Source organism: Pyrus communis, chromosome 2 (genome assembly GCF_041283825.1).
Source record: "Pyrus communis isolate YQ-2024b chromosome 2, ASM4128382v1, whole genome shotgun sequence".
In the NCBI taxonomy this organism is placed as follows: domain Eukaryota; kingdom Viridiplantae; phylum Streptophyta; class Magnoliopsida; order Rosales; family Rosaceae; genus Pyrus; species Pyrus communis.
The window spans coordinates 23,019,457-23,085,097 of record NC_142566.1 but is presented as its reverse complement, the minus strand read 5'-3'; the positions used below and the strand labels follow the sequence as shown (position 1 = coordinate 23,085,097).

The window sequence follows — 65,641 nt, the reverse complement described above, 5'->3', positions numbered from 1 at the left end:
AAAATTGTTCTAGCTGATGCACTTGGTGAAAAGACGGTGGTAAGAGTTGATGTCTGGCACGCTTGCCAAGATTGTCTTCTTGTGGATTGGAAATCAACTGAAGTAAAGTTGAGAATGGAAGTTTGAGAAGAAGTTGTAATTGCTAATTTTCAAGTTAAGTCTTTTTAGTAAGGTCGTACTCAAGACTCAAATGGTTAACGAAGAAAATTAAGAATTAACCAAGGCAAAGAAAGAAGGGAAAAAGAAAGATTGCTGAGTTCGAGAATAGGATGGTTAGGATTGAACTTGAAGTGATAGTTGATCAATGTACCAAGTTAGTACATTTACTCCAGTGTTGAGTAACAACCACAGTGCAACAGTACTTATATGTTTTATGGAGAAGAGATTTGGGTTACGGAACTGCTGAGTTTCTTAAGTATGTTGGTTGCACAGTTTCCAAAGTAACGCCATAAGGACCATGAAATGTGTCGATTTTTGTTGATTTGTGGAAGAAATACTTCTGGATAGAAAAGATTCGATCACGAAAGAGTTTTGGTAGGCCCTGAAATTATGGATGAGTCTTCTCAAAGTATTCAGGTGATTAAATTTAACCTGAGAGTAGCCAGGAATGACAAAAGAGATTAATAGTTGAACATGTCATTAATCGAGTGTTTAACGTAGATGATCTTATAATTTTGAAGTTTTCACTTTAGAAAAGTATGATTCAGCTGGGAAAGGAAAGCAAATTAAGTCCTAAGTACATCGGACTTTATGCGATCATCGAAGAGTAGGTGAAGTTGCTTGAATTACTTCCAGAGTTATTGTAAGAGCATGATGTGTTTCATGATTCAACATTTTTAGAAATTTCATCACGAAAAGAAATAGTGAGATTTGGAAAGGAGACAAAATAAGTCTTAAACACATCAGACCGTTTTTGACCACTAAAGGAATCGATACAAGTGGTGATGTCTTCAAAATTGGCTAAGGTGCATAATGTATTATATTTCGATGCGTTGTCACTAGGTGGCAGATTCGTCACATGGAGTTCTGGTGCAACTATTGAGAATTTATCCGGATTAGATTGGTTGAGGAACCAAGGACGACTTTGGATTGGAAAAAGAATGTATTGAGAATTAAGACAGTGTAATTGGTAAAGAATTTGTGGAGAAATCAGTCAGTCGAGGAAGTTACATGGGAGACAGAAGATTGGATAAGGGATTTGTATCCTAGATTGTTCTTCGATCACTAGGGGTTATATTTGGTTGTTTTGAATTTCGGGACGAAATTCTATTAAGGAGGGTAGGTTGTGACATCCCGTCCCAGAAATATCGAAACGTACATTTGAAATTTCAAATTTTACCCCTAGTTCGTTACATTTACGTGTAGTGTTGTGTTGTGTAGTGTTGTAGGACCACACACACTCACACACTCTCTTTCTCTCCCGTGTTTTCCTCTCCCTTTGTTTCTTTTCTGTCATTTCTCTCTCTCTCTCCCAAGCTCCGTTCCTTCTTCTTCTTTCTTCAAAAACGTACGGACGACACACAAATCACCCAAACCTTGATGGATCGAAGGAACCAAGGGCATTTTTGGACTCGTGAAGCTCGTACGAGTACAACCATACCTTTTTCAGGTGAGAAATCCTTCGTTTTCGCGTCGATTCGAGGTAATCCGTTTTGAACACTGTTCATGCGAATTTAATCTAGCTTGTTTTTGGGATTTTGAAGCTCATAGATGTCTTAGTGAGGTCCCAAGGAGCCTCGGAGTACTTCGTTGGAGAAGTTTGGACGTCGGGATCATCGTGGTCAAAGTTGGCCGGAGTTTTCGAGGGCTTTTCCGGCGAAACCACGGCGAGTTAGGGGTCGAGGCAGGTATGGATGTGTTCGTCTCGTCAATACCTTCATTTTGATATATAGTACGTCGAAAATGGTTAAGAAATGAAGAAGTTATGACACTTTGAAATTTACCCAGAAATTCCGGCAAAACACTATTTCCGGCGAAACCAGTCCGGCGACGCGAGGAAGAAGATGCGCGCGTGGGCAGCGCGTGAACAGTGCGCGTGGGGGCGCGTGAGAGCTCCAAATTGAGTTCTGAAAATTGTCACGCGTTCGTGACGTCGTGTAGATCACCGTGGTATATTCATACACCCAAATTGAGCAACGTATGAGAAAGTTATGGACGAATGTTTGGTGTATGCGCGTTAAATAACGTCAATTTGGTTACTTTTTGTATAGGTGAAAATTATACAGAGGAAGAATGTAACCAAGCTAGGGGAGGTTCAGGGACCTACGAGACGTCGATGTGATATGTGAGTGGGCAGTTATTTTTCAGTATATATATATATACGTATGCTTGACGTATTTCCCAGAAAACGTATTTTAAAAGAAATACGAATTATATATCCTGTCATATATGCATCATATTTTAATATGTGCATTACCATAATTATGCATATTGTTGCATGGTGCTGAGGAGGCCCAGGTAAGTGCCAGGTAAGTGGTATTCATGTTTGTATGCAATAGTGGTTGAGATGTTTAGAGAGCTCATAATCTGCACCCCGGTGTTAGTGCTCCCGCCCAGGGCCAGGGCATAGTCCTTCACGTGATGTTCACCCGCACCGCACGCTCGCCTTGGATCCAAGTAGGTGCAAGCCTTGTCGTACAGACCACATTAGGTGGTTCCGACTTGTAGGTGACCCGCGATTATTCGCACAGTCTTCACGTGATCGTAGCACTAGAGCGTATATATTACACCCAGTCCTGTCGTACAGACCACGTTAGGTGGTTCCGACTCGTGTGCAGATTCAGATATTGAGTTGAGATTGGAGCTCTATCTACAGCCGTACAGGTCACGTTAGGTGACTCCCGGCTGCTAGATTATATGTTATTGATGTGAATTACGCTTGAGCATTTATTGAGCGTGGAGCTCTATCTACAGCCGTACAGGTCACGTTAGGTGACTCCCGGCTGCTAGATTATATGTTATTGATGTGAATTACGCTTGAGCATTTATATTTGATTATGAGATTCTGTTGTGGCATATTCTCGAGCATAAATGGCATATTATAGAGCATGAATGGCATATTCTTGAGCATGAATGATATACCCTTGAGCATGTTGGCATATCCATACATACGTATATATGTTATTTTCTGGGAAATTATACTTGTTTTACGGCGAGGGGTTACAAAGTTTTGAGAAGTGTTTGGATTTGGAAAAGAATTGTTTTGCTGACCCACTCAACTTTGTTTTGCGCCCCTCCAGGTTCAAGAATTGCAAAGGTGTGGTGACTACGAGGAAATTCAACGGTGTTCTGACAGAATGGACCAAATAAGGACTCACCTTCGGGTGTTTCATTTTAGAAGTTGTATATTTTTAAAGCTTCCGAACTGTGCAAATGGTTACGTCACTCTCACGTGACGGCCAGCATGCCCTCCTTCGGGACGGGGTGTGTCACAAATCGTCTCTAAACTGAGCATGAGAGTTATCACGCCCAACTTTTATTTATAAAAAAATAACACAAAAGAGGATAATTAATGTCCTTATCAGTCATTTTACGAATGGACAAATTTGTAATTACAAAATTCATTAAAATGTAGGTAGAAAAATAAGATACTAGAGTGGGAACAACATCACTCTTAAAATTATTATTTTGGTGTTGACGAGTACGAATGAGGGTGGGTAGTGTTCTTGAGACTTTGTAGTTTGAGGAACCACCGGACTTGCTTATGGATGTTTTGGTTGAATATTGCCTTTAATTATTGTCCTTATTGTTCATTTGCGGATAGATTTTTCCGTTGTGCTAAACGTTCTTTTTTCTTTAGATTGAGTTGAAAGTCTCGGCAGGGCTTTTATTGAAGCTTTTTATGCACATTATTCTCAGTTTGTACGTGTTCTCCTATATTTTTTAAAAGACAAATTATTAGTGACAAAGTTACATTGTTTACAAATATCATTAAAAAAATTAGTTAATCTAGCGATATTCTTACAACAACGGTTGTGGCATGAGCAGCTGCTTTGCAATGCCAGCTGGAAACGGTTGGACGATCCAATTCTAACTCGCGTTCCATGAAACAGAAACACGTCCCAACGTGGACACCTGGACACTGCATTTACTGCGTCTCCCAACCCAATGGACCCAACCCAATCCGTCCGGGCAGCCCCACAGGGCATTGCCCAATGGCTCCCATACGACCACCCGTATACCACCGCCCTCACAAAATCCAAATGGAAATAACAGTTTTTTATTTTATTATTATTATTTTATTTATGCATCAAAAAGGCCACATTTTTAAGCAGTTTGATAACTGTACTTCTCATACAACGGAATCAACTTTTTTTTCTTAAGAAACTCTGGATTTAAGTTCGAACTCATACAAATGCAATTTTTATATTTATTGGTTTTAATTTAATTTTTTATTTGACTCTAATACTAAATATACGTTACTACTTCAGGTTATATTAAAACTGTTTAAGCAAAAAGTTGTTTATCGCCAAAGTGTCGTGCCATACTTCGTATAACCAAAAAGAGAAAATAAGAACGTATTATTACAAAAAGCCTTTTTAAGTACAAAATTAATAATTTATTGATGGGTCAAATTCATACACGAGGGCGGAGCAGCCGTCGGAGATTTCAATTGACGTGTATGCCCCTCGTGTTCGGCTTCTTTTGGACAGGGTGTACTGACTAGAGAGAGAATTGCATTATGTGGGTCCAATGGAAAGTAAGTGTATTAAATTACCAGTTTAATTGTTTTATTAAGGCCTAAACAATGAGTTTTTTTTTTTTTTTATAATGCTAATCAACACTTGAATAGGATTTTTTTTTTATTTATAAAAAAACCAAAATTTTAATATTGATAACATATCATCAATAGAAAATAAACACGTCAATTAACATTTGAATAATAATTCAATCATCAACATCTACATCATTTGATTTACAAAATTTGATTTATAAATTTTGTCCCTCGCATTACCAGAAATTTTTTAGCGTGTTACGATTCGATATACCAAGCATCGTAATACAAATTCAAATTTTGATGTACAGGACTATATTTCCAACATACTAAACAACAAAATTTAGTAGTTTCGCACAAAACTAATAACCGAAGTTTAAGAAAAAAAAATATACATATTAAAGAATAAGGTGCATTTAATATGAACTCGATAAAAATTGGCAACACCACTTATGAAATGTTGCATTGTCGATCACTATGTCTGTTTAACTATCAACTTAATTTTTTTCAAGGACGTGACACTCATTAGGCTCATTTTGCACTAACGTAAATAATAAATTGGTGGAACATACTATCATGAATACCTTAAAAACAAAAGGTTCTCAAAGGTACCGTTTGATACGTGGGACGGGACGGAACAGAGTGGGACAAGGTGTTCCGTCCCACGTTTGGTGTGCCTAAAACGGATGGAACGAGCTGTTCCACGGGACGAGTTTTGGGTGAATTTTCGTTCCACCTCACCCCCTGGAACGACTCGTTCCACATCCGTGGAACACAAAATTATAACCTCTCCGTCTTCTTCTTCTTCCTCCTTGTTTCCATCCGAGGGCATCTTTGCTCTCGCTCCGTTCCATTCCGTCCTGTCCCGTCCTTTCCCGTCCCATTCCGTTCCGTCCCGTCCCGTCTGCATACCAAACGATACCAAATAGCACCAAACCATTGTGTAAGCAAAAAGGTTAAACCATTACTAGTTTCAGAATAACAATAGCATATTGTACTTAACAAATAAGGAGGAATGACTGCTTAGACGCAATTAGCGGAAAATGAAAGTGGTGCTGACTGGTGAAAGCATATCACTATGCATCTTCGAGATTCTAGACTCAACTGATAACCGATCAGCCCATGAGTCGTAATCAAGCTTCACGCTATATACATGCATCAAAATATCATTTTTCCTTTTCAGAAATAATTAGAATCCCAATTTCCAATTTTCTTACATATAAAAAGTAAAAAACCGCCAAAGAAGAGAGAGAGAATGGAAATGGCTGGATTTGTGAGACGACGACGGCAGGGTGTCTTGATTTCTTGCCTCCAAATTTCATAACCACCCCCACCTCTCTGCTCTCCACACCCAAAAATCCAATTTTGATTTTTTTTTCTGAAGCGGAGGAAAATGGAAACGACGGCGGTTGAATCAGTGGACCAAGTGGTGCAAGAGATCATGAGAATTCACAGATCTTTGCCGCCGAGGCCGGCCGTCGACGAGGTGGAAGCGGCGGTGGCGCTGGTTCGGAACGTGGAAATGGCGGAACAGGCCAGGCTCGACGCCATTGCCAGGCAGACCAAGAGCTTGCAAGTTCCGGAAGAGCTGTTCATGGTGCTGCAGGAGATGCAGAGGAACTTGGTCTACTTCAACAGCAAGGAGGAGATGCGGGAGGCCCGTAAGTTGCTCGATCTCGAGAACGTCCATAATCTGTTCGATGATTTGATTCAGAGAGCTTCCACTTGCGTCTCCTCTCCCGATTCCACTTCTTCCTCTTCTGCGGCGGCGAATTTGAGTTCGAGTTCGAATTCCGTTTCTGGGGTCCTTCCTCACCGGCCCTCTCCTTCTTCTTCTTCTGGTTCTGCTGCTGCTGCGGCGTATGTGTTCAACACTGACAGAGGTGTTGCTAAAAGTTCTTCAGCCAGAGTCAGCAGAGACGACAGTTTCGTGGTCAGCAAGGCCAAGAAAGCTTTCTACTTGGATGGAATCGGGGCCGGACCTGCTGTTTCTCCAACTCCCCGGATAGTGGATTCGTCTCTCAGGCCGGTTTCCGCTCTCAATTCAACAGGAGGAGGAGGAGGTGGAGTTGGAGGTGGATTTTCGATACACTATACAAATTTATTTTGTTTTTTATTGATATATTTGTTTGAATTGTTTGTTTATTTCTTGGTTTAAATTGTTTTTCGGGGCGCTTTGCTTATTAGGCAATGTGGGTTTTGTTTGTTTGATTTATTGTTTGTGTGTTGGGATTTATAGGTCAAGAGGGTGAGAAATTGAGTCTGATAAAGTTAGCGAGCTTAATTGAAGTGTTTGCAAAGAAAGGCACCGATGATGTTAATCTTCGAAACAAGTTGATGGACCAAATTGAATGGCTGCCTGACTCGATAGGAAAGCTTTCGAGATTGGTCTCCCTTGATTTGTCTGAAAACCGGATTCTGGTCCTCCCAACCACCATTGGAGGTCTTTCCTCCTTGACCAAATTGGATTTGCACTCAAACAGGATTGCTCAGCTGCCCGACACTATTGGAGATCTTCTTAGCCTTGTCTCTCTAGACCTTAGAGCAAACAACTTGACTACTCTGCCGGCTACCTTTGGCCGATTGGTCCATCTTGAAGAGCTCGATTTGAGCTCAAACAGGCTCACTGTGCTTCCTGACACAATTGGGTCCCTTGCTAGCCTCAAGACATTGAATGTTGAGACCAATGATATTGAAGAAATTCCTCATACTATTGGTCATTGTACCTCGCTCAAAGAGCTGCGTGCAGATTATAACCGTCTTAAAGCACTTCCTGAAGCTGTAGGAAAGATTGAGAGCCTGGAGGTTTTGTCTGTGCGTTACAATAACATCAAACAGTTGCCCACAACCGTGTCGTCTCTGTTGAGCCTGAGGGAGCTGGATGTGAGTTTCAATGAGCTTGAGTCAGTGCCTGAGAACTTGTGCTTTGCCACCTCACTTGTCAAGATGAACATTGGGAACAATTTCGCTGATCTGCGATCCCTGCCAAGGTCTATTGGGAACCTCGAGATGCTTGAAGAGTTGGATATCAGCAACAACCAGATACGAGTTCTCCCAGACTCTTTCAGGATGCTCACTCGACTACGTGTTCTACGTGTTGAAGAAAACCCTCTTGAAGTCCCACCAAGACACATAGCTGAAAAGGGTGCACAAGTAAGTTTCCTCTGTTGTGTTGACTTCTATATCCAGTAGGTTTGTAACTTCTATCTCAAGGGTAATTGTGCTTTCATGGTGCATGTTAGGCTGTTGTTCAATACATGGCTGAGCTTGTCGCGAAAAGAGATGTTAAAGCACAACCTGTTAAGCAGAAAAAGACTTGGGCTCAAATCTGCTGCTTCTCAAGGTCAAACAAAAGGAAGCGCAATGGTGAAGATTATGTAAAAGCCTGATTAATCACTGAATCCCTGCAAGAGAGGTGATAATTTCTATCGAGTAAGTTATCAAAACAATATCTTGGCAAATTTACTTATAAGCGAGAAAAGTAGAATCATGCATTTACCTTTACCTATCGTGGTGGCATGAGGACAATTTTACTGAATTGTGAGTTGTGAGCATGTATGATTAACAATATGGTAACAACTACTACTAGGGATGATTTGATTATGTTTTCTGTCACATTTTTCTGCCGCTCACACCTTTCTTATTTCTTTTTAACAGGAATACCATCTGTTAGCATGCTAGATGAGAGAAGAGACTACGAATCAACGTCAACTAATATGGTGGGTTTCTAAATTGTTCCATTGACTATCCCATACCAAATTGTATATCTGCTTTTTATTTGTTATTGTTACAATTTTTTCTTTTCATCCATCTGTATTTCTGTTATCTTTGAGTCAAGATGAGGTGTACAATTCAGCCGGCATATAGGAGAAACGAAAAACTTGTACTGTGTATATCACCTCCAATCCATTGTTCATGATATCTCTGTACGTGTATCCTTTCTACCACTTGTAATAGATTTTGTTTCCATTCAAAGGGAATCTAGAATCATATGCTAACTCCATTGTTGCTAATATAGTAAAAATTATTCGGAATCTGACTTTCGATGTGATCTGGGTACTATAAGTCTTGACCTTATCAATAGGATGGAGCGTCCTGACCTTATCAATAGGATGGAGCATCTTGACCTAATCTTCTGACTTAGAGCTTATGAATATTCCCCTGCTCCCAAAATCCAGATCGATGCCTAATTCTTACTTAATACTTAATAGGTTGTTGACTCTGCTTCCAATTGCTTTCCCACAGATTCTATCTGAATAGAAGACCCCTGATTGTGTGTTCCAAATAGTGAATAGATGCTTAATTATGCTTTAGTTACTGTTTAGGTAAAAATAGTGCAGATTAAAGTGATGATGCAGGGGTTTAGTATTTACTGAATGGTGGTAAAGTTTTATATGTGGATAGCTTTGGTTAATTTCAGAAGTTACTGTGGTGAATCACATGCTGTTGAAAGTCGTTTAGTTAGAACAATATGATGAGATGTTATAGTAGCTATTTTTAAACCAATTATCTTGAAGGTCTTTTGCTACACCAAATCTTTTGTCGTATGGATCGTTATAGTTTTGGCCGTCGTTCATTGGAGCTTTGATCGTCCATGGCCTTATGACTTTATGGAGACCTCTGTTCTTGGTGGAAATTGTTCAGAGTTACACACTACCATATGGTTTAATTATGATAAGTGTGGACGACGTGACACGCGCTATAACCTGAGTGATGGGTAACACCAGGACCGTGTGATTCCAACTAGGGTCTTATCATCACCAGCTGATTCAGCACCATCACATGCCTCTCCTAGCTTCTTTGCAACTCATCTTTCATGGGTTGAATTGAAAAATAAAAACCCTAGCTTCCAGGAAGGTACATTCAAGACCTCCCCCATTCCTGGGACCCTGACTTCCGTGAGACCGACCCTACCAGGAAGGAAAAAGACCGGTGACAGTGGTGGCGGTAGTGGCGGTGGTAGCCCCGAATATTTCCGGTGGTTGTCAATTTTGCAGGAGGACCCCAGGATGAGGTGGTGAGGCATGCATGTTGGGGTGTTGAGAAATAGGGAACAATCGCTCTAAGGATGAGATTATCCTGCGCCCAAACTTAAGCGTATGCGAGGGGCTATTAAATTCGATTTGAGTTTTTTGGCCAGCATTTGGCTCTTTGCCCATGTGAAAACGTTTGATCAATTGGGGATTGTAAAAAACATATCATTGATGTGCAGATCTGTTGGGACTCGAAGCAAAAAAGACCACCCCTATCCAAGATGTTTTCTTCAACTTTACACTTGCCGTTTTGGAAAGACAAGGGGAAAGAGCGAGATAGATTAAATTGCCACAAGATGTATTGTTTGATGTGATTATTGGTTTGTATAATTTACAAGGTGGTATGGATCATGCTAGGAACAATCGTTCACTCGATTTGAAATTTGGAAAATCATTTATCAGTTTGATTAGATATGGGAACACAATCAGACACATACTTGGTCACTAAATTTGAGAAATTTGAGATGATTCGACAATTTAGTATGGCATTTTGATAATCTGGAGTGGGCTGGAGTACATTGTGAGTCCGCGATTGTCCTTACCGGTCCACTATAGTCAACCCTTGAATCAATATCTGTCTATAATGGAATTAATAGTTGGCAATCACTCACGAGTAACATACACTAAAATAACTCGTAGTCGTAAAAGGGGCACTGGTTAGTTGAAAGACATAACCAAGTGAAACACCCCTTCATTAGTTTGATTAGTGAAGTTGCTTACTTATCACATAAACGACTGTCCTTAGCATTCTCATCTTTCACATTCACTTATCATCATCATTATCATATGATTGTAAGAGGGGAAATTAATGGGTAGGTTTTTCCACCAACTTGGAATCTGTATGGCTGCATAGGTTCCCAAAATTAATCTTATTGTTATGATTGAGGCACTTGGGGGACTCATCATGTTCTTGAATCATCCACAATACAAAAAGCAGTGGATGTGGCTGGATAAGGATTCTTTCTTGATTTTGTTTGTGAGGATTATGAAGATCATTTTATCGTATTTATTCATTGTATATTGTGTAATATATTTTCGTGAAGTATTATTTTGTGTTTAATTTTATATAAAAGAATTTAAAATAATTTATAACCGTAAAATGACAAACAAACGAATATGATAAAGTGATTCCCGAGATTGAGAGGATTCGGATATGATCTTATTCCGATGTGGCTCCATCCAATACATTTGACTAAAAATGTTATAGTATTATTTGGGTTGCTTTTCTTCACCTGATAAGATGTAAACTTTTCTTGCCTTCGTGGCTAACTCTGTTCATTTGTTCGGTAACTGTCAATGTTGTTGGAGCACGAAAATGAATCATGAAAATTAAATATGTAAAAGATAATCTTTTTATATAAATAATCAGCAAACTTTGTCACCGCCTACGTGTATTTACCTTCGAAGAACAGAGCAATAGTGAGATTAGAGAATAAATAATAGAATTATGAATTTATTGATCACCAAATGAGTTAGAGAACGTAAAATAAGTCAATTGATTATAAATAAAATAAAAGGACGTATTGAAAATGGTGAATTGCGCGGTGGTTAAGGTATTTTTCTTCAATTTATTGTGCATTATATCATATTCTCTTATTTTAATGTAGATTAGTGTAGAATATCGATGTTCTTTAAAAAATATATTAAACTATGTTTGGATAAGGGATTTAGAGTAAATTAATTATAAATTCACCAGACTAATTGATTATGTAGAAATAACTTACCTAACTGACCAAAATACGTTATTTTTTGGTTAAAAAAAACTATTTAATTAACAATGATGAAGACTTGAACTTGAGTGCAATAAGACAACAAAAGTGCCTTCGCCGATAGATCGAACTCACAACAATAATAACCCAAAGAAAGAGTTCGAACAAGAACTCACATGTCTAACATCATTGTCCGGCGACCGGAATTGTGCCTCGTGGTGTGCCATTAGTACACATAACATGATAACTAGCAGGTGAACCAAACGACAACGTCTGGATATTATGGCTAGGATTGGGCCTATAACACTGATGTATGGAAGTACGCTTAAGAGACATGTTGGGCTAGATCTTGTGGTTTTGAGACCCATAACGACTGGACTCTACATTTGGGTTCGCTTCAATACGAATATAACGGTTGGATGATCCGTATTAAGAAATTTTTGAGTGCCGCGGTCTTATCTTCACATGGTATTACTGATCATCTTCACATAATATTGATTGATTTTAACGAAAGAATCAAAATGACTTACAGTAGATAAATTCTTGGATCACTTTTGTTGATTTTCATTGTCATAGATCAAGTGAGGAGTTATATCAATCTTAGAAATCACTTTAAATATAAAACCTTATCACTAAATTCTTAAGGGACAGCACAGCTATGATTTGGCAATGAATTGGTTTACTACTGTCACTATATCCATAAATGGTTTCGTCTTCGTACATGGATCTTGCTTTCGGATGTAAATACACTTTAATACATGTTTTTACATATTTTTTATTTAGAAAATTGTTATATCAAATCGTTAATCATTTTTTCAGGCAAAAAAAAGAAAAAAGAAATCCAATTAATAAATGTGAATATGTGCAAGTGGCTCCTTACCATAGTGGTGGAAAGATGTTGAGCTGTTACACGACGGCGTGAGTTTGAACTCCGTCGGTGGCTAATCCAACATCTAATCTAACAAAATCTACCATTTGACGAAAAAATAATAATAAATATGAATATGTACTACTAGTTAAACAAATAAGATGGTGGCATTACCAGTTAAATTTATCTTCATTTTTTATGAATGAATAAACTGCCACAAATTTGGGGTAGTAATATTGTTGTCATAGGAGGACAACAATATTTTTACACAAGCATAGTGTAGAATTTCAAATATGCTTAAGCTCAGACAAATGACTGAAATCATTAATGTTATATGTATGAAAAATTCATTAAACAAACATGCCAAAGATTGTGGTTTTTTTTTTTTTTTTGGGTTCCTCCAACAACGGTTCTATAACACTCATTCTCCTTTTGCGCGCTCTTCTTTCATATAACGGTTTTTCAGAAGTTTTAGTGCGTGTCATTGAGATTTAGATAAAAATCAGTAAAGAATTTGAACGATTAGGTTAATTAACTTTTGTGTGTTTTTATGTTCATACAATACGATATTGATATGCTTCAACATGAACCCTTGTAATTTAGATTACGATGAATTAGGATTACAGTTCATACCCTTAATGCTAGCTAGCTATGTACAAAAGATGACGAGAAAATAAAAATGGATTATGACCAAAAGAAGCTCCATATATAAATTCTACACCATACATAGGATAGGATTCAATACATTGCTACCAGGAAAAAAAAAAAAAAAAAAAAAACATAAAAAATAACCCCAACCCACAGCAGCTTGGTTCTCGCGCGTCACCCCGTAGCCAATGTCAAATCCAGGTTGAGAACGGCCGGCTCGTTGAGGTCAGGGAGAACAACCGGCAATGCGACCGTTAATTTGACGGGATACGGTTCGTCAGCAAAGGCTTTAAGGCTTACAGCTTTCTCAGTCGACTCTGGTAGATTGGTTTTTCTGACTCTCTCCGCAGGAAATAGTGGCAAAGTACACGAGTTTGAGGTGTTTTCCTTCTTCTGGTCCATGAGTGATTGCTTTAATTTGTTCTTGTTATGTTGAGGGGAGACCACAAAAAAATAACCCGAACAATATATATATATTCAATATTAATGACCCCCATCAAAACAACTCATACGTAAAAATGGACTTCGTTGTGTGTGTATATATATATATAGACTTATAAAGAGAGAGAGAGAGCAAATGTTATATAAATATTGTTAATATGATAGAGATCCTAGAGTTCTAATTCTTTTTCACATAATTACAAACCCTGATGACCAACAAGATTAATGTAAGGAGAAAATTTGAAGAAATAATTAATTTGTTCAATATTCTCCCAAAATGAATTTGGGTTAAGTACAAAAAAAAAAAAAAAAAAAAAAAAAACAAAACAAAACAAAACAAAACTTTTTTAGGAAGATTTCAATTTAGTCTCAACCTTTTAAAAAATTCCAAATAACTATCTAACATTTTAAAAATTAGACATCTGTTAGGTCACCAAGGACTTTGCCAACATTAAATGATGACGTTACTAACATTAAATAATAAGGTGGACAAATACTAAAGTTAATTTTCACTAATGAATGTCTTTAGAGTTCTAACCCCTCAAATTGACCCATTTTAGTCAACTTAAACTGTAAATTTGCTCAGCTACATGACGTCAATTTGGAGATTCAAATCTCTATAGATGACTTGAGAGTTAAAACACGCTTAATATTTGTCCATGTCATCACTAAACACTAGTGAACCTAATAGATGAATTTTTCAAAAATTTAGGTAATTATTTGGAATGTTTTAAAAGGTTAGAACAAATTTGAAATTGTGCCTAAAGGCTAAGTAGTTATCTGGACTTAATCTAAATTCACCAAAAAATTTATTCTAAGAGAATAAAATGAATTTGCACGGATGATTGGGATAACCGCACTCAGGGTGACTCTCAGTTATTAATAAATTTAGATCTCTTTATGAGATTCATTTCCACAAATGATTGAAAGTCACCCGACCCGACCCATGCATATCTCAAAGTCACCCATGCGACAATCCTTAACATTTCTTTTGCATCCCAAATCTGCTGATCACACGAACAAAAAATAAAAAGAATCTGTAAGAGTTTATGATCCAAATTACTTTTGCTCCTTCTTTCAGCCCAGATATCCAGAAAAATAATTCAGTCACCGATGGTCCGATCATGTCATTTTGAGTTTGAGGGTTTCGGGAGGCTCGGAAAGAGTGAAGATGCTGTCGGGGAGAGAGAGAGAGAGAAGATGCTTTTGTTTCTTATTAGGTTTGGTCTTCCTCATAGGTCTTGACGTCGTTTTATAGTTGAAAGACCGCATTCATATTTACCAAAATGCACTTGGACCGCACACCAAATTTCAGAGATATTGCTCTGACTGAAATTGGCGTTCCTTACAAATTTCATTGTCAAAATTACCAAAAAGTCAATCGAACAATGAACTACTAATATTATTTTGATTAAATACTTGCAATGGTGGGGAAAAATGAAGTTGCTGGATATAATATTTGTAGACAACTATTAAATATATTTTTATGTTAACAAAATTCTTCTTCCTTTTTTATGTACTTGAGTCTTATGTTTAAAAGTATTTGAGTATAAAAACCCTAGGCGTCCGAACTCATATCAATGATCAATCATCGCGACCGGAACTATTCTAGAGCACGTGTTTTGGATGATCAATTGACTCCAACGTCTACTAATAGTTCGTTAAATAGATTCGTATATGAAAACGGTCGGCAAAATAGAATTAATGATGAGATTTAAAATGATAATAAAAGTCGACATATCGACAAATTCTGGTCAACAAGTACAATTATATGGCGACAGTTGCTTATGAAATTTAACTTTATCCACTATGAAATTTAAATTTTGAATTGTATTATGCATTCACAATAGATGTACGTAACTTATAAATTTTAAAAATATTAGAGTTGCGCCCTACATACCATGACATCATCCATTTGTATCGAATAACAAATATATACAGCATCATTGATTTGTATCGAATAACACATATATATACATATTATAATTGAAAATCATAAAATCGTACTAAAAATGGTAAATAATGTACAAAATGATAAGTGATTATAATACAAAATACAAGATATGAGTGTGATAAAACATAAGGGGTACAATGGTAAAAGAGTCCAGATAAAGAGGTTGAGAAATTGGAGGGAAAAATATCAAACATAGAAAGTAACGGAGTTGACAAGAAGGCTATAACGCCCTCCAACAAAATGCCAGATTTTCTTTAAATACGTTTCCATATTCACGTGGACGTGCCATTTTAGTAGTCAACCTTCCACTTTAGCTCGTAACGTTGGATTCCATATCTGGCAAGTGCATCCTCCTCCGTCCATCTAATCCATCCAACGGCGCCGAATGCACCAACATATTAGTTTCGTGGTTTGACAGAACGTCCCTATATTTTGACTGTTAAATTTTTACAGCCGTTAGATCACATAAAAAATAATCTAATGGCTCAAAATATTAGATTAACGTTGTATACAAATGAAAAATTGGGTAGAGGGAATGTTGTGAATAGATACCTCTGCTAAATCATTGATTCGATGTTTTATGCTGAATATGTTTAGCTTTACAAAACTAACATCCTTCTCCTCATTGCAGCCTTCAGATGCCTCGGAGATCTCCTCTATCATTTTTAAAATGAAAGACCACCTAATACGAATTCGAGAATAATATATAACTGGATTGCAAGTTTGCTTGCAACTATGCACGTACGAATTGAGTCTTGAATTATTTTATAGGTGAAGACGATGGTTTTACTGACCACAATATTGAAAAACAATGTTCTCGAAACCGGGATGAAATTATGTTTTAATACGCCTTATCTAGTTAAGATTTGTTTTATATTTATTCGGCACGTGATTATTCTTATTTCATTTTTAGAAGATTCATTGTTTTTTATTTCAACCGAATCTACATATATTTAGATTCTTAGCTCCAGTAAAGATAGCATTGTGAAGAATTATCTCACAACGAGGTTTGTAGAGTTTTTTTAATTTTTTTAAAATTTTGATACAACGATATATTTAAAATTAGAATAAACGAAGAGTTGCAGCCCTTCAATGTGCTCTCTACTTTTTATGCGCTCGTTGGCCACATGTTAGTAATTAACGAGTTTTAATTTGTTCAACAGCAATGCTATATGTTGTGGACATAAAAATATAGTATCAATAAAGAAACACATGTGACATAGCTGGAGTGAATTTATAAAAAGGAAAATTAACGAAAAGTTAAATATTTTTTTTTAGTTTTAATGACAAATGATAAATAAATGCGTAGTGAATAGTACTAGAGAAAGGTAAAAATATGATTTTTTTGTTAAAGGTGAACAGTACTGAGAGTGTTTCGTTGAAACTCCCATTATAAAATTATGTGATTGCATGACTGTTACACTAGTTAGCGAACAAAATAAGGCAATTGAAGAAAAATAAACAAAAAACTGCAAGAATTTTTTTTCTTGAATCATTAGTGACAGCCCAATGGGTTGTTATAACCACTAAAATCTCTTGCTGAGAGGTTTCTAGTGACGGATTGTTAGCAATAACATTCACTCATCCTATCTTCGAGGTGGAGCGATGATCGCAGATCACCATTAACAATTTGATGGGATAATTCTGCAGAATTTTTATCATGGTTGAGGAAGTACGTTTGAGCATGACTTACAACTTGTGTTGGGGTTCTTGTCATAACGCAGAACCTGGAAATGCTCTTCCAGTCTCCCTTCCCATATTCCTTAAGCCCTTCAAGAACAACCTGACCAAATCATGGCCAAAATTTTCAAAAATAACATAAAATTTGAAGATTAATTTATAACCATGAGTTATGCAATGTGTTCTTGTCCTAAATCTAAATCACACATTTATAAGGACTTACTTGTGTTCTTCCTCGGTCCATTTCCTTCTAAGTATTGGTTTTGTTCTAACTTTTCTTTCGGTGAAAGTCTCGTACTTGGGTACCGCTACCCGACTCGATCATCAAAGTGTCCTCAACCAATGCTTCCAAGTGCTTCTTCACTTGCTCAATAGTTTTCCCAGGAACCCTTAAACTTAGTTCTTCAAAAAGGTCCGGGTCATCATCAGCATCAAGGTTCAGATCTGCATGCAAGAGCATTTTCAAAACTCGTGTCCACTCACGATCAACATTACTCTGCAGGCTGGGTTGGCTCAGATAAGCTGCTTGAGAAACCTAAAGGATCCTTAAAAAACATGATTGTCTCATCATTACCCAAATACAAAAAGAAGAAAAAAGGCCTAGTTCTTTCTCAATCTTATGGTGGGTACATATTCAATCATGTTTATACTTGATTCTTGTATGCAGAATTTTGAGTATAACGGTCACATCTTTACATCACATGATGTACTAATTCACTTGCTATAATATGAATAAATTAACTTTATAATCGATATGTTATGATTTAATAATAATAAATATAAAAATGCAGTATAACATAAGTGCACTGGTAACAATAACACCGAAAAATTACAGCATATGTAAACCTGGCTCTACGAACTTACCAAAAACAGCTATTAACTTTATTGTCTAAATTCATAAGGGACAACAATGCCATGATTTGGTTCCCAGATATCCATAAATGGATTCTTCTTCATACCTGCATCTTACTTTCCGATATACATGATATTAATTTTCTAAAATATATTATTCTTGTATGGTAGTTTACTAATTGATCTTATTAAGAAATGAAGGTACACAAAATTAAAATAAAAAAACTGCTACCACTTTGGGGGTGGTAATTATGTTCAAGTGCATCTGTCTATGGCAGGAATTAGGGTTAGGGATTGCTTTGTCTTCTGAAGTTAAGTGGATATAGAGATATTGTAGTGGGTCTTTGTTGATATGAATTCCTTAGCTCTTTGTCTCAGCTCTTCTTTCCATACTTAATAAATCCCCTCCTTTGAAGATAATATTTTACAGCAATGGCGAAAAACAATCATACTTAATTATGCACTATGGTGCAGGTTCGATCATCAACTCTTCCCCCCAACACAACTAATGATTTAACCCACTAACGCTATCGGTTGTTTGAAGAAAAAAAATACCCCTTTAGGAATAACCTTAAAAAAATATTAATGGGTAATTGGTTGGGGATGAATTTTAGGCCCTTATTCCACACGTCGAACAAATATAGAGCAAATCTAACTAGATATAGTGTATTAAAACGTAATCTCATCTCCAAATTCGAGTACATTGTTTTTTCAATATTGTGGTCCATAAAACCGTCCTATTCACTTATAAGATTATCATATACCTTAACAATCAAATATCATATCAACCAGGCACCAAAGGAGACTAATCTCATACCTGATCACAACCATGCAGTAGTAAATCTTAATGCCAATTTTTACCCACCATACAAAATACTTTCTTTCTTTAGTTTTTTTTTTTTTTAATTTTTTAATTTTTAATTTATTTGAAATTCTCTCTCTTTAGTTTTTTCAATCTTTGAGTTTTGTTCTCATTGATTATTTCACTTTTTACATTACCGGTATTAGAGGAGAAAATTTGAAAGAAAAAAAAAAAATAGGCAGTTAACAGTTACCCACTATCTAACCGCAGGAAGAGGGCTACATGTTGTGTGTGTGGTTCAAAAGAGGCACACTAGGAATTTCAGCAAAACTTTATGGAACCTGTTAAAACCCAAAAGCACTTACTGAGATCGTTTCTTCTCAGAAGTGATGTACATGTACTTTAATTTCATGGTTTCTCTCTCTTCTTGAAAGGTAATTTCTTTCTTTCCAAGAAAGCAAATATATATTCAAATTTGGCGTTAATTTCTAATTAAATTATATAAATTTAAGGTTGATGCTACAAAGTCCAAGAGTTTCCTTCTTTCTCTGCTGAGTTCCCTGCTGGGTTTGAAGGGTCCTCCTGTTTGTGGCAGCAGAAAGAATGTGGGGAGCTGTTTTTGTAGCCATTGCTGCTGCGACAGGAAACTTGTTGCAAGGATGGACAATGCAACCATTGCAGGTATGAATAATTTAAACTACATTTGAGGCAGGTACTATTTCTATGATGATTCTCTTATTCGAGCGACATTTTAATCTAATTTAAACTACATAAGAGAGATTCGAACTCGGGTATATGCTAATCTAAATAATAAGTCTTTGAGATCTCATTTGAGGCATGAATAATTATCTTCTTTTGCAAATGATTGCACATATCTTTATTTATGAGAGTTGTAGGGTTTTCCTCGTCAACCCGGAAAACATATCAAAAGCAGGCATTGAGTTACGTGATATGGAGGCTGTGACATTTACAAATCAAATTTGCAGGGGCTGTGCTTTACATCAAAAGGGAATTTAAGCTGGAAACCCAACCGACGATCGAAGGGCTTATCGTAGCCATGTCTTTGATCGGTGCCACTGTCATCACAACATCCTCAGGGCCAGTTTCAGACTGGCTAGGAAGACGTCCAATGCTGATAATTTCATCAGTTTTATATTTTCTCAGTGGTTTGGTAATGCTATGGGCTCCAAATGTCTATGTCCTTCTTACGGCAAGGCTGCTAGATGGGTTTGGAATTGGACTAGCCGTTACTCTTGTCCCTGTCTACATTTCCGAAACTGCCCCACCTGAAATTAGAGGGCTACTGAATACTCTCCCACAGTTTACCAATTCGGGAGGCATGTTTTTGTCATACTGCATGGTGTTTGGAATGTCACTGAAGGATGCCCCCAGTTGGAGATTGATGCTTGGAGTTCTTTCTATTCCTCGGTTTATTTCGGATTGACTCCGTTTTACTTGCCGGAGTCTCCACGGTGGCTTGTTAGTAAAGGAAGAATGGCTGAGGCTAAAAAAGTTCTGCAGAGACTAGGCGGACGGGAGGATGTTTCAGGTTCATAAAGTACTGCATTTGAATTTATGAATGCTTATGTTTTCGGTGCTGATATTGTGCTTATGTCTAAACTTGTAGCGGGTTTACCCCTTTCCCATTTTTTGAATGCCTAGTTTTTTTAGGGATTGATTGATATGCAGGTGAGATGGCTTTGCTGTTTGAGGGAATTGGCGTTAGAGGGGAAGCATCGTTGGAAGAGTACATAATTGGACCAGCTAATGAGGGCGGTGAAGGCCAGGAAATGACTTCGGATAAACATCAAATAAGGCTGTATGGACCGGAAGATGGGAGGGCTTCGATGCTCGAGGGGAGGGGGTCAATGATTGTGAAATCTGTCACAGGACAAGCAAATCTTGGCTTGGTGTCGCGACAAGGAAGCTTGTTGAATCCAAACGTGCCTTATGTGGATCCTCTTGTAACTCTATTCGGTAGTGTTCATGAGAAGCTTCTCCCCGAAAACACAGGAAGTATGCGCAGCCTTCTTAATTTGCCGAACATGGGCAGCATTCTCAACATGGGCAGTGTGCTAAATGTGGCGCCGCCTGAACGTCAAGACAAGACGGAGAATTGGGATTTGGAGGGGAATGGAAATGCTGCTGATTTTGAGGACAGTGTTCAAAGGCCATTGCTCTCAGGTCAAAAATCAGCAAGTATGGTAAATGACATGATGCCTGGTAAGTCCAAAAGCTTCTTCGGCAAGAGGCACAATAGCAGCCTCATGCTGGGGACTAGTGGTGAAGCTGTGAGTAGCATGGACATTGGCGGTGGCTGGGCGTTGGCTTATAAATACTCTGACAAGGTTGGAAAAGACGGAAAAAAAGACAGAAGAGTACCAAAGAGTCCATTTGCACCAGGAGGGTGCACTTGAGTCTCGATGAGGCTCAATGCTTTCAGTTGCTGGCGGTCCTGAAATGGCTCAAGATGGCGAATATTTTCAAGCTTCCGCTCTGGTTAGCCAACCTTCTCTAATTTCCAAGAGGAACCAACTGAGCCAGCATCTCGGACAAGGAAAGATTGAAACCCAGGAAACTGTTGTTGAAGGATCCGTTTGGAAGGATCTCTTAGAACCAGGAGTCAAGCGTGCATTGTTCGTTGGGGTGGCAATTCAAATTCTTCAGCAGTTACTAATTCACACATTCGAGTAAATCTGGTAGAAATACTTTTATTGTAATATGCACTACACGCTTCTAATTAATCCGTTTGAGAGTTTAGAACAATGTCTGATTTTTTTTCGTCTTTGCAGTTCTCCGGCATAAAAGGGGTTCTTTATTACACTCCCCAAATTCTTGAGCAAGCAGGGGTGGCAATTCTCCTATCAGATTTAAGCCTTAGTTCCACCTCTTCATCTATTCTCATAAGTGCTCTCACAACCCTATTGATGCTTCCGTCTGTCAGCTTTGCCATGAGAATTCTGGATACTTCTGGCGGAAGATATAGTAGTTCCCTTGCTCCACAAGTAAACCATTAACTGTTCTCTTTATCTCTTACTCGTCTGTCCTGCCACAGGTCGCTGTTGCTGACTACATTACCGGTACTAACGGGCACCCTCCTAGTACTAATTTTCGGACAACTTGTCCATTTGGGTTCCGTTGTCAATGCAACAATTTCTACCATCAGCGTTGTGGTCTACTTCTGCACCTTTGTCATGGGGTTTGGACCAATCCCTAACATCCTGTGCTCGGAGATCTTCCCGACCCGTGTTCGTGGCCTTTGCATTGCAATACGTGCCCTGACATTTTGGATTGGAGACATCATTGTGACTTACACACTGCCTATCATGCTCACCTCGATTGGCCTCGCCGGTGTTTTTGCTATCTATGCTGTTGTGTGCACCATTTCTTGGGTGTTTGTTTTCTTGAAAGTGCCAGAAACAAAGGGAATGCCCTTAGAAGTTATCTCTGAGTTCTTTTCTGTGGGTTCAAAGCAGGCAGGAATTGAAGAAAAGTTGACTTGATAGTCGAGGAATTGATGATGTTGTTTTCAGTTTTGTTCTTTGTTATATTCACATTGATTATCCTGTTGTTGTATATATAATCTTTGGATATGTGAGATTCTAGCTAGTCATCTCTTGAAACGAACTATCAATTTCGGTGTATAATTGATTATATTTGTAATATAACTCTAAACGCTTATTCAAGATGTCGTTTTACCAACTAGTTACTGATTTCTTTTCCCAATTTTAAAAACAGTCCCAAGTTTGAGCATGTAGGGATTGAGATGAACTAGGTCTCTTTGGTAGGCCTTCGATGCACCCCACAGCCAAAAAAAAAAAAAAAAAATCACGACATTTTAATATGAACGATATTGAGAGGAGAATTGAAACAAAGGACCTCAAGTGCGAGAGATTTTTTCAAGTACCAAGTATTCAAGGGAAAAATAACATATTTTTTCGTGTGTCTCTATTTATATTATGGTAGATGGAGTACTTAAATACCAGGGGAGGGGAGTTGGTGGGATGGAACTAACTCCAAGGTGAATATACATAATTGTTTTATGTTATCGTAGTAAAGCGCCATCTGTAGCTTCATTGAATGCCCATTTCTCTCACACACACACACTATCCTTCATGCACGCGAGTAACATTTTTTGAATCACAGTGTGCTATGAGCAACTTACACATTTTAAATGTATTTATATACATAAATTGACAAAAAGAAAGTCATATATTTGAAGTAAATGAATAATCTTACATTATGCTAAAAGAAATCTCTCATAAATCAATTAAAGCAACTGAATTCACATAATAAAATCCGTCTCTATAGAATTTACATTAAGAATAGAGGAAATAATATTTAATAAATAACTAAATGAATCACATTATTGCTATCTTGTGAGGCTAAGCCCATCCCCTCCACTTTAACGTAGATAATATCGTTTGTTAAAAAAATAATCATTTGACAACTAATTTAATTACAATATTATCTGCGTGCGAAATACTTTTTTTATAATCAGCATTACACACATTTTAAGATGTTTTGAACATATTTAAAAATAGAGAAAATAATATTTAATGAACATTTGATTGAATCACATTATTGCTAGCTTATTGCTAAGTTAATGAACATCTGATTGAATCACATGATTGAATCAAATTAATTATTAAAAAAAAACACTGTTAAAATAACGAAAACATACCTTCCACATTTGATGCATTATTTTGGGTTGTTTTTGAAGTTTTTTGTTAGGTGAATTACACTTTATCACCACATGTTTGAAATCTATTGCAACCTCATACAACATCTTCAAAAAATTTCACTTTCATACTTTACGTACTATTTTATTTCAATATAATATCCGTTACAGTTCAGAGTTGACATGGCAGTAATAAACCCCATTACACATCAGCCCACTTCCTCCAAAACTTGGACACGTCGATAGCCATCTGCCACATCATGCCACCTCACCTTCTTCTCCATCCGCCCTTTCCTTCTCCATCAGGCATCCACCCCCTCCTTCAATCCTTCTCCTTCTTCCCCGAACCACCAAGTTGGAATCCGGCTCCCCAACAACTGTGAGGAAATCTGCCTCCGGCAAGTTTAACTTCCATGATAACCATTCTGAGATTTCGGGGGAAGGTCGTTGAGCGAGATCCAGGCCGAGGCGGCGAGGTTCGCGAATTCGAAGATTCCGAGGAGCCACCATTCGATGACGGAGTCACAGACAAAGTGTCAATCCATGTTGGAGGTTAGGGTTTTGGGAATTTGGGTGCGAGGGTTTGAAGACGCAAGTCGACAGCGATTGTGTTTTCTTTTTCAGCCATCGCATTCGGACATCAGACCGACATGGTGAAGAACCATGAGTTTTCATCAATGGTTGAGATTCGATTCCCCCAACTTCCATCAGCACGATTGCCATGCGTGGTTCGCCGGTGGGGCCCAGAGCAACTCGGACTCACCCTCGGTGGTCGATCTGAAACAGAACGATCTTCCTTGCAGCGCCGGTGGTCTCTGGTTGATTACTTGTCTCGGGTGTGCCGCTGCTGGTGCTGGGTTCATTCTGAGTGGTAGCTTGTGACCCCAGATCTCGATGCTTGAAGGAGTTGGAAGGACTGCGATTCAAGATTGATTTTTTCCAAAATGAAAGTGAGATTTGGATTCGAAAATGTAAGGATTTTTTCCAAATGTTCCTTCGATCTTGTAGTTCTAATTTGAAATTCATTCTCTGTCTGAACTGTGAGTTTTGAAAATAAATAGCATTTTCGTTTTGGAAACAACAATATCATTGGGTTGGAGAAGGGGTGGGGGAGAAGGCTAATGGTGGCTGCTTCCTGGAGAGAAAAAGGGTTGGGCATCGACGGAGAATCGCGGATAGTGTTTAGGCACCGACGGCGGGGAAGAACTGGGGGAGATGTGCGAGTTTGAGGGTGAGCGAGTCTGGATTGGGGGGAGAAGAGGATCGTTCTGACCAGCCTATCTGGATCGTTCAAATTTAATCCAACGATGTATTTATTATAACATTTAGAGAGTTCCTTATTTGGAATCGTTAGATTAAATTTAAATGCTCCAGATGGACTGTTAAGGAGCATCCTTATCCTGAGGTCAGGAGAGAGGATGCTCTTCCGGCCGGGGGGGAGGAAGAATGTGGGAACGGGGTGAGAGCAGGAAAGGGATGAACAACACCTCTCTCTCTCTCTGTTTTTTTATTTTTTTATTTTTTATCTTTTCTATTTTTTAAGTTTTTAATTATAAAAAATTTAATTTTCTATTTATTAGTCTTTTTTATTTGTTTTTATTCCACGTGGATCATAATTGGCATCTACATCAACAAAAATATTGACCTCACACTTGACATGTCATTCCTTAACGATCAAACTGACGGTTTGACTAACGTATATATGAAATTACTAAAAATGATAAGTAAATATATGAAATTGAAATGTTTTAAAAAAGTTGTATGGGGTTGCTATTGCACTCAAACCTTAGAGTGTAAAATATAATTTACCCTTTTTTGTTTGAGGGGTATTTTTATCTAATTATTTTTAGTGAAGCTTGTGACACCAAAAAATACTATTCACTAGGCTTGTTGGCTTTATATATACTAGCAGATGAGCACATACTTTGTGTGTGTAAACAATTTCATTTTATCTTTTGTTTTTTTATTAAAGAGTGTGATTAGTTTTTAAAATCTTAAAAAAAGTATGAAATAATGATGATGAGACAGTTTCTCTTAATAAGTGCATATTTTTTCTTAATATTACATAATTAATGTTTTGTCTTCCTTATGTAAATATTGTGTATCACAAGTGATGGTAAAATAGGAAAAATAAGAATATGATTAGCATTTAAAAAAAAAAAAAGGGTAAAATAGGAAAAATAAGGATATGATTGTTATTTTCTCAAAAGATACAAAATTACTATTTTGCCCTCTTTATGTCAATATTGTGTATCAAAAGTGAGAGTAAAATGAAAAAAAAAAAAGTAAAAAGTTGACAAGGACGATTATCTTAATAAAATAGATACACACACACAGAGACTTGCCATTTAACAAAGGGAGTAGGATTATCTCCTCTCATATTCTCATCATCTTCCATCCCCTTCTCTTACACATTATTATTTTTATCTTATTGTCTCTATAAAAAAAATCAATATAAGATGTTGACGTGGCTTAATCGTGATCGTTCAAATAGAAGGAGAGGAAATGAAAAAGAGATTTGGCGAGGAGAAAACCATTCCCCTTAACAAAGCTATCGAATGAGGGAGAAAGTATTCTAGCGGTGGTTGTTAGCACTCATTTTTTTCGTGCCATTCTCTGTTTGTTTGTACAAAAGAAGAATTAGAAAACTAATGAAAAGCATGTCACAAACTTTTTTCATCCAAAAACACTTAATTAACTTTCTTTAATGATTATGACACAACAGTATAATAATTATATTAAATTTGGGTGCGGTAGTAGTTTTGCAAATTTTTTAAATAACATTTTTATCATAGTAACGGAAAGCAACCATGCATATGCATCTTGGTATGGTTCGATCTCCACCGCTCCCCTCCCTCAAATAACTAACAATTTAACCCAATAATGCTAACATTTGTTTAAAAAAATAAGAACCAAACTTTTTTTTTTTGTGTGGAAAATCTACGTGGTACAAGAGAATTATATTAATAAAAATGAAAAAAAATTACATCTAGTTTGGAGGATATAAACCTCACCGCTTAAATTCAAGAAAAAAGAAATACATAAAAATAAAGAGAAGGGGACAAGAACCTTACCTCTCTAAAACATAAAAATATTACAAGAAAATAAGAAGATATAAACCTTATCCTTCTTGAAACATAAAAATATTACAAGAAATATGAGGAACATAGGACCTAACCCATCTAAAATAAAATATTAAAGGTAAGAACCTGCAATAATTGTCAATTTAGTTTTGTGTTTCATTTTTATTATTTAGATCTCTAGCAAGCGACACATACTTGACTTTGGTAATTACTAGTGCATTTTGGATAGAAACATAGACAAATATTCGAGAACACTTTTTGTTAATATCGTGTAATATTGCTCTCTGTTTGTGGTTTTACATTCTTTTCCACAGTTCTCTGAAATATAGCAAAGAAAAAAAAATCACTAATTAAATGTGTGATTTGTTTTTAATTGTTAGCTATGAAGCTACATTAATCAGCAACATTGTTCATGACGGAATTATTAACGTTGCACGCGACTCAGTATTTTAGTGAATAGGATGTTGGATTTCTTTCATGCATCTCGAGTTCAAAACTTTCAATTTCCTAAATTATTGTAATAGTTGTTAACATTTGGTGGCATGCCATTGCGGTTAATTTGATTTCCAGAACATTTGTGGTCCTAATTAATCAAGTTTTTATGTAAAAAGAATGACTCGTCAAAGTCATTGCTTTGCATTAGGTCTGGCAAATGGATCATGTTTATTGTGAAGTGTCATGTCGTGTCAAATTCATTTTTTTAACGAATTCTTAATAGATGATCCGGTAATGATCCAATAAGGATCCGAAGTTCCATTTCTTGTCGGTGTCGTGAGGTGAAAGAAAGCATGTCAGCACCACATGGAAAATCACCGATTGATGAATAGAAGTTCCAAGGAAAATCACCCACTGAACTATAGAAACTTAGCAGGGTATTCTTTCATGAAGATGAGTAAACGTACGTAAAGTAAATAAAATAGTTATTTATTTATTTATTTTTTATTTTTATTTTTTTACATTTGATGGCATGCCAATGATGCCATTGCGGTTGGATGAGGATCATTTCTGGGTCCTATCCTTATATTTTATCTATTCATCTATATTATATGGTCATTTTTCGTTAGATACTGTTTATATTTAATCTTAAATAAAAAATTCATAATAATTTTCTGCCCTCATGATGTACAATAAACGAATAAAATGTGAGGATCCAAATCCATTGCGGTTAATCTGAATTCCTGCAGATTTGTGGTGCTAATTAATAATTCTTATGTAAAAGGAATTGCATTTCATCCGAACGCTTTGCTTGATGTATTTGTCGTTTTTTTTCTCACAGAAAAGAGAAAGAGAAAGAGAAAGAAAAGTTATTGTTTAAGAGAATCACTTTCTCATGTACCCGACCAAAAATAAAAAAAAGGAATAATTGTAGTTGAGCTGTTCGCAACTAATAACAGTGTGAATGAACGATGAATTGACCAATCAAGATTACGAGATCCATGAATAATGGCACACATAAAAATATTTCCACCCAAAAAAAGGCTAAGGTGGGGCTGGTCAAAAAGAAAAAAGTATCTATGCCTGATGTTGAATTGTGACGATACTGTAATTCAACCACCCAAATTTTTTATTTTTTATTTTATTTAAAAAAAAAGATAATTGATAATAAATTTCGATTATCTACTATTTTTTAGAATGGTAAAGATTCGCCGAGACATTTCATTACCTTAACATTTTAACATGTCTGATCCTGTTTGGTGCGCCGTCCATTAGCAATGGACCCATGGCATAGAAGTTCTTTTGTGTCGGTGTCGTGAGGTGAAAGAAAGCGTGTCAGCAACACTAAGGTAGATCTCCGTTTGATAAATGGAAGTTCCAAGGAAGGTGGTTCTCCTTTTAACTCCATCACATTCACATTCTGGAGAGATTTTTTTTAGTGTGATCGTCACAATAGGTGGTACATCACGTGTTTTTATATAAATGATGGATTATGTGTGTTAAAAGGTTAATAACTTAAAAATTAATATTTTCCATCACTTGCATAAAAACACGTGCTGTACTATTCGTATTTCCGTCACAACTAAAAATTTCTATAGGAAGCTACTTCCTACATAGGAAGAAAAAGCATGCAAAAGTCCTATTTAACCAAAGCGAATTCTTGGTGCGAGTACCAGTCCAGCATCCATACTCAATTCTTTGAAAGGCTCTTCAATTTACTCAATTCTTTGTAAGGCTCTTGAACTTGTCTCTTCTTCCTTCTTGGAAGTACGATGTCTTTTTGAGCTTCAAAGGAGAGGATACACGAACCAATTTTACAGATAATTTTTACAAGGCGTTGGACAACAAGAGAATCAACACTTTCATTGATCACCATCTTAGAAGAGGAGAAGAAATATCTCCGACTCTTCTCAAAGCAATTGAAAAGTAAAAAATTTCGATCATTATATTCTCTAAAAACTGTGCATCCTCAATGACATTGTACCGAAATTATGAGCAGTGAAACTCTGGAACAGATTAATTAAAAAACGCTTCGGGGACCCACTCAAAAAGCAACTAGTACGAATTATTAGCATAAGAAATTAATTATTGGTCCCACAAAGAAAAACAATGAAAAAAATAGAAGAGTAATATTATTCTTACCACAATTTTATATCACATTTATTTACCATTTTAGATGGCAGATGAGTTAAACAAGTTACATCATTTAATTTCAATATTTGTATTAATTAAAACACTTAAATAATTTTAGGTGGAAGAATGAGACTTCTCGTATACCACAATCATCATTTAAAAAGATTGAAATTAAATGATGTAGCTTGTCCAACTCATCTGTCACCTAAGATGATAAAAAAATATGGTATAAAATTATGATAAGAATAACATTAATCAAAATAGAATAAGAGGAAGTTGAAATAAAAAATATTATATCTCTAACAAGTAATCACAGTAGTAAAAAAGAATGGATTTTTTATATAACGGTAAAGATTCGAACTTTATCGATAACTAATCTAATATTTAATCTAACAAATTAATCATTTGATAAAAAAAAAAAAAAAAAAAAACTAAATTCTCTCTCCTTCACCCTTTCCTCTTCCGTTTTCGTTTACTACAGTACATCTTTCTTTTTTCTGTTGGTTTTCCTCCTCCACCACCACCAAATCCACCATGAATAACTTCAATCATCTACATGAAGATGTGCGTGAATAATTAAATATTAAACTTTGAGTGTGTGGATTAATCTGTTCACATGTGTGCAATATGATTTGGCCGATGATAACAAGTCCATCAAATGTTCCAAGAAATGCCGTAGTAAATAAACTAAATTTTCTTTTTGAGCGGTTCCACTCTATTTCTATCTAGGAAACTTGGACCTTCAATGCTAGGACCTCGAATGTTTATTCTACAAAGTATTGCTTGTTAGTGCTCTGGATTGCAAATTATGATTCCAGGCAATGAAGTTTCAAGGTGGTTCGGCTGTACCCAGAAAGATCGAACGACATTTGAACTTCCTCTAGATAACGAAGGATGAGAGAGAGGTAAATCATGTGTTTCTTATTTATTCAGCTTAGCTGGCAATTAATTAATTAAAGGAAATTTTAACAAAAAGCTCTCAGTACTGCTCACTTTAATGAAAAATCATATTTTTACACTAAAAAGTCGATCCTGGTACTATTCACTTTACCCATTATTTTGTTCTTATTGTTAAAACTCAAAAATTTCAAGTTATTTTCATTATTTTTCCTTTAATTTTAAATCCTTCAAAAAAAAAAATACAAAACAAAGATGTGGCCACGGGTGATTACAACATCAACAAACTATAGTGATCAATCGATCAAAGGAGAAAGAAACTCCATAATGGAAAAAGACACGTTCTTCCTTCAATATGGCCACTTTAATAGTAATATTTTTATATTTTTCAGTTGTCTGTGATTATTTTAAAATATTATAATGGTGGATTGTTACATCAAAGGTAGTCGGTTGTAGTTTGCAACAAAACTTCCTCTCCTTTAAATTAAAAACCGCCATGTAATAATTTTATATTTTTCAATCGTCAATATTTTTCCACGAAAGTTCATTTCCTTCAACTTGTTCACATTCACATTGAAGGGTAGTAGGAAGGAAACTGCTTTGGTAGGTAGGACGAAAAGCATGAGGACTAATATAACAAGAGAGAGTCCACATTCACATTGAAGGTGGTAGGAAACTGCTGCTTCCTTCACAGGAAGAAAAGCATGCATAAGGCCTAATATATATAACAAGAGAGAGTCCACCGTCCACACTCCATACCGCACTGCATATTCCAATTCTTTGAGACGCTCTTTTCTTTAGTTTATTTGTCCTTAATTCTCTTATGGCAATTCAACTTGCCTCTTCTTCCTTGCCTCCTTCATGGACATATGATGTATTTTTGAGTTTTAGAGGTGAGGATACACGTTTTACTTTTACAGATCATTTATACGAGGCCTTGAACCGTAACGGAATCAACACTTTCATTGATCGCCATCTTAAAAGAGGAGAAGAAATATCACGGGCTTTTCTAAAAGCAATTGAAGAGTCGAGAGTTTCAATCATTGTAATCTCTGAAAACTATGCATCGTCAAGATGGTGCTTGGATGAGCTCGTACATATCCTTGAATGTAGAAGGTCAAGGCAGCAAATAGTTTGGCCAGTTTTCTACAAGGTGGATCCGTCCCATGTACGAAATCAAACGAGCAGGTTCGGTCACGCATTTACAGGACATGAGTGCAAATACAAGGACGAGGAGAAGATCCTCTTATGGAGGAGTGCTCTAAAAGAAGTAGCAAATTTGTCAGGACATACTGTCAAAGAGGAAGAGTACGTACATTTCTTCACTCCTTGTAGTTTGTTTAATTATATAATTCTGTATTTCAGGTTTTAGTTTCTACTACAATAATACCTATTTAGTTGCTAGTTTTTAAATCCCTAGCAAGAGGCACATACTTGACTGCAGCAATTCCATAATTTTCCAGCTTTGTTGAATGACTAGTCTATAATTTACATATGAAGAAGATAACTCTTATCTATGCTACTAAATAAAGTTGGAAGCCCATTTGCGGTCACGGGTTTCACCATAAATGATGGGACAAAAATGCCCCCAAACATAAAAGTTCAAAAAAGTTCGAAATAATGCATCAAATAATATAGGAATATTTTTGTAATATAAACAATATATATTTTTTATAATTAATTTTTTTGTACAGTTTTTTTATTTTTATAATTAGTACCACAATAGGCTAATAATAATGTGATTCAATCAGTTGTTAATTAAATATTATTTTATCTATTTTTAAACACGTTTAAAACATCTTAAGAGACATATAGTGCCGGTTATAAAAATGGTCTTTTGTGCGTGTATTATCTACACTAATGAGGAGGTGATAGATTTACTCCACATGCGCTACGTGCATGAAGGCTAGTTTATGTTAAACCTACATGACCATCTTCTTCATATATAATTATAGACTCATTCACCAAAGCTAGCGAATCAGGGAGTGACTCATGTTGTTGTTGGCACTCCTCTTTCGTGTAATACTTTGTCATCTTTTTTTTAACTGATAAACTCGAACTTGGATCCTCTCCTTGAGCCCAAGGAGAGGATCCTCCTGACCAAATAACTTGGGCCGTCGGATGAAAATCCAACGGCTACAAACAGGGAGTTCTTTTAAAGTTATAATAATTATAGCCGTTGAATTTTCATCCAACGACCCAAGTTATTTGGTCAGGAGGATCCTCTCCTTGGACTCAGGAGAGGATCATTAAACTCACCCCGTTACTCTATCTTCCCACACATTATTATTCCATCCGCCATAAAAAATTAAAAAATTAACATCTTATTTTCCACCCCCTATAATCCCAACTAACTTTTTATACAACACACCTCAAATGTCCTATTTTCATCGCCAGTCCCTTAGTGAACTAAGCCAGTCCCTTAGTGAACTAACTTTACACCAAAATTTACATCCAGAAATTAACTTGTTTGGTGAAAATTTACATCCTCGAAAGCTACATAGTCATTGGTTTTGTTGGAGAGTTGTAGAGAGCAAAAGATCTACTTCATCAATTCAACTAATTTAGTTCGAAGCAAAAGAATTAAATCGAAAAAGTGGAAGTAAGAATATCAGAAACAATAAAAGAAAAAAATGCGAATCTGCAAGTAAAGGGGAAGCAGTTTAAGAGGGAGAGCGTACCGGCGAGCTTCTCAGCATCGAACCAAGATTCTGATTCCTTTGTCCTCTCTCTCTCTCTCTCTCTCTCTCTCTCTCTCTCTCTCTCTCTTAAATTGCTCTCCTAAAGCTGAGATTTGATTCAAATGAGCTGGAAGCTATCAAATTAAAGATGCAAAATTGCAATAAAACGTTAAAATTTGTTGGAAAAATCCACAAACTGATGAACATATTTGGAATTGGAGCCCCAGAAATCACAGAAACGAACCATGAGAAATGCTATCTGTCGGTGGATTCTTGAACTTCTTCTGCCACCGGAATAATGGATCTTTCTCCCATGGATCAAAACTTGACTCCATTAATTAATCTGCCCAAATAATGTACCTATGGTGTTGTTTTATAATTTACCGATTACTAATGATGTTAGGTAAATTAGTACTTTTAGGAAAGAAATGATACATATCCATACAAAACATCTGTTTTCATCAGGAAATTTTATTTGAACACATGTAACCTCTTTCTACACCGAATATACTCTTTTCACCCATATTATTTTTTATTATTAAAGAATTAATCTCTTTTTAAACCCAAATTTATTACCTAAACTACCATCTCAAATCCAATTCAAAATATTAAATTATTTTTACATGCATTCCCTTTATAAAATAACATCTGTAGTTGATTTTTTTTTTTTTTTTTTAAGAGGCATCCTTGCCCCACCCCCTCTTCCCAATAGCATTTCCATGACTACTTTTTTTCTTCTTTCTGCTACCAAACTCAGACATTTGCCTTTTTTCTTTCTATTGATGTGCATAAGCAACAAATCAAACAATTCATCCCCTTATATTTATCAACAAGCAAGGAAGTTTATAATTTAAGAACATTGGTAATAAGTTTTTTCTTAGAATTTTCCAATTGCAAAAAGCTTAACAAACCATTCGGAATTGATGAAAAAAATTGAAACCCAAATACTCATCTTTTAAACTTTAAAACAAATTTAAATCAAACGAACCAAAATTTTCATAAATTGAGTCATATCTTAGTTGGAGGATTCAAAACTTCAAAATCACCATCCATCAATAAAAAAACTTGTTTTTCTCTACAAGACCTATTAGGGTTTTAGCCAGAATGAATGTAGGATAAACAAGAAGTGATGGTAAGGTTTAATGGGTTTATAGATAAATTTGAATTTTATTATTAATTTCATTTTGTACTTAATAGTAATTATACAATATGTTAAAATAGGCAACAACATAACATTTAAATGAAAAAAAAAAAAAAAGAAGTCTATGTCTTATTATTATTATTATTATTTTAACAAAAGGGCAAAAAAAAAAAAAAAAAAAGTCAATGTCTTAAGTACGGAAAGATGTTAGGATTTTACAGAGTAATAAACGGCAATGTGAAATTGTGAATAATGGCATAGGGGTAAATCATTTTTACTAATGGGTCAATTATTATCTTACATGATTCTGTATTTAGTTGCAAGCGGCACATGCTTGACTGCAGCAGTGATTATCTATACCTCTGTTTTTTTCAATCTTTTTTATCTTTTCATTCTCTTCTTCTTTTTACATTTTTTTTTTTCCTTTTTCAAAGAAGTATAGCATAAAAAGTTGATTGGCTAAATGTGGCAATTTTTTATGTAAACTGGTAGGTATGAAGCTACATTTATCAGAAAGATCGTGAAGGAGATCCTAGTCCTTGTACCACAACGCCCGCATTTGAATGTAGCCAAATACCAAGTTGGAATGGAGTCTTGTGTAGAAAAGGTGAAGGAGCTGTTAGATGTCGGTGGAAATGATCCGTGTGTGGTTGGGATTTGGGGGGCATCTGGAATCGGCAAGACAGAAGTTGCAAAAACTGTTTATAATGCAATTGCTTACAAGTTTGACGGTAGTTGTTTCCTGGCAATGCAATACGGAGGGCTACTCCAACTACAAAACACTCTTCTAAGTGAGCTTGGTGGTTCAGAGTGGAAAGTTGGCAATCCTCATAGAGGAAACAGCCTTATAGAGAAACTGTTGAGGCAAAAGAAGATTCTCTTAATTCTTGATGATGTGGATGAACTGGGGCAGTTAAACGACTTGGTTCAAGTTGAATGGCTCGGTGAGGGTAGCAGAGTGATCATAACCACAAAAGACAGAGGATTGTTGAATTCTTATGACGTTGAGTTGATATACGATGTCCAAAAGTTAGAAGACAACAAGGCTCTTGAGCTTTTAAGTTGGAAGGCCTTCGGAAAAAAAGAACCTTCAGATGATTATTTGGGACTCGCACGACGTGCAATAGCATATGCTCAAGGCCATCCGTTAGCACTTAATCTTATAGGTTCTTATCTACGTAATAAAAGTATAGATCGTTGGCAAGCTATATTGGATAGTTACGATTCTTATGATAGAGAACCTTATGGAGGAATTCAAAAAATACTTCGAAAAAGTTATGATACCTTGGATGATGTCATGCAACAAGTTTTTTTAGACATTGCATGCTTCTTCAAGGGTGAAGATAAAGACTATGTGTTACAAATATTAAGAAGTTCGAAGCTCAGTGTACCTCAAGATTGTATTGAAGTACTCGTTGAGAAAGCCATCATAACTATTGAATATAATAGAATTTTGATGCATGACTTGCTAGAAAAAATGGGTAAGCGTATAGTTCATGAAGAATCGCCCATTGAACCAGGCGAGCGGAGCAGATTGTGGCATCATGAAGATGTGTACCGTGTTCTAACTGAAAACAAAGTAAGTAGAATATATGTTATTGCATTTGGTTTAATTGGCATGATTTTGAAAAGAAAAAAAAAAAAAAAAAAAACCCTTTTGATTTGTTTGTTATACGATTTGTCTGTTAACACTATTTATTTTTCCATCTTAGGGAACAAAGAAAATTAAAGGCATTGTGGTGAAGTTGCCCAAGTTAGATGTGATACCTTTGAATGCAAAAAGCTTTTTCAAGATGGTAAATCTTGAAATTTTTATAATTCATAATGCACACTTTTCTGGATGTGTTGAGTATCTACCTCATGATTTGAGGTGGATTAAATTCGGTGGAGATGGGCTTCAAGACTGGCGATCCAATATTCTTCAAAAGCATATACTTACATTCAATTTGCAATCCAATTGTCATCTAAGGCATCTTGTCGCGTTTATTATGCCAAACAGTGACATTAGACAATTGAAGGGCTTTCAGGTATGTATACGTATTATAAATTAATTTGGACAATTACTAATTTAAATGTATATTTTATTTTTGAAAAAAGAAATTTGCCAAAGTTTTTCATCATTAATTATACTATTTAAAGTTTGTGATTTTTTTTTTATTTTGATTTCACAGAATTTGACAAAGCTTACATCTTTGAATTTAAGTGGTTCCGAATTCTTAGAAAAAATTCACAACTTATCTGGAAGTCCAAACCTAAGGGAGTTGACTCTAGATGAGTGTGAAAGTTTAGTTGAAGTTGATGATTCTGTTGGATTCCTTGATAAACTTGTTACATTAAGTCTTGTTGGGTGCTCTAGGCTTAAGAGATTTGCGACGAGACTTGGATTGAGATCCCTTGAAAGCCTTTATCTTAATGGTTGCACAAGGCTCAAGAGTTTCCCAGAAATAGAAGAGGGCAAGATGGAATCTCTGAAGCATTTGTCCATAGCAGAAAGTGGCATAAGAGAATTGCCTTCATCAATTGCATATCTTACTGGGCTTTCACATTTTTATGTATATGATTGTGAGAACCTTATAGGAACATCATTACATCACATTTTTGGGTTGCAACATCTCACATATATTGACATGGCTGGATGCCCAAAACTGGTGACATTTGGGACGTTTTCAACTCGCTTAGATACTTCACATGACAACGGTATCCCATTAGCCCTTCCCAACGTAGGCTATCGTCACCTTGATCTTGGTGAATGCAATTTATCAGAAACTAATTTTCTTGTGCCTCTTCATTGGTGGACCAAATTAACAGGTGTTGATTTGAGGAGAAACAATTTTGTTAGTCTACCTGAATGCATTAGCAAATTTGTTAACTTGGAAAAACTTGATTTGCGTGGTTGCAAGAGGCTTCGGGAAATTACACATGCCCTTCCACCAAATCTAAGTGATTTATGTCTGAATGATTGCACATCATTGGAGAAAATTCCAAAGTTGCCCTCAAGGCTTAGTTGTTTGTGGTTGGCTAATTGCTTTAGACTAAGTGGCGATGAGGTGGCAAAGTTGGAAAATAATTTGTTGAACTTGAATCAGGTTCGTCTCTCCTCCCTTAATTTCTCTTGAAATTAAAATATATAATTTGTTGATACTTGGGAGGGAGAATAGATCACGATTGTTTATAATTAGTTATTTACATATTATTCACTATTGCAGGAATCTCGTTTGTCCTCTCAATTTCAAGTTATGTATCCAGGCAATGAAATTCCAAAGCGGTTCAGCTATACCTCTAAACATCTAACAGCCACTAGGATTAAAAGTGAACGGGAATGGCATTATATAGTAGATAGTGAATTTAGTTTTGAAATTCCTCTAAATTTACAGGAGAGGGAGACATTATTAGGATTGGCCTTTTCTTGTGTTTTTCAAGAAAGGAGAGTAGATCACATTTCTAGTGTTCGTGTTATTAAACCACGGCCTTCATTAGAAAACTTTGAGTGGTTTCCGAGATATCCAGGTGATTATAAGGAATTTACGTGGTTTGAGGGATGCACGGAGACAGATCATGTGGGGCTCATGTTAGTGGATTTAGAAAAGAGGCTCATGTTAGTGGATTTAGAAAAGAAGCAGGGAGATATTTGTAAAGTTAAAGTTCAGATCATGTTTGGCACACGCATTAAAATCTGCGGGGTGCACCCCTTATTCCGCAAAGAAGATGAACGGCTTCCCTTCTCTTTGGGACCAACGAGTAGTCTTGGATCCACAGATATTGTCGATGATGAATATGATCGGCAACAACAATGACCTTCCTTATCTTTGAACCCAGCGGATGATCATCCGAAACGCACGCAGATTGATCACAATGTTCCTTCTGATATTGAGGAGGAGCAAGAGCAACCGTCCACCATTTCTGATTTACTAGGAGTTTGGGTAAGTACATTTCAGTTTTAGCGATTTTTTTATTATTCTTTATTGTGATATCCTTTTTAAATTAATATAATAAAAATTAGTTAATTTAAATTAAATAAAGGAAAAAATTTGAAACAGTTTTCAATCTGCATAATCAGAGATTTCATATCTGTAGGTGGTTAGTTATTAGAAAAACAGAAACCACATTTGTATCTTGAAGTACCTTTCACGATAAAATCAAATTCTAATTAATCAAAACAAACAATTATGGAAGGAAAATATACAAGGGGAAATGAGATTATAAGTACAAAATTCAAGATTAATTACCTAAAACTTGGTTTTGTTCATATAAGTACAAAATTTCTACACGAAGATCAAAGAACTACATCGTTTGGATGAACATGTAAACCACATGCTTCTCCCTCTGTTAATGAAGTTTACACGCAGAGATGGAAGACTTGTAGGACTACTATTTTTTTATTTGCATTTACTTCTGCCTTTTCAATTAATGAATTGGTGGAAAATTTGATTTGGTGTGGATTTAGAAAAGAAGCTGGGAGATATTTGTAATGTTGAATTTCTTTTCCTCCAGGACGCATGCATTAAAAGTTGCGGTGTGCACCCACTATTGCGCAAAGAAGACGAATGGCTTCCCTTGTCTTTGGGACCAACAAGTAGTCTTGGAAAGAGGCCTCGTCCACTTGGATCCTCAGATATCGTCCACGAGGAATATAATCGGCAACGACAATGGCTTTCTTTATCTTCGAACCCGGCAGATGATTATCCGAAACGCAGGCGGATTGATCTTAATGTTCCTTTTGATATTGAGGAGGAGCAAGAGCAACCATCCACTTCAGATGACTCACAATTTTTTCTTCATTAGAAGTTTGGGTACGCGCATTTCAGTTTTAGTATAACTAAATAATTTTTTTATTTTTTTGTATTGTGAATTTGTGGTACCTTTTTAGATTAATATAATAAAATTAATTAATTTAAATTAAACACAAAAAAATTAGGATAAATTACATTTTACCTCCTCAACTTTGGATCGTATAACAATCTCATATCTCATCTTTTAATTATTGCTAAATTATACATCAATTTACAAATTTGTTGCAATATCATACATCCATCAAATTTTTTGTTAATTTTTATGTTAAATGCTGCTGTGGCAGACACGAGCCCGCTCCCTTACCTAACTAGGTTATAAAATTAATTTAATATTAACAATTAAAGAATTTTTAGTTCTAAATTAAATTAAAATTAACAAACAAATTGATGGATATTTTAACGGAGGTTTAAGATTGCAACAAATTCGTAAGTTACTTAAGACATTGCAATGTTTAAAAGATGAGGTATAACTTTGTTATAAGACCCAAAGTTAAGGTAGTAACATGTAATTTACCCAAGAATTTAAACAGTTTTCAATCTGCAGAAACAAATAATTCATATCGGTAGGTGGCTACTGGCTAATTATTAGAAAAACAGAAACCACATTTGTATCCTAAAGTACCTTTGACTCTGAGTGAGTAAGCCACAGCCCTTCACTAATAAAACCAAATTCTAATTAATCAAAACAAACAATAATGGAAGGAAAGCATGCAAGGAGAAATGAGATTATGAGTACAAATTTCAAGATTAATTATCTTAAAACTTGGTTTTGTTCAGATATATAAACTTACAAGGAGAAATGGAGATTATAAGTACAAAATTTCTGCAGACATCAAAGAACTGCATTGTTTGAATGAACATGTTGAGCACGTACTCCTCTCTCTGTTAATCAAGTTTACACGCAGAGATGGAAAACTTGTTGGAGTACTGTTTAATCAAGAGTACTTTTTATGAGCATTTCCAATTAACGAATAGGTGGAAATTTTGATTTGGTGTTCATTAATAAGATTTAGTACGATTTTAATATCAAGAGGAAACAATAATGTAGAAAACATGGCCATAATTTCACAGGTCTCTCCCTATATTTTAATTCCTTGCAGATTCTGGGATGGAGTTTGGGTCAAAATTGCAGCCTACTGTGTCTTGATACATTTTTGGTTTTGGACGAATACTGTCTCCTGCCTTTTGCCAATTATGGGTCCTTTGTTTTCTCTGTTACTGCTAGGACAGAGTCCATTAGATTTGCCCGTTTATTTTCTTTGCTCCCACAAGCGGGGTGCAGGAGGCTAAAAAAGGAGCTTTGAAATTTATAGGGCCCGTTTATTTCATGCCATTGACATTTTCGAGCTAACTTTTTGGCTTCTATGATCCACAGGTGAGTTGGCTTCGCTAGTTGAGGGTCTTCGCACAGGCAAGGAAACATCATTGGAAGAGTTCATCATTAGTCCCCCCAATGTGCTTACTGAAAATCTGGGAAATCAAATACGGCTATTTGGTCCCGAAAAGGGCTTATCATACATCGTCAAACCTGCAACTGGACAGAGTTTTATATCTCACCATGGGAGCGCGTTGAACGAAAGTAGACCTCTTGTGGATCCTCTGGTGACTCTCCTTAGCAGTGTCCACGAGAAGATGTCCGAAAGAGGAAGCAAGGGCAGCATGTTTAGCCAAATCTTGGAAGCATTTTGAATGCAGGGGAGTATCATAATAAAAACGCACATTGGGACATAGAGAGCCAGACAGATGGTGAGGATCACGAATCTGAAGTAGCCGGGGCTTATTGTGATGAAAGCTTGAGAACTCCACTAATCTCGTGCCAAACAAGCAGCATGGGAAAGCCTAGGTCTGGCGGCAGTGCTTTAGGTGTGAGATGCAATACAATCTTGATGAAAGGAAATGTAGAAGCTAGCGAGGCTATCAGTAGTAGTATGGACACTGGTGGAGGTTGGCAGCTGCTTATAAGTATTCTGACCAAGTAGGCGAAGACGGGAAGAAGGAAGGAGGAGTTCAAAAAGTGTATTTGCATCAGGATAGTGCACTTGGGTGTCGGCCTGCGTCGGTTGTTTCAATTTCTGGTGTAAGATAAGAAAGTAAAGTCATTCATGCTGGTCTTGTTAGTCAGCCTGATGTTTCACTTAAGGAACTGACAAGTCTGCGCTCTCTCCATGCAGAGAAGGTTCCTCCATCGGAAGCTGTTATTATAGGGCCAACATGGAGAGATCTTCTTGAACCGGGAGTGAAGCATTCAGCAGTTGTTGGAATTGGACTTCAAATTCTTCAGCAGGTTTGGTAGAAAAGGTTAAACAGTTCTTTGAGTTATAAAAGCGCTTGGAATTTTATTAAATTATCAAAAATCTTTCAGAAACTTTCTTGTTTGTCAACCTTCTTATGTCTTTTCTTTTCAGCTGCGCAGATTGTCGGCATAAATGGAGTTCTCTACTACACTCCCCAGGTTTATGAGCAAGCCAGCATCGCTGTTCTTCTATTTAACATAGGGTTGATTCCAACATGTATCTCTCTTCTTAAGTGCCATTACAACTTTCTTAATGCTTCCTTGCATTGCTACGTCCATGTGGCTAATGGAGATAACTGGCAGAAGGTATTTATATTTCAAAAAGCTTCAATTTCATAGAAACGGTTACTAACTTTTAAACAAAAATTATAACTAGGGAACACCATCCAAACATACATAAAACACGGTTCAGTGTTTTTTATGGTCTATTCAGTTTTCCTCCAGTTCTATTTACACTAAAAATTTGTAACCGGTTCTATCTGTGTGCATATTTGCGAAAAATAAGCATTCCTTTTTGCCTTTCTTGGTATTTAGGTCACTGCTGTTCTTCACATTACCAATCCTTATGGTCCCTCACTCTTCTAGTAGTTGCCAACATTGTCAACTTGGGAACTGTTCTGTATGCAGGTCACTGCTATTCTCATTTGACTATTTTTTCACATCTTATAAACTTGTGAAATACCTTTAAACATATCCCAGATACTGATTGAAGTTTAAAAGCAGTCTTATTGAGCTCGTGAAACTAATTAAATTACTCGTGCGTGGCATTATTTTTCTACGGACCTGCATACTAGCCCATCAGATGTTATTTAGCTCGTGACAAATAGTATATGACTCACTAATTTTATTTACAAAGGAAAGCTCACTAGTTTTACGTATCCTAAACGTCCATTATCTACACTTAGAGGTCAAATCTTTCATTCCACCAATGTAGATTTTAAATTTGTTTGAAAAGAAATTTACAATGTCTTTTAAAAGTTCGAAGGAAAAAAAATAAAAATAAAAATAATTTAAAAACTTTGAGTTTTGATGATAAAGATAAAATAAAAGATAAAATAAAAAGTACCATGATTGACTTTTTAGTGTAAAAATATGATTTTTCGTTAAAGTAAACAGTACCAAAAATTTTTCGTTAAAATTCTACAACAAAAAAAAAAAAAAAAAAATTTGTTTTCAACAGCAGGCCTAAGCTGAGCCCTGGTGCCGAGTAGTCCTTCGCCAAATTGAGTTAATTAAAGGTACTGTTTTACAGGTTTGTCAGTTGATGACGACTTTTTGGAGCTCTTTCCGCACACATGTGGCCTGGAATGATTTTGAAATCAGGCGATAAGATTGCCGAACCATCATTACCCAAAAGTGGAGAAGGTTTTATACTACACCCGCTTACATTTGGTTTATAATCTATATTTTACCATTAAGTAGGATTCTAAATGTTTGAAATTTGAATCCTTTCTGCGAGAGTTGTCAGATGAAGAATCTGATTATGAATTTGAGTATGAAGTCCGATTTGATGACACGGAAGAATGGGTTTCTGCAAATGGTCTTGCTGGACTTTCAGATATGCGAGGACAAACCAGTTCCGAAAAAGTGGAAAGTATCGGCGAGAAAAGGCTACGAGTACTAAGAGAGATGTGAGTGTTACACATCCCTGAATCCCCTTCTTGGACTTTTTTCCACAAGCCGGCAAGAAAAAGATATATTGTGCTTCATTACTCTGTTCTTCTCTTTTACTGTATAAGTAGGTTCAGGATAGTCGATACCAATTAACCTGCGCGAACCGAGTTTGCAAGAAACTTGTGTTTTAATGAAACAATGGAAATGTTGGGATTGCATTCGAAAATCGAAGGGAAGAATCGATTTTGTATGAGCGCAATTAGTTATGATGTTGCAAAACTTTGATATGTAAACCAACATGCAATTACAAATTTCCTCCAACGATGGATGCAAATCAATCTTAGTAATTACAAACTACCCCAAAAAAGAGAATTTTTACTTGAAAAAAATTTACTCCCATGGGACTTTACCCTGCGGAAAATAACCAATCACAACTCACATCAGTGGTTGGAGTGCTGGTGGTATTATTAATTGGAATAAAAAAGATGGTAGGATAGTGTGAACATAAGAGAGTTGCCAAATTTGACTGCCGCATTTGGTAGTTCATGACAACCTGAAAGGTCGTGTGCACTGAGAAAATCGGCCCTAGTCACATCTGTGTAATCATGGGAGAGATAACAAATGGCTGTATGCAACAAACGACGTTCGAGAATTTTCTCTAGTGAATGCGATTTATTGTGAAGAAAATCTATTTTATTACTGGTTGTATACGATAATTAAAAGGATAAACATAGTCATATACAACTAGTACATTAGAGAATCTTCTTTAGTTTATGAGTTTTATGACCTAAAAAATTTATCTTATCATCGGTCATATACGATTAAGAGACAAATAACATATAGTTGCATGCAACAGACTACGTCTAATTCTTCCGTCAATGTGATCTTTATGTCGGAAGAAACCGTTTATATATAATGATGAAGAGATAAGAGATAGTTGTATGTAATTGATCACATTCGAGAATAAAGTTTGAAGCCGGATGAGATGTCAAGTTGTTACTAGGCAATAGTTTAGAAGTGGTTAGGGGAAAGTGGGAGAATAATAGGGTTCGGCCAATTAGGCTTTTGACTGATATATGTACCGAGAGTGGCTTGAGGGCGGATCAACTTAATCTATTCACATAACCACATAAGCAGCACAGAGGATAAACTCATTTGAACAAGTTGGTGTTCAGTGCTCTTTTGTTCATGATGGATACCAGGAATATAAGTTGCTTTTTAAGGTTTTTTTATTTGACCAGTGAGATATTTTGCTGGTCAACTGGTGAGATGTTTTGGATAGGTAAGTAATCGAAAAGAGAACGTTCTTCGTCATCTGAAAACGCTTCTTCTGATATTTTTAGAAGCACCTTTGAATCAGTCCAAGTGACCGGTGAGATATTTAGGTAAAAGGAGGGAAGTTATTATGTACAAACTTCAGTAACACTTTTAAAATCTAAAGCATTATAAACTATTAAAAAATAATTAAGAAATAAATTTTCTTGATTATCTAATTGACCAGTGAGATATTTTGTTAGGTAGGTGATTGTGTACAATCTTCAATAATATTTTCAAAAGGAATGCTAAAAGAACCTCTTAAAAGTGAAAGTTTCTATATAGAAATTTTTTATTGTGTTTAGAACAATAATTGTATATTACATGTCATTATATAAGCTAACGGTAGTTTTATTTTTCAAGTTTTGTTATTTTTTTAACACAAGTATCTTACTACTTGTTTAATGACAAGTGGTGTACTACCTCGTGTTTCGAATATAATAAAAAATCTCTCATTTCTATAGACTTTTTATCATCTCACAATTTAATGTTAATTCTCATGTTAACATTATAAAATATTATTTCAAAAATATGATACCACAGAGAGTATGGAAATCAGGGATATAAGTTGCTTTTTAAGGTTTTTTTTTATTTGACCAGTGAGATATTTTGGTTGGGTAAGTAATCGAAAGCTTGAAAACATTTTTCTGATATTTTTAGAAGCATTTTTGAATCAGCCCAAGTGACCGGTTATATATTTAGGTAAGGAGGTAAGTGATTCTGTACAAACATCAGTAACATTTTTAAAATCTAAAGCACTTATGAACTATCAAGAAATAAACGTTTTTTTTATTATCTAATACCATGACCAGTGAGATACTTAGGTAGGTAAGTGATTATGTACAATCTTCAGTATTATTTTCAATCTAAAGCACTTACAAAGTTTTTTATTATTTTTTATTTTTTTTAGTACATCGATATTTTTACACTAAAATGAGATGGAGTTTGGTAAAGCTACATAATAGGTAGCCTAATTTGGTATCGAATTCGCTATCTACAAGATTCAAACCTAAGACCTTCACTTTCAAGTGAAAATAAATACCACCAGATCGTAGTACTGAGTGATAAGTTATTAAAAAAGAAATGTTCTTAGTTATGTGAAAACGCTTTTCTCAAGATGCAATTTCGCAGTGCTGAAGAGTAATAAGTTTAGGATTTGGGCCCAACCCATTATAATTAGGTTTTCGTTTAGAGATTAGGGTTTAGTTTATTATAAATAAATAAAAAATTGCTTGTTATTCACTTATGAACAAGTCTGGCAAGGTGTAGCCTCTACAAATTATGTAGCCTCCTTGATAATTTTGTAGCTTTCTATATTTTCAGTTAATAAAGTGTTATTCATAGTTTTATATTCGGTTTGTTTGTAGTCTAGTTTTCAACTTGCAATGCTTATCTTTATTCTAAAAAGATAACCTCAAATTATACGGTCGATTATTTGTGAATAAGTATGGCAAGATGTAGCCTCTACAGATTGGCAAGATGTAGGCTCTACAGATTATTTAGCCTCCTTAACAATTCTACAACTTTCTATATTTTCAGTTGATAAAGTATTATTTATAGTTTTATATTTGGTTTGTTTGTAGTTTGATTTTCAAGTCAGTGCCTATCTTTATTCTAAAAAGATAACCTCGAATTATACGGCCGGCAGTTTCCGGGAGCATTTTTTTTTCTTTGTACTTTGAGATTAAATTATCATTTTCCTCTTTTTATTTTCAGTAAGTTACTTGAAAGGGCAGCAGAAAGTAGAGAAATTGATGTGCTTTTGAGTAGGATGAATATCGGCACTTTCAAAAGTTCATCATGTTGAGAGGATGAGATAAATCCAGGTCTTGTCATTTGCCTTTTTCTTTTAATTTAAAATAAATGAACGAGGGAATTGGAATTGCAACGGCTGCCTTTTCTTTTTTATGATTTTATTTACTGTACATTTGTACAACTAGAGAAGATTGCCAGGTAGGATAGTGGAAATACAGCTCAGAAGTTTTTAGCACAAAAAGAAATTAACTTTTTTGGCTCCCTTTACATGCAAGAAACCTTACTTTTTATTGACAAATGGGTATTCATCTCAATTTTTTATGTTTTATAAGTTATCATGTACGCGTTAATTTGTGATTTACAGTAAACGGCAACTGTAAGGAGTCAATCAGTGTTATAATGACAAGATTTGCGTTCACTCTACGAGTGGGCATCTTTATCTACCTAGTTGTGGTTACTGTATTTTTATTGTGTAAACTGTTTTAGTAAGACCTATAGATTCTATGCTTAGAAGATACGATTTTTTAGATAGAATTTAGGACAAAAGGGATAGAGGAAAACCTGGGAATAGACTCTAAAAAAGATATGGAGGACATGACGCAAAATCGAGCGCAGTGGCGTTCTAAGATTCATAGAGCCGACTTCATTTAGTGGGAAGTATTTTTATTGTGTAAACTGTTGTAGTAAGACCTATAGATGCTATGGTTAGAAGATACGATTTTTTAGACAGAAATTAGGACAAAAGGGATAAAGGAAGATCTGGAAAGAGACTCTAAAAAAATACATGGCAGACATGGCGCAAAATCGAGCGCAGTAACGTTCTAAGATTCATAGAGCCGACTTCACTTAGTGGGATAAGGTTGTGTTGTTGTTGTAAACTATTGTAATAAAATCTGTTTATTTCCTCATCTCTAGCAAAAACTCAATCAAATTAGAGATTGTTTAGTCATTTATACGCATCAACAAACTAACTTTCATTATGAGAATGTTACTTATTACTAAAATCATGATTTTATTAGGGTTTAGGGTTTAGATTACCAAATGAAAAAAAAAAAAAAAAAAAGGATCACCAATTTGATTATTTTTTTGTAGAAAGAACGATTCCGTCGTAGGCTGAATACAAGTATTGTCATGTTAAAGAGGAAATGCAACTAAAGTTTTCACCAGAAAATCAAAAGGGGTTTGAACTTTGAAGAGTATATTTTCTCCATTGAGTGACCATGCTTGTGCTTGAAGAAATTCTAGCAATCACTAAAACCTGTCGTGATTCTGTTGGCTCTACTTTTACAAAATTCAGCATTTTTTTTTTTTGAAGCTTTGCGCTGGTTTAGCTTCAATGGCACTCAAACTTGCAAAGAGTGCTCCACAAAGTTCCAACAAAAGTAGAAACAAATCAATTAAAAATCCCAACTTATGATGGTTGTGCTTCAAAGTCCAACCATCTGACCTCTCTAAGTTAGGCCTCAATTTTATTTCAATTTCCACTCCAAAATTTCCAAGCATCTATGACCCCATTGACCCTTTGCCCACTTCAAGCAACATGGAAAAATCATATATATATATATATATATAAAGAGCAACACTGGATGACTCTTTTAAAATGGAACTCTTCATGAATTTTTTTTCATCTCATATTTTATAATGTTTTAAAATGGAAAAAATTATAATTGGGTATTGCTTTGGAACCATGGCAGAAAGCAACCTCTCTTTTTGTGATATATTAACTTAGGGAAAGACAAGTGGGAGATTTATGCATTTGAAATGTTAATTAACTAACTAATCAAGTATAACAACATAGTTTGTCTTATTACAATTGAAGAAAGATTTTGAAATTCACTAACCAAGTCACACGTGTCATTTTTACAAAAAAAAAAAAAAAAAAAAAATTTAGCAATTTAGGAATCTGGCTACAATAATACGTGTCATTGAATGATACAGATTTTATACAAGGTCTAATTGTTGCAAATATTCATCTGCATCAACTACATAAAAAGTTAGCTTCATGTACTTGAAAATTACAATTTGACACTTATATAAAAATAGCTAAACAAAAATATATGCACACTGTGTCAAATCCCAAGTAGTTTCTTGGTTGCACTCACTCTCTTTTTGTCCCCTAATATTCACCTTTTTGATAAACATAGTGAAGAACTTAAACATTCAGCTACTGCATTGCCTTGGTGCCAATTGGGGAAAATAAAATTTGAGATGAATAAACATGATGATCCATTGATTCTCTCTGTACACAAAAGACTGGTAGGAAATACAAATTCAGAAAAAGGAAAACAAAGGTTGAGTTAATTAAAGAAAAATTAAAAACGTTGGTTTGCCTAATTAACAAATTTTAAGGGAGAAAATTGGTAGTTGGAGCCGTATTAGAAGAACTAATACTAATGGCAGTAGTGGGTGCAGCAGCCGCTGCCGCCGGCGGAGGAGGAGCTGAATGGTTGGTGTGGTCCTGGCGAGCCTTGAGCTCCGCCTCAGATTCAGATATTGGAGCCGGAAACCCACCGCACTTGTGACACCGAGCAACCACCAAGATCTGCCGACAAGACGGGCACGACGAGTGAGACCCAAGCCACGTGTCGATGCATCCAACGTGGAACACGTGCCCACACTGCGGCAGAATCCTGATCTCGTGCCCCTCCACGAACTCCCCTAAGCAGATGGCGCACTCCGAACCCAGCTTTGGCGGCGGCTCGGCGCCGCCGGTTCCGTACGTGAACTTGGGGAGGGACTGGAGGACCTTCTTCTTGAGGCCCTTGTTGGCGGATGAAGAAGCCGAGCTGATAGCGGCTCTGCCGCCGGGGCCGCGGCGGAGCCAGGCGCAGCGGGCGACGGCGAGAAGACCCACCACGCATATGACGGCGCAGAGCAGCGCTGCTAGTATGACAACTAAATCCGACTCCAGAGCCACGGCCTCAGGGGGGGGAGCTGCCGATACGGTTGAGAAGTTGGCGGCGGGGGTGCTGCTGCCTAGAAATCTCTGAGAGCGAGGCATGGCTGATCAGACGGCGGTATATCGACTATCTAATATCGTTTTCAGAAACCAGAGGTGGAAAGATTCAATGGAAAGAAAGAAAGGTTGGATTTTTTGGGGGGGGTCTGAAGGGTTTTTATACTTTGAGCGTGAGAGCTGAGAGTGAGGAGTGGCAGTTTGGTCTGAAACTTCTGAATTGAAAATGTTTGGACTTCGGAGAAGATAAGGGTTTAGAGAGAGAAAGAGGAGAGAGAGAGAGGTAGGCGGAAAGGATCGGCCCAGGTGGCAGTGGATTTTCTGTATTTAGCCACTATCTTTTTCTGCATTAACCACGTGACAAACCATGCTTTTCTTCTAATTAATCCAATTTTAATCTCATTTTACTGCTTCACTTCCCTGTTCTTTTCCATTTTCAACAATTATTAACCTCTTTAATCAATTGGGTTTTACGCTGTTTTTGTTTCAGATTCTTATTTAATTACAGGTTTGCAGTCACGTCACGAGAAAAATAAATTAACAATCAAAATAAGATCATACATAAAAAAAAAAAAACCATCGAGACAAGACCGTAAATAAAAATGTTATTTATGCTAAATCCAAGTAATCTGCTTTTTGTGTCAAAAGTCTGAACAAGGCTGTGTCTAAAGATACCCCTCTTTTGTATTAAAGGAAGATTAAAGTGTCAAAGTATAACTTGCACCAATCAGCCTTTAAAGTTTGAACAAATCTACTTTAAAAACGTTTAACTTGCAACCCAAATAGTATCTAGGTAAAAGATAGAAGGGTAAACCATACGGGTGGACCTAAAGAAATAGAAATTCTAAAATCAGACAATCGAATCACGTGTCTGTGCGAACTCAAACACAATAAACTTCTTATCTCTAATTTGTCATATTCATCCTGACCCACTTTTGGTCTCACTACTCTCTCACATCACAGACGATTCAGATGCCGCACCAATACCCTCTCCTTCAGTGGTAATTTTAAGAGTAATAAAAGAGAAATATCTTGTGTTCAAAAAAAAAATAAAAGAGAAATATCTCTCTAGAAAATAAATTAAAAGAACGGGTGCGTATATGTAGTTTGAACCAATGGAATATTCTAATCATAGATAAGGACAAATACAAAGATGATTTAAAGTCATAATTATTATATTATCTACACTCAGTATGCTCAAATCACTAGTTTTTCAAGGACATTAAGAGAATGAGTGAGTTTGCCCAAAAAATTAGAGAATTAATGAGTAAAAAATGTTCTTGATTGGGGAAGTAACTTTCTTGATAAAATAAAAAATAAAAAATAAAAAACACACGAAATAACTTTACTATATCCGTTGCAGTTAACAGTTTCCTTTGTTATTATTTCACGTATGTGATCTAACCAAATGCATGAAGAGGAGAGATTTTTCAATGTGCTGATAAAACATCATACTATAACAAGTGTCATGATACAAGTGATTAGATACTTTAAAAAAAATGACACTTGATGTCTTGGACCGAATACTTCACACAATGAAAATTTTCTTCATGAAAAGGTAGTTCGAAAGATAATGACACTGCAACCGAAATACATAAGTTTCTATAGTATTAGTTGGTATAACTTTGAAAATTGGGAGTTGTCCAAAAAAATAGCTTTGGAAAATTGGCACTTCATTTGGTTGCCCATGGGAAAGGCTATGGCCTATGGAAGGATAATTAAAACTACTAAACTCATCTTAGGGCAAAGTCAAGTCACCTTTCCATAACGAACCTTCAAACCTACTAAACTAAACTAAACCAACTTGGAAATTGCAAACAAAACTACACTTACAAGATATGTCTCTCTTCTTCAAAATACTAGACACCCGTTATAGGATCAAAGAAAAAACTTGTGATTAATAATAATAATAATTTTAAGCAATACTTTCATACATATTAAGAATACACCGACCACAAATTTTTGCATGTTTATTTCCTCATGTGCTACAATATGGCCACAATTTTCCCTCATTTCGGGAAGCACTATGTTTAAAATAATGGGAGGTATTAACCTAAAAAGTACTGTTTGAAGGAAAGTTTTTTCCTTTGAGTATCTCATGCATTACAAGATTAAATGCGAAAATTAGTTACTATGAACTCAATAAACTAATTTTTAACCATGAAATTTAAAGACTAGTCGGTGATGAACCAAGATTTAATCTAAATTGAAAGGGAAAGGGAAGAGTCCTCATTGTAACTTTATAAATACCTCTTTTGCTTAAGCAAATATTATTCACCCAAGGCCTTCATTCCGTTGCTTCTTTACTCCTTGGCTCCTTGTCAACTGGAATTACAATGCAATATAGTCAATACTCTTAATCACATTGTTTGGTTGGTAGTTTTTTCATGTTTACTATCATATGTGATTCTCTTATCTATGCGATTCAAGTGAATGTGATATCAAACATACTTCCTAAATCCTATTCATGTGCTATGGCCAGAGACTCTTGAATCATATCGTAGAGTATTCTTCTTCAGTAGTTGAACGTTATAGATCCCTTGTTGTACACTCACATGCCTCTTTGAATAAATCACTGATCCCAACAATGAGAGTAACAAACCATGAGGTTGTGATGCATCATCAAATAATTAAATACGTATCCACATGACAATTGTGGTGTCTTAGGTCAAATAATTACTTTGCATTATCCTAACTAGTTAGTTCTCGTATAACATGAGTACGAGAACTCATGTTGATTGCATTCAGTGAACTTACTCTGTATCCATCACCTACATATTGATGTCTTTCACACCATTGACTCAAGACTAGTCACTCTTTGAAGAGAGAATACATAGCATGTACTGATCTTATAGGATTGTCAATGCCTAATTAGCAATACTATGATTAGGAACATTTATAGTATCTATATGAGAAAGAAAGGTATCATGAATCTAACTTTCTTAGATTACATTCTCTCTATTACATATTCCTTAGACTTATTTATTTTTTATCTACACTAAAGAGGATGGGGGTGGACATAACCTCATAATGGGCTAACAATAATGTGGTTCAAATTCGTTTTTTGTGAGAATTAAACATAAGACATCTCACTTATAAGTAAAAAGAAATAACATTAGACTGTAGTATTAAATGACTCCTTAGACATTATTTAAGCATATAATATTTAATGAAACGTCCTTAAACAATAATATTTATCTTTAGATTAAACTAATTAACTTTGTTTAATATGTGAAATATGGGTAAGGCGTGGGGTAGATTAGGTCCCAGGTTCGAGGCCTGGTGTGGGTGGGGTGAGGTGGGAAAAAAAACAAACACCGTTAAAAAAAATTTGTAAAGTATTATCTCATAATTAACTTTTAGAACATATTTCAAACATCGTTACCGTTAGAGGATTATTCATTATTTCACTTTTTTTGTTCGCTATCAAAGAACTTCGAGTTTGAAATTTTTTCTACATTAAAAGGAAAAATAACACTGAATTAAGAGTTATGAGATGACTAATTGTACGTGTGACACATAATCGTAAATCACACATGCTGAAAGAGTAAGGCACCAAGTCGCCAAGTTCAACCACTTGCTCCACTAATTATTTCCGAAATCATTAGAATCTTGACTTTTGGTAAACCGCAAAAAAGAGCGAGGAAAATCGTGACATTATAGCTTGATGCATGCATTTATTTTAGTCAAGAAATCTTTTGATAAGCTAATTAGTATGAATTTAGATACTTTATTAGGCTAAATACAATAGGACAATCCCACTTCCAACCGCATTGCACATGTGTTGCACCCACCACTAATAGTCTAATGCCAATAGCATCAGAAAAAAGATATTGGAAGACATGAAGATCATTTCCCTTCATCTCCATTTATTTTTATTTCTTGATTTTCCTTTTTTAATTCAAAAATAAAAAATAAATAAGATATATAATGTAGAGGAAGAAAAATGTGTGTGGAGATCAATTCCCATAAATATATAAAATTTATTTCACCGGATGAGTAACCAATTATGTCTTTAAATTTGGCAGTTGATATAGTTATGTATCTCGATTGCATAGTGTTTATGAAGAAAAAGAAGCTTATGACAAATTCTTCAAGCTTTTCACTTGACTGGTTATGTGAGAAAGATAGATTCATGATAGGGCATGTTTCATGGTAGGAATGAAGTATATATTGAGGACAAAATGTCGGTTTGGATCATATATATATATATATATATATATATATATATATGGATGGATATGGTTGATACAAACTCAACACGCTCATGTCATCGATTTAACTTAAAACCAAAATGCAGTCAAAACGAACTAAATCAATTTGATGTGTTGGGTGAAAAAGGGGAAGATGCATGGGTAACGCAAGGGCAGTTTTTGAGTTGGGTTTAGGGCTTAGACATTGCAATGCAAGCATTACCGTATTGAACATTTTAATGTGTTGGGTGTAAAGGGAAGGTGGATAAGGCAACGCCCAACTCAAATCTTGCCTTGCCTACAAGGGTACTGCAGGTACTTGCAACGTGTCTAACTATTTGCATAAAATACCATCCGACTTTTCTACCTCCCCCCTCACCTTTATGGTTGGAGTTGGTACTTTGAGGCAATCAAATGGTTTGCAATCAACCATAAGACGAGAGGAAGGTCGGAAAATCGGATCCAAATTATACTACTTACGATTTCATCGAGGGCATGCATGCCATACAACAAGAGATGTTACCACAATAGGCAAATTATAAACTGCATGGCCTTATTGACCAACTCATGACTTGCATGCTGCATGCTGCTTGTTGATTTTGTATTCTCTTTCGGTCAACTTTATCGGTCATTAATTTTGTTTCTGGAAAACTTGAAGGTGAATTATTAAGTCCTTAATTTCAGCTCTGTTTTAATTACTACCAAATTAATCTGTCTTTGTGGGTTGTTCATATCTATCTATTTCACAACTACTTTTCTTGTTGTACAAATCTATGCATATATGTTTTCTTTTCTTTTCTTTTTTGTCTTAGAAACTGAGTCGTGATCTAAAAGTTTCTTCAGCTAGAAGGTTACATGCGTACGTGCCTTTTATTTGGGTTGAACATGCCTAATTAATTAAGAAAAGATAAATTTGAAACTAATAAGGCGCCTTCAAATCATGTGGTTTCTTTATGGTTATAAACTTATATACAATTAAAGATACGACAAGTTATATCACACGACAATATGCTTGTGTTATGTGTAGGTTTGGACCATGTTTGAAACGACATGGTTGCTCGAGCTCAACACGGTCATGTCATTGATGTAATTGAAAACCAAAATGCCATACAGAACCAACTAATAAACAATTTGATATATGTTGGGTGAAAAGGGGAAGTTAGGTAATGCAAGGGCAGTTTAGGAGTTGGGTTTTGGGGAATAGTGTGACATAGAAATGCAATCAAAACCAATTGACCTGTTGCAAAAGGGAATAGGTGGGTGAGGCAGCAGAGCCAAACTTCGAATCTTGCCTTCCGTATACAAAGCATGCACGGGAACTTACTAGAATTTTCGTGTAAGCAAAAGATCGTTTTGCACTTGATCAAGTAATCTTTTTCTTCATGTGGTCCACTCCACCTAGAGTCGTTATCTCAAACTCCACGGTTTTCCACTACATATACAAGGACTCAGGCCAAAAGAGACTTGTGAGAATCTCAACACTATACAGAAATGATTGAGAGCTTTTAGGAGCACAACAGATATGAGGACAGCTACTCTTCGTATGTAAAGGTTATTTAGACTACTCTAAGGGATGGAATGGATTATACTATGGCCTGTGTTGGTTTTGAACATAAAAGATGATGGAGCTAACAAACCTCTTGTCAAGGTAGGTATTAAATTGAATCAATGGTATCTGTAAATTGCGGTAGAGAGAGAGAGAGAGAGAGAGAGAGAGAGAGAGAGAGAGAGAGAGAGAGAGTCTAATGTATTGTGTTTGTATAGAGAAAATCATCTATGTAATCGATTGTAAACAGTTTTCAATAATTTCTTGAATGTTAAATAAGGTCTCAAGTTCGGTTATCCACTCTTAATAATTAACCTAATTACGTTTGCTTTAATAAATTCCCATTCTTAATCCTTTTTGGTTCAACTGAGAAGGCTCTTAATTATAGTCCATTACAGTACAGAACACCACATGCATGCCTAAAAGACTGAACAGAACCCCACATGTATTCAACTCTCATATCCAGAAACTTGTTAATTTCAAGAAGTATAATCAATGTTTAAAATATGAGTATTGGTTGGAATATCAATATGCAACTTTGTGAAAATATCGATGGATATATCAATATCGATATCAGTTACCTTCTATGGAAACAATGGAAACACGCTCAAAAATGTGAAAATTTAATATGAAACTTTAAGGAATATCATATGACAGTTTGTCGATATTTAACATATATATCAGAAATATCTAGGGGTGGAAAAAATTCCCAAAAATCCCGAACCGAACCGAAAAAATCCCGATCCCAAACCAAAAATTTCTCAAACCGAAATTCCCGAAATTTTCGGGATGCTATCCCAAACCGATCCCAAAATTTCGGTATGGGATTTGGGATTGGCTTCTCAATATTTCGGGAATCCCATACCGAACCGAAAATATATAATATTAATTATTATATATATATTATTCTTTTATAATTGATGCTTGTAGTTTCTAATTCATACTCTGCAACCTGGAATGCCCTACACCTTGCATATTTTTCATGTTTTGTTTGATATTCATGTGGATTTTATTATTGCTGCTGCCATGGCTGATGATTTTAGAAGACTTGATTCTTTTGTCTCTCAACATATTGCAAAAAGGGTTTAATTAATTTGAATTTTGACTATGATAAAAACAGTCAGGCATGTCAGTGTTCAATTAAATGATAGTGTGAATGAAATGAAATTCCTAGTTCATGAATGTGTTCTTGAATTATATATTTGAAGAACAATTCATAATTTCATATTTCAATTTGGGATTCCCGATTTATCCCAAAATCCCGAAAATATTTCGGGATTCCCGAAATTTGGGATTCCCGAAAATTTGGTTTGGAATTGGTCTTCAAATTCCCGTCCCGAAAAATTTTGGTTTGGGATTCGGGATACTAGTTTCGGTATGGTATCCCATACCGAACCACCCCTAGAAATATCGATGAAATTTGTCATTTTTAACTTAATTTTAAGAGTTTCTCTGATATGAGATGACGTTTACACTTTACCCCCCATTTCCATATATTTCTTTGCTTTTTCCGATATTTGAAGAAATATCGATTGTATCGAAGAAATTTCAAACAATGAATATAATTAAGGGTTTTAGTAATTAAATTTTTTAACATCCTAATATTTGCATGAAAATATAAGGGAATTTTAATGAAAAGCCCACGGTACTGTACACTTTAACGAAAAACCACATTTTTACACCAAAAAATCAATCCTGGTACTATTCAATTTACCCTTTATTTTGTGCTTATCATTAAAACTCAAAGTTTTCAAGCCATTTTCATTAGTTTTCCTAAAATATAAACGTATTTACAGATAATTAATTAACCCTCTTTAGGTAAAAAAAGTGCTGTCGGTAACTTTTGAGTAAAACTCCCCAATTAAATCCGCATTCTAATCCAATTAACATACAGATCTGATCTACAAGAATTCAAACATGGAAAACAAGTACATGATATTATTATAAATTTTTGCAAAATCAAAAGTAAACTTAGAAAACACATATTTGCCAATTCAAATGGAAGAATTCATTCCTCATTCCATGACAAGATGATATCATTTTATTGTACAAATGTCATAATAGGAACTGTTTCTTTACCCATTACAATTTGGTAATGGGATAGATTTTTACTATTACTAATAATTCTTTGGTTTGGTAGCGTGCCATAGAGAAGTTGTGCAAAGAACAATCATTATTCATTGCAGCAAAAGTTTCGATCACTTGAAGTGTTCGAGTATCATCTTTAGGAGCTCCAAAATCACAGTCAACATCGAATGCAATTTATATATATGGGTCTGTCGGAGCTCATGGCTTGTTTGATTAATTTACATGATTTTTCTGTCGTCAGTGGTTGTTGGCCAACAACTTACAGTCTTCTTCCCTCGTCTCCCAAACGTGATTTAACCTAGAAAAGCTTCACATTCTTCCGCCCCAACTAAACAGTCTAAACCTCCGACCAAGGGCAGGCCTGTCGAGAGACTGAAAGTTCGAAAATGATTCGGGAAGTAGGATTGCACAGAACCTCTCATCTCCAACATTAAACACCAAAATACAATTAGCACTACTCTTGAAACTCAACCAATATACCGTGTTCCGTTGAGCAGCAGACGTACTCTGGAGATATGAATAGGCCGCAAGCCGAGTCCTAAGGAGAACAAGAAATTTAATGTACAAAATATGCAACTACAGGTAGCTGCATTTCAAATAATTCTAATATTTCTCCCTGGTATCATATTTCTTTATCCAGGGCAGGTTGGATGAACGAGAAATCATCTGGAATATTGGTATGTTCCTCATCGTGGGGTTCATTTATCTCGGTTTGTTGCTCAATTTGATCCACTCTTACAATCATGCGTGTTGTTGATGACGGTGACAGAGGATCAGTTTCGGGATCAGATGTCTCATGGTCCTCAACGGCGGCTGAGCGAGTTGAGTGACCAGTTGTTTTGAAGCGAAGCAGCGTGTGTCCTCTCAAGGTAGAGGAGCGCATCGTTGAAATGGTGGAGCTTTCACCACCTCGGGTTCGGGTAGGAGACTTGCCTCCGTGCGTCTTCTTTTTCACCGCCATGTGCCACTTCTCAAGGGCCTTGGATGTTTGTTCATCAAAGATGGACCTTTTCATGTGTGAACCCATCTGCAAACGTTCACCACAACAATTTTACATCAAGTTCAATCGTATAAAGCAAGAGGCTGGACCTAAAAAACTCAAGAAGAGAACTAAGATTTTTAGTGCTTGACACCGGGGTTGGTGGAGGGCTCGATGCCATGCCTCCCTGTAAAATTTCTAGTGACTTTACCACCTGGAGAAACTGAGTATTGAGAAAATAAACGAAAATAATACCTGAGTTACAAGGGCATACAGAGGAAGTGTAATGTAGCTGCACAAACAGAGAACACCAACCCTGCAAAATTGTTTACATATAATTACATATCAATCCGATGAAATATATATATACTTACCAATTTGACCTCAATAGTATAGCAAACAACTCCCGTTAGAGCCAACCAAGAACATAAAAAATCAAGGGAGAAAAGGCTTACCCGAGAATTACTTTTGCGATTGCGAGCTTGAAATTGGCATGGAAGCAAGATTTCAACCCAAATGAATACTGCAGCAAAGTTTCATCCAAGATTTGAGTATTAGACATGAAGTGCACTTCAAAATTCAAAGTGATAGAAACATTAAGTAAGTGGGAACAGAGCATTACCCATATCCAGAAAAAGTATATAATTTGGAATGCGTTCTGCACATACCAGAATACCGATTAGACGACCAGTAAAAGAAAATATGAGAGAAATCAACACATAACTCCCGAGAAATTCATACAAATTCAGAGGTTGGCCGGAATGCAGGTCAGATACAAGATTTAGATATTGACTACTTGTTAACACCGGTTCATAGATATCTGGTAGCAACAATTTAGGATGAATACTTTTGTGTTCTTCTGTTTAAAGCGCATAACATCTACCCGAACTGAAATTATGCAGCCACAAACATGCGGGATCTGTTTTAACAGAAACTTTTCAATCTCTCAACTAATGCAAAGACAAAGACTTGTTTGAAAATTGAACATAGAGCGTGACAGATCATTTTAAACACCAGATCAACAACTCTTAAGATCGGGATGTTCTTTACTAAAGTTTCCAGCAAACAATAACGCCATCATCTACCTTCATTCAAGTAAGTATTTAAGATGATCCTATTCAAATAAAAGATTAAATCCCGAATCTAGAATCTGCAAAGACAAGGCAATCCAATACCTGAAACAGCGCGAAATGGATAAGATTAAGAATCAATTGAGGCCGACCAAACCAAAAATATTTGTCAGATCCTTGTACTAGAGGAATCCCTTGAACCACAGCATGCCTTTCTGTAATTTCAATGGCCATCTTAGTCAGGATGGCCTGAAGTTTTGTTCCAACGAGTAAAATTATCTGCAATTACACAAACTGTCAGAAACTACAGTTTTGAAACTAAACCAGATTAATTTTCTAATGAAGGACTCTTTCTTACAATGAGAGGGATCAAGGATGCCCAAAAGAGTGCCTGCCATCCTGAAAGAACATTATTATACAGCAAAGTCAATCGATTAAATTGAACTCTAAAGTTATAATAATATTCTGCAAAAGGATTTTCTCGGAAAGAAGTAGCTAACCTTTAACATTAAGGAGCAAAAAGATCACAAATGATGCCCACAATAGAGGACTGCCAACGACATGATGAAATAATTCAGGACAAACTAAACGAGGCAAGATTTTCTAGTAAAAGATAGCTGGTGATAGAATAAAAAGCAGATAACAAATATTGATATTACCTAACGCCAACGACGACCTTGAAGTCATCCTCTAATGATCTCTTGATATATTTTTGGAAGTTAAATTTCTTTCCTGCACCTAAATGGGCCTGTACATTGGGCATTTCGATAAATTGAAATGTCACATTCAATATGGTTCTGAAATTTTGTAAAACTGATGAAACTCACAGTGATGAATCCATTGCGCAGTGTTAAGTAGTCAGCCTTACTAACAGACCTAAAAAATTGTCGAAAGAAGCATCCCTGCAAAACATGTTATAAGAAGCTCAGTTTAACATATACTATGAGAGCGAATCCAAAAACCCTGAGATTACCAACCTGAGGTATTTTGGTAAGTCAAAAGGAAAGAAAAGCAAAAATAAAAAATTGAGTTGAAGATGCCTTACGACATAAAAGAAGAAAGGAATTCTAGTCCAGAAACTGGTGTGTGCTCTAACAAATGATGTCTGGTGAGTAAGTCTGAATCTCGAAGGATCTGCCAAGTAAACGTAATCAAGTTTAGCTTCCAACATAGATCTTCGCTATCAAGGCATGATGTTAGAATATGTATATTGACGAGGGTATGTATGCATCAAGGGATTGATATACCGTTGGAAAACTCATAGTTATGACTTGAAGTCTCTGCCTCCCAATGCTTCCAGCCTCGAATCTGTACAAAGAAGCATTCGGCAAATATGGAACATACCATTCAAGGCAAAGTTAATAAAACTGTTAGCATAGTAAGGTAGATTGATTAACAAGAAACATAGTCTGATTCAAGTTCATTAGTTTCAAAAGAGCACAAGAGAATCCATATGTTGATATCCAGCTAATTGCAATACCTTTAGCCTCCCGAGCAGCATCGTGATAAGACTGTATAGCACGTGAAAGGCGGCTAAGAAGAATATGAGGATGTGCAGTTGGTGCAATCCATTAACTGTTATAAGTGGCTCGTATCCCTGTTAACAAAAATCAAATTATGACCAGTTCTCAATTGTAAATAAAACTGCTGAAGTTCAGTGGTGATGAAGAAGATGAACTTACAGTCTTGCATTTATAATCAGAGGCAGCAGCTAAAGATCTGCGTTCGTACCATAAGAGTCTCCGGTGACTAGTTGACTCCTCCTCCTTATCATCTACTCTACATGGCAGCATAGTGTCTGCAACATTGAGTGGAATACATATTTTGGCAATGTAACTCTGCCCGAAATTCAGGATCAGCGAAATAAAACCTAGAATCATCAACTCTGCAACAATTTCACAAAGTCAAATGTCTATCCATAACTTGATATTTCTTGCAAAGTTTCAAATCAGAAACCATTGAATCAGTTTCCTGGACAACCATGATTGTTACCTGCTTTAACCTTCTCAAGAGATTCAAACAGCGCTCTCTTGTGCCTATCCGTAAGCCACTGCATCGAAAGTTTTTTGAATTAAGTAGTAAATCAAAAGAAGCGTAAAGCCACACTGTCAAATTAGCAAATTGTTCTTAACACATCAAATTCCTGGTTTCAAGTAAGCATTTGTACTGAAACAAAACCGAAAATGAAAGAATGCGAAAAGTAAATGTAAAATTGTAAATTCATAAGCAGCCATGACATTGAACAAGATACCCCCATCAAGCAGATAAATATGTAAGATTAAATATATTTAAGAAATATTGATATGAACCCTTTTCCCTTTCATTCAAATTCAAGCATTTCACACTTTCTTTTCCTCTAAACAACTTAATTTATAATTTCCTGGTTAAAAACTAAATTTGGACATCCAATTTCCAAGTTTAAATTTCATATAAATAGATGTTATTTTCAAATTTCTACGAGTGAGAGTTTAAAATAATAAATTTCGTAATCAAATTCCACTGTTTTTTTAGATTAACCAAACAAAAAAAATTTACAAATTCTAGAAAATAAAATTTCGTCCTTTCAATTTCGTTTGTTTTAAATTTCCTTGTCATATAGCAGAAAGTAAAACTATGCTAGCACACAGAAAACTTGAGCTGCGATCTAAAATTTTGAAGAAAATTAACCATGTCAGCTACGTGAACAAAACCAGTTACTCAGCAAAACTGCAAGAAACGGACTACAATTGATAAGGGTAAATTGTTTAACTACAGTTACAGAGAAATTAAACTTACTATTCCAACTTTGTGTAGGACCTTCTCCAAAATCAATGAGATGATGATGATAACAGCACAGACACCAGCAACAGCCCAGGTGGGTGTACGGTCGAGCTCCCTCGAGTACGAGGTGGTCTTTCCTGCTCCCATGGCTGTATCCAGCAACCCAGCAACAAGGCATAAGCTCACACCCAGCAGAGAGAAAGGCACCATCTTTTCGAATCTTGAGCTTCAGAGAGAGAATAGAGGCGGCTGGTCTGTGATTGAACAATCTGTGCAACTTAATATTTGGAAAGATGGTGACTTTACTGTATTTCCTTTCTGGGTTTTGAAGATTTAAAGCTTACGATATTCCAAAACCACTCTAATCTGCGTAGTCTGCAGAGATAGAGATTTAAAGCTTTCAGAACAATGGATAATGCTGAGTTGGTGATTTGGACACGGTTTCTTGGATTATGTTCTTCACCAAGAAAACCCCATTTTTCAAATTAATTCCTTTTATTTAAGTGAACTGTTATTAATCTTTTTAAAAATTTCATTTTATATTTTTTTATAAGTGTATTTTTTTTTTCTAATAAATTTTTTTTTTTTAAAATATATATATTTTTTAAATGTCAATAATAATTCTTTTATTTAAATGAGCAGCATTTTTTATTTGGTGAAAGGATGAGAGCAAATAATAGTAATCAAAGGGTTTTGTTTTGTTTTGTCTTAAATACCTGGTTAAACAAAACATTAAGCAAATTAATTTAAAAAGTTGGCAGTGTTTTTCTGAATTAAGACAGTTTTTGCTTGCATTGTAAGCACTATTTAAGGACAAATTTATTGTTTGAATCGATGTAATTAAGGTGAGTTGCTGAGGTCAAACGCCTTGGGTTCGGGATTACCTCTTTGGTTTGGTGCGCTGCTCTTTGGCTGGCTGACCAATCAGGTCGTCCCCCTTTGACAGCCGTGAAAAAACAAAAAATAAAACAGAAAAATGACATGGGAAAGCGTGGATAAATTGTAATTTATATTATTTTTTCAACTTATTAAATAATTACATTTAAATGAATCATTTCCGAATCCCTTTCATCAAATCCACCAATTAGGACTTTTGAAATTTGACCAAACAATTAAAAATAAGAGCCACTTTTATAATAATTTAATCAAATTTCAACAATCCAAATTGATGGATTTGGTAGAAGGGATCCCGAAGAAATCCCGAGATGATCCCTTTTCTAATTATATAGTTCATTACCACAATTGCAGACCAGAAGAACACCAACTTGGTGATTAAACTAATGGCATCAATGATTCAGATATCTTCTCTGTTCCTTTTTAGGGGAAGAGGTCGGATCCTGCTGGCAAGTGGGGGTTTTTTAATTCTAGTACATGCCATTCCATTCCATCCATATATTAGCAAAAAAAGTGTTGCATGCATGAATACATGATGTAAAAGGTTTTTTTTTCTTACGGTCGGATTGATCGTGTCAAAAATATTATGTAAAAGATGGCGTTTATTTATTTTAGATTTTCTAGTTAAAATAATCTTTACACTTATTATCATTTTTTTCTAAGTTGCGTGATTGTTGATGAAAAAAGTTTAACTCGATACAAGAGAATCTAACGTCAGAAAATTACAATAACATATTCCAATTTAGTCTTAAATTCCCCAGCCTGCCATGTGCATGGTCAGTACATGGAGAAAGGTTGTACGGGACTGACCAAACTCTGCTTTCAGCAGTAAACTCTGCTTCCAGCACATGGCTTTTACTTTCTTGTCGACGTCGTCTACGCTAAAAGTAAAAAATAAAATAAACTTAATTTTACACCGAGTTAACAATAATATGATTTAAATTCATTTTTTAGGAAAATCGAATTTAAGATCTTTCACTTACAAATAAAGAAAAATATTATTAAACTGTAGTACTAAGTAACTTGTAATTTTCAGATCCTCTTTTTTTATTTTCCTTCGAAAATGAAGCAACTTCCGGAGCATATGATATAGTCGTGCATGAAAAACTTACTGCAATCTGCGTTCATGCGATGCAGTGCATGTATGAAAAACTTACTACAATCTGTGTTCAAAAACTTACTACAATCTGTGTTCATGCGATGCAGTGCATGTATGAAAAACTTACTACAATCTGTGTTCAAAAACTTACTACAATCTGTGTTCATGCGATGCAGTGCATGTACCATGTCATTATTCTCTTCATTTCTCTTGTTACGCGATCTAAAAAACCGGTTGTAAAACATATCATAGCAAAATTCTAAGATTCAAATCATTTGCTTGGATTAAAGTTTTATATCAATATGGTACCAGCGAGTTACGTTACTAAATTAATCACGCGCTTGATCAACTGATAGTATGGTAAATATACTATATATTCTCCCTTAAAGGGATAGGGTGATCGTAAATTTGATAAGTTACGAGGAAGTTTCTATGGTAATTTTGGCTCATTTAGAAGTACTTTTGAAATGATTAAAAATACTTTAGAAAATGTTTTTGAGTTTCAAAAGCACTTCAAGTGCTATTTTAAGGTTCACTTACGTAAAAATTGTTACAAAAACATTTTTGCTAAAAACAATTTCGATCTTATAAAATCACTTCTAAATAAGCATTTGTTAGGCAATTAGAGGAGATTCACGACACAAGGTTGACAGGATCGCAATTCAATATTCGACCAAATTATGCCTAATCCAATTTTTAAATGTCATATCGTATATCAAAACATAAAGTTGATTATCCTGAAAGAAAGAAAAAAATACTCCCTTTCTAGTTGGTTTAGTCAACCGCATACTTTATATATATATATATGGGGATTAAAATTTGTAAATTTACGATAAAATTGTGAGGAAGTAAAGATAAAAGAGTATTACATCGGTAAAAAAAGAAATTTTGCATGAGTTTATAAGAGGTTAGACTACTCCTCATTTTGCCAATTAGTTTTATAGTGTAATCTCAATTTTCTTCATGGTTCTATCTTAACTTTCTGCATAATATCAGAGTAGGTTGACCTATGTGTGAAGTCCAACAGCCACATGTGCTTCATGTCACCCAATTCTCTTTGTCCATATGTTTGGCTTGAAAATTCACCACACATAAAAGAAGGCGTGTGAAGATATGAAAGTAAAAAATATTTTACATCAGTGAAAGAAGAAACATTTTAAAGACTTATAAAAAGTTGAGCTATTTATTTATTACCAATTAGTTTTATAGTGTAACCTCAACTTTTTTTACTAACAAAATAATTTTATGTGCCCTCTGTGCTAATTCAAGAATTACATGAATACTTAAGGTAATTATGGACTTAATCAAAGATTGGTCAGCTCACTTGCCAATCCAAAGCCAATATTCTATGCAGAGTTTAAAGTTTTTATTTTTATTTTTAAATTTACTGTGATATCACGTCAATCTGCCAACCAAGCTCAACGTGAGGATTCACCAAAAATAAATAAATAAATAGCACACCTTGATTATTTGTCCAAAAAATAAACAACAAAAAAAGCAGCACAACTTCTTGATATCCATCCATTCACATTGCTCCATAGGTGGACCCAGGTGCAGAAATTCTTTCTTTAAAATAAACGTGGGTCAATTGTGGATGGATTGGAGTGAGGAGGCCATGTAATGTAATGTCAGTGCCCTACATGTTTTATTTACACATCAAATTATTCGAGCATACATTGCATTAATTCAAGAGTTTCATGTGTTTGGTTGCGTCACATTCAAATTGATTGGTGGTATGAAAAAAAAAAAAAAAAGAATTATTTTTATGGCCTACATTATGAAACGCAACTTGAAAATCCATGGAGCAACGAGAAGGAAAAGTGTTTGATGGTTGTTAATTCAAGTTGATTTCTAAGGATTTTTTTTAATTTCTTATAATTTTTTATACAACAAAATATGTAGATTAAATGGCGGAGAATAAAGTGAATCGAACTCAACACATATCATATTATCATCATATTCAAAATAAAGGCTTCTCACATAAAAATGATTACAGAATTTTATTTATTTATTATATAGATGATATATTTAAATTACAGGTGGTTCATCATCAATATTCGAACATAAAACTTCCTACGAACAAGTAAATAAAAATAATTGTAGACTGTAATACTAAGTAATAGAATATCAAATATGCTTAGAGTTTTCAATTCAACTCCCGCTTCATATAATATCGTTTGTATAAAAATAGAACAAGAAAAAGTTAATTTGATGATGCATTGTTTGTTCTGCCATGGTTTGAGAGAAATAGCTTAAATGATCCATAACCAATATTATCTTTAACTTAATTACTTGCTAACCGAATAGGAGTAGTGCCTTAACCTAAAAGATCTCGATAGAATTATGAACGGAACCATGCATTTATAAGTTGCAAAATTATTTTATCAAACTTCCGACCCGTGAAAAAGAAATTTACTAATTCAGCTCTAATCTAAAACCAAGTCAAAGGGCATTTGGATTGGACCGTTTCTTCTTCTGGCTCTTGTTTTGGTATTGACTTGGTTGACGTTGAAAGTAATGAATGCATGCGTCAAATCA

At 35.5% G+C, this 65,641-nt stretch overlaps 6 protein-coding genes, 2 long non-coding RNA genes and 1 pseudogene across 26 annotated transcripts; 5 read left to right on the top strand and 4 right to left on the bottom strand.

Moving 5' to 3' along the window:
- The first annotated feature begins 1,615 nt into the window (after positions 1 to 1,615).
- On the top strand, positions 1,616 to 3,602 carry LOC148698756 (uncharacterized). Its single transcript, XR_015952259.1, has 4 exons — positions 1,616 to 1,847; positions 1,948 to 2,109; positions 2,211 to 2,284; positions 3,240 to 3,602. It is a non-coding gene; the product is annotated as an uncharacterized LOC148698756 (long non-coding RNA).
- Positions 3,603 to 5,721: 2,119 nt separating this feature from the next.
- Positions 5,722 to 10,223, top strand: LOC137748160 (plant intracellular Ras-group-related LRR protein 4-like). Of its 4 annotated transcripts, none has more exons than XR_015957769.1 (5): positions 5,896 to 6,789; positions 6,954 to 7,867; positions 7,957 to 8,129; positions 8,372 to 8,433; positions 9,927 to 10,223. XR_015957769.1 is itself a non-coding variant. In XM_068488257.2 (4 exons), the coding sequence occupies exons 1-3, from the start codon at positions 6,108 to 6,110 to the stop codon at positions 8,101 to 8,103; spliced, it is 1,743 nt and encodes a 580-aa protein (XP_068344358.2). In that variant the 5' UTR covers positions 5,722 to 6,107; the 3' UTR covers positions 8,104 to 8,146; positions 8,372 to 8,689. The 4 variants fall into 4 exon arrangements, 2 of the variants coding, with proteins under 2 accessions (XP_068344358.2, XP_068344359.2); XR_015957767.1 differs by having other exon boundaries at positions 7,957 to 8,146; XM_068488257.2 differs by lacking the exon at positions 9,927 to 10,223 and having other exon boundaries at positions 5,722 to 6,789; positions 7,957 to 8,146; positions 8,372 to 8,689.
- A 6,708-nt stretch (positions 10,224 to 16,931) lies between these two features.
- Positions 16,932 to 18,012, bottom strand: LOC148698755 (transcription factor SRM1-like). The gene is made up of 3 exons (XM_088678956.1): positions 18,007 to 18,012; positions 17,346 to 17,582; positions 16,932 to 17,150 (listed from the first exon to the last, which is right to left on the bottom strand). The coding sequence occupies exons 1-3, from the start codon at positions 18,010 to 18,012 to the stop codon at positions 16,932 to 16,934; spliced, it is 462 nt and encodes a 153-aa protein (XP_088535082.1).
- Positions 18,013 to 19,687: 1,675 nt separating this feature from the next.
- On the top strand, positions 19,688 to 22,324 carry LOC137747749 (monosaccharide-sensing protein 2-like; annotated as a pseudogene). The gene is made up of 5 exons (XR_015952258.1): positions 19,688 to 20,250; positions 20,391 to 21,370; position 21,456; positions 21,494 to 21,685; positions 21,761 to 22,324. The product of XR_015952258.1 is annotated as a monosaccharide-sensing protein 2-like (transcript).
- An 8,220-nt stretch (positions 22,325 to 30,544) lies between these two features.
- LOC137746557 (TMV resistance protein N) lies at positions 30,545 to 42,770 on the top strand. Of its 15 annotated transcripts, none has more exons than XM_088687664.1 (12): positions 30,545 to 31,238; positions 34,245 to 35,331; positions 35,465 to 35,779; positions 35,924 to 36,838; positions 36,959 to 37,672; positions 38,244 to 38,542; positions 39,918 to 40,619; positions 40,714 to 40,840; positions 40,956 to 41,141; positions 41,370 to 41,462; positions 42,088 to 42,200; positions 42,304 to 42,770. In XM_088687664.1, exons 1-5 carry the CDS (start codon positions 30,754 to 30,756, stop codon positions 37,544 to 37,546), a joined length of 3,390 nt encoding a protein of 1,129 aa, XP_088543790.1. In that variant the 5' UTR covers positions 30,545 to 30,753; the 3' UTR covers positions 37,547 to 37,672; positions 38,244 to 38,542; positions 39,918 to 40,619; positions 40,714 to 40,840; positions 40,956 to 41,141; positions 41,370 to 41,462; positions 42,088 to 42,200; positions 42,304 to 42,770. The 15 variants fall into 15 exon arrangements, with proteins under 15 accessions (XP_088543790.1, XP_088543794.1, XP_088543818.1 ...); XM_088687668.1 differs by having other exon boundaries at positions 40,948 to 41,141; XM_088687692.1 differs by lacking the exon at positions 41,370 to 41,462 and having other exon boundaries at positions 35,924 to 36,449; positions 36,561 to 36,838; positions 39,918 to 40,826.
- Positions 32,514 to 32,964, bottom strand: LOC148698754 (uncharacterized). Its single transcript, XR_015957765.1, has 2 exons — positions 32,856 to 32,964; positions 32,514 to 32,745 (listed from the first exon to the last, which is right to left on the bottom strand). It is a non-coding gene; the product is annotated as an uncharacterized LOC148698754 (long non-coding RNA).
- LOC137747752 (monosaccharide-sensing protein 2-like) lies at positions 39,450 to 42,640 on the top strand. Its single transcript, XM_088678952.1, has 6 exons — positions 39,450 to 39,483; positions 39,918 to 40,196; positions 40,238 to 40,517; positions 40,661 to 40,826; positions 42,258 to 42,452; positions 42,578 to 42,640. Exons 1-6 carry the CDS (start codon positions 39,450 to 39,452, stop codon positions 42,638 to 42,640), a joined length of 1,017 nt encoding a protein of 338 aa, XP_088535078.1.
- A 4,950-nt stretch (positions 42,771 to 47,720) lies between the features above and the next one.
- Positions 47,721 to 48,767, bottom strand: LOC137748355 (RING-H2 finger protein ATL80). The gene has a single exon (XM_068488499.2). The coding sequence runs from the start codon at positions 48,517 to 48,519 to the stop codon at positions 47,863 to 47,865; it is 657 nt and encodes a 218-aa protein (XP_068344600.1). The 5' UTR covers positions 48,520 to 48,767; the 3' UTR covers positions 47,721 to 47,862.
- Positions 48,768 to 56,705: 7,938 nt separating this feature from the next.
- LOC137747450 (MLO-like protein 10) lies at positions 56,706 to 61,631 on the bottom strand. Its single transcript, XM_068487558.2, has 15 exons — positions 61,126 to 61,631; positions 60,343 to 60,400; positions 60,033 to 60,235; positions 59,831 to 59,947; positions 59,598 to 59,658; positions 59,396 to 59,484; positions 59,178 to 59,252; positions 59,010 to 59,098; positions 58,851 to 58,900; positions 58,709 to 58,749; positions 58,456 to 58,629; positions 57,903 to 57,938; positions 57,736 to 57,803; positions 57,536 to 57,596; positions 56,706 to 57,328 (listed from the first exon to the last, which is right to left on the bottom strand). The coding sequence occupies exons 1-15, from the start codon at positions 61,318 to 61,320 to the stop codon at positions 56,924 to 56,926; spliced, it is 1,722 nt and encodes a 573-aa protein (XP_068343659.2). The 5' UTR covers positions 61,321 to 61,631; the 3' UTR covers positions 56,706 to 56,923.
- Between the last annotated feature and the right edge of the window lie 4,010 nt (positions 61,632 to 65,641).

Coding starts and splice junctions, on each gene's coding strand:
- LOC137748355 (XM_068488499.2), bottom strand. CDS start 48,519: ATGCCTCGCTCTCAGAGATTTCTAGGCAGCAGCACCCCCGCCGCCAAC.
- LOC137747752 (XM_088678952.1), top strand. CDS start 39,450: ATGGAAAACTTGTTGGAGTACTGTTTAATCAAGA. Junction 40,197..40,237: donor GTCCGAAAGAGGAAGCAAGG/GCAGCATGTTTA, acceptor TTTTGAATGCAG/GGGAGTATCATAATAAAAAC. Junction 40,518..40,660: donor CTTATAAGTATTCTGACCAA/GTAGGCGAAGAC, acceptor TGGTCTTGTTAG/TCAGCCTGATGTTTCACTTA.
- LOC137746557 (XM_088687678.1), top strand. CDS start 30,754: ATGGCAATTCAACTTGCCTCTTCTTCCTTGCCTCCTTCATGGACATAT. Junction 31,239..34,244: donor CATACTGTCAAAGAGGAAGA/GTACGTACATTT, acceptor GTAAACTGGTAG/GTATGAAGCTACATTTATCA. Junction 35,332..35,464: donor GTGTTCTAACTGAAAACAAA/GTAAGTAGAATA, acceptor TTTCCATCTTAG/GGAACAAAGAAAATTAAAGG.
- LOC137747450 (XM_068487558.2), bottom strand. CDS start 61,320: ATGGTGCCTTTCTCTCTGCTGGGTGTGAGCTTATGCCTTGTTGCTGGG. Junction 60,236..60,342: donor TCTTGAGAAGGTTAAAGCAG/GTAACAATCATG, acceptor AAATTGTTGCAG/AGTTGATGATTCTAGGTTTT. Junction 59,099..59,177: donor TGCGCAATGGATTCATCACT/GTGAGTTTCATC, acceptor CCCAATGTACAG/GCCCATTTAGGTGCAGGAAA.
- LOC148698755 (XM_088678956.1), bottom strand. Junction 17,151..17,345: donor AGTCGGGTAGCGGTACCCAA/GTACGAGACTTT, acceptor TGATTTGGTCAG/GTTGTTCTTGAAGGGCTTAA.
- LOC137748160 (XM_068488257.2), top strand. CDS start 6,108: ATGGAAACGACGGCGGTTGAATCAGTGGACCAAGTGGTGCAAGAGATC. Junction 6,790..6,953: donor AGGAGGAGGTGGAGTTGGAG/GTGGATTTTCGA, acceptor TGGGATTTATAG/GTCAAGAGGGTGAGAAATTG. Junction 7,868..7,956: donor TAGCTGAAAAGGGTGCACAA/GTAAGTTTCCTC, acceptor GGTGCATGTTAG/GCTGTTGTTCAATACATGGC.